General features: G+C 45.1%; 3 protein-coding genes and 2 long non-coding RNA genes across 5 annotated transcripts; 2 read left to right on the top strand and 3 right to left on the bottom strand.

Moving 5' to 3' along the window:
• Positions 1–1,107: 1,107 nt before the first annotated feature.
• Positions 1,108–17,012, bottom strand: LOC138831430 (high affinity immunoglobulin alpha and immunoglobulin mu Fc receptor-like). Its single transcript, XM_070028509.1, is given in 9 exon segments — positions 1,108–2,163; positions 2,165–2,229; positions 5,071–5,189; positions 6,690–7,452; positions 9,343–9,675; positions 11,504–11,644; positions 13,390–13,450; positions 16,697–16,824; positions 16,902–17,012. Coding segments are annotated over 8 exon segments (1,623 nt in total). The 5' UTR covers positions 16,736–16,824; positions 16,902–17,012; the 3' UTR covers positions 1,108–2,061.
• Positions 17,013–32,301: 15,289 nt separating this feature from the next.
• Positions 32,302–40,338, top strand: LOC138831434 (uncharacterized). Its single transcript, XR_011373292.1, has 3 exons — positions 32,302–32,764; positions 38,601–38,715; positions 40,096–40,338. It is a non-coding gene; the product is annotated as an uncharacterized lncRNA (long non-coding RNA).
• A 2,537-nt stretch (positions 40,339–42,875) lies between these two features.
• LOC138831433 (specifically androgen-regulated gene protein-like) lies at positions 42,876–56,011 on the bottom strand. The gene is made up of 4 exons (XM_070028511.1): positions 55,930–56,011; positions 49,067–49,252; positions 46,261–46,435; positions 42,876–45,180 (listed from the first exon to the last, which is right to left on the bottom strand). Exons 2-4 carry the CDS (start codon positions 49,169–49,171, stop codon positions 43,700–43,702), a joined length of 1,761 nt encoding a protein of 586 aa, XP_069884612.1. The 5' UTR covers positions 49,172–49,252; positions 55,930–56,011; the 3' UTR covers positions 42,876–43,699.
• Positions 56,012–65,446: 9,435 nt separating this feature from the next.
• Positions 65,447–67,523, bottom strand: LOC138831432 (ubiquitin thioesterase OTU1). Its single transcript, XM_070028510.1, has 2 exons — positions 67,178–67,523; positions 65,447–66,328 (listed from the first exon to the last, which is right to left on the bottom strand). The coding sequence occupies exons 1-2, from the start codon at positions 67,521–67,523 to the stop codon at positions 65,625–65,627; spliced, it is 1,050 nt and encodes a 349-aa protein (XP_069884611.1). The 3' UTR covers positions 65,447–65,624.
• A 1,700-nt stretch (positions 67,524–69,223) lies between these two features.
• On the top strand, positions 69,224–70,549 carry LOC138831431 (uncharacterized). Its single transcript, XR_011373291.1, has 3 exons — positions 69,224–69,325; positions 70,115–70,161; positions 70,270–70,549. It is a non-coding gene; the product is annotated as an uncharacterized lncRNA (long non-coding RNA).
• Positions 70,550–70,618: the final 69 nt, after the last annotated feature.

Below are 70,618 nucleotides of genomic sequence, written 5' to 3'. Positions count from 1 at the left end.
CCCACCTTCAGAGGTATTTATAATATTTCTTTTTATATTAAAGGCTCAGAAATTCTGAATAGAAAAATGTAGTTGTTGGCTAATTTAGCATTTCCCAGACTTCTTTGACCTACTAAGTTGTGTTTTCCTCCTAAGACCTTTTAGCATGCTGAGAAGCTGTGTTCATTGGACAACTTGGTAAACACTCGTTGGGTAGCGTGAACAGCTTGAATTTTGGCCTGTATCTACCACTAATAAGCCAAGTAGTCTTAGATGAATAATGTCAGGGCTTCTTCCTTACTATGGGATCATGGATTGAAATAATAGTCTTCGCTGTGTCTCTTGCAGATTTTCAGACAAGCCCCAAGGTTGTGGCCATGAAACTAGTCTGGAAAAATTACTGCAGAATTGTAGAGTTTTGACCGTGAGTCTTGCTTTCTTACATCGCTTACACAGCAGTGCTCCATTCTAACAGTGAACTGGCAATGCCAGAAAAGTAAGGCCACGAGTTCTGTAGTAGTGACTCTGCTCTCACTAGCTGGCTTCCCTGAGTGGTTTCAAACAACTGACTTCAACAAGGCCTCTGTGTCCTCATTGCTAGACGGAAGGATTTAGGAGTTAATCTCTTAAGCAGTTATCAGTTCTGTGGTTCTACTTGGTCAGATGCGTGCAACCTACTTTTATTCAAAACAAGAAGTCTGCACTAGAAGCCCTTCACTGCCTCCCTTAGCTTTCTGGGTTCAGCATCCAGGGTCACAACCAGATAGATAGGAGGAAGGGTTATTACTGAAGGGTTTGGATGCTGCTGACAGCCTAGAAGGAGGGGCTGAGGGTTTTCTGGAGATGTCTATATCACAATTCCGATTCCATACTGGAGCCTTTCCCTTCTGCTCCTGTTGTTCAAAGGGCTGCTCTGTCTAACCACAGAGTCCAGACAGCTTGCTAACACATCTGTCAAGAGAACAAAAAAGAAACCAGATGTGATTTCTGAAGTCAGTGGGGTTATGGGAGGGAGAAAAAGTTCCCCAATGTCCATGAGATAATATGGTTATAAGACAGAATCCACATAACATTCCTCTCTTTTGTTCCCAACCTCAACCCTTCAACGTTAATTTCCAGTTTTGTTAACAGTCTTTGAGCTTAAAGATTCATAAGTGAACAAGAAGGGCTTTATGAAGAAAGTAAAAATCTACCAAAAAGCACTTTCTTCTATGAACTTAGGAAAATCCCAGAAAATCTTGATTGGGTCACAAAGTTTGTAACACAATGTAGATGGGGTTAAATGCGGACTAAGCATTCTTTCCTTTGGTCTCAACAAAGAAACCACCTGTTACTAGAGACCCATCCGGGGCCTCCCAGATGACAGGGCAGAGGCCCAGGGAGATTCAGAGCTCTTGTCTGGGTGAGTCCCCAGAAGCCACTGAGCCCATTCCTTCCCAAACAGCAAATCAGCCACAGAGAGATACTAGGGTCCTACTGAGCTGTAAGTTCTCTGGAGACTTGAGGTGAATAAAATACAATTATTTTTCTTTTTGTGAGGGTATGCTGCTGCTGAGGCTTGAGTTCAGCACTTAGGCACTGTTCCTTAGCTTTTTTGCCCAAGGCTTGTGCTCTACCACATGAGCCACAGCTCCACTTCTCATAATTACTGCTCTAAGTAGCTGAGTCTCTACTTGAGCAAGCATAACTGATAGAGACGATCATTAGTAAATATGAGTAGCAGATTAAGGCTGAATAAACATTAGAAAAGTAGGGTTAACATTGATGGCCAAAAGAGTTGTTTTCCACACTGTTGGAAGCTTCCCGAAATGGAAATTTCATACGTATCCCAGGTGGCTTCTTCTAGTGTTTCCTAGGTCTTTTCTTGAAAGCTTCTTTGAGTCATATTGTCACCGATGGAGACATGTGGAGAATACTTGAACTTCCAGGGCCCAAGATGGCCAACCTCCTATTCCCTTTGTGGGCTCTAAGTTCTGTTCACTTGTCTTCATGCAGGTGGAAGAAGGAAGATGAAAAGGGCTAGGATCATGAAGTTGTTTGGTCCTAATCCTTGCTCTGTCGTAACTGAGCTGTTTCCGTTTCTCAGGGTCCTGGGTCCTTTTCCTGGATGGTCAGGCTGGCTTGTATAGGAGGAAAGTCATGCAGTGCTTTACTTTGCACATGGAAGAGTTGCTTTGGTTGGGGGGTTTACTTCCAGGAGATGTGTCATCTGAATCAGAGTGACTCTTGGTGCCTTTTCTGCCTCCTGAGCTACAGAGACACAAGGCAGAGTATGAGAATTCTGGGTAGATATTGCTGAATTTGTTCCTGCAAACTCCCATGTACCTACCACACGTTCCTGGGAGCTCCCTAATAACCTAAGATTAGCAGTAAGACATTAGAACAATAATTTTTAGGCCTCCCAGCTCTAACAAACTCAGCCTCCCTCATTTATTCCCAGAGATTTCCTTTTCTGCATCACATCTACACCACATGAGGCGCTCACTTCAGGATAATTTAAATGTGGCGCCTTTCTGTGAGATTACCTGTGGGGCCCCGCACAAGGGGGCATTGTAGACCGTGGCCCCAGGACTGGCCTCTGCACTTGTGTGCTTTGTGGGTAGATTTGTCTCCATATCTATGGCTAAAGTAGCTCCACTATCCTCCAAAGAGCTTCTCCTTGAGCTCTGGATACCATTGAGCCCTAAGTACAAAGATGATGTCCTATTTTGCTAATTAAGAAACCAAGTCAAAGTGGAGGCAGAGCAAGATGTCAGATTTGAAGCATCTACCACTCTATGAATGAGAAGACTCTGATAACACAGACTACACTAGATTCCAAGGAGAAAGAGAGAGCCAGGAACCATGGAGGAGCAGCAAGGGGTTCCAAGCCCATTACTGACTCCCTGAGAATGGGAAAGGAAGCAGAATACTTCATTCCAAGGTAAAATAGATGGCCCTAGAGACAGAATGACCATTTTAGCTGCTGGTTTCCACAAGCCTAAATCCCAGGACAGGGGTTTGTGGGACAGCAAATGTTCTGCAGTGGAAAGCTAGCTCTGGTGAAACAAAACCTTCTTTCATTTCCTTTATTGTAAGATGCCATCTTAGGGCTTACTGTTGAGTTTGAGCTCCTCTGGGGGCCGAGAATAAGGAATATTGACGACTTAAGAAGTCATGGTACACTTTGCCATAGAATTTTGGTATCAGTCACAAGAACTGATTGAGAAGAAGGAATGTGACAGGGTCCTACAGAGGCATTTAAGTTACAAGGAACTGCAAAGGCAGTTTAGACAACAGAGGCAGAGGCCTCTGTCAGGCAGACATGAAAGAAGTGATTGGCAGGGATGAGCCTGGGGCTCCCTATGTGGGCACACAGCAGAGGCACAGGTGTGGCAGTAGCTCTAGTCATCCACAGGGGTGTGTGACTGTGGCTCAAGATGCCCAGCAGAGGTGCCATTAGAGACAGCTGTATTCATCTAAAGATACTAGAGCAGTAGTAGTGACTCATCTTTGCTAGGAATTGCCACCACACATGCACAAGGTTGTGGCTTTATCAACGGCAACAGTTTTACAGCCTCGTTTTCTTACCCTGAGTGTTAAATATACCACAACCCAACCATTACCCAGTCTTAGGTAACCTCTGAGAAATCATCAATTAAAAGGACATAGGAGGGGCTGGGAAGGTGGCTCCGTGGTAGAGCACTTGCCTTGCAAGCATGAGGCCCTGGGTTCAAGTCCTCAGCACCACATAAGCAGAAAAACCCGGAAGTGGCACTGTGGCTCAAGCAGTACAGTGCTAGCCTTGAGCTGAAGAGCTGAGGGACAGTGCCCAGACCCAGAGTTCAGGCCCCATGACTGACAAAAAGAAAGAAAGAAAGAAAGAAAGAAATGGACATAGTATGCTGAAAATTCCACCTAAAAGCTACTTCTTAGATGCACAAATCTCAGTGAAAAGAATTACAAAATTCATGAGTAAACAAGGCAGCATATGTCCCTCAAAAGCCAATAATTTTTACAATAAAAGGTGTAAATGAAAGTAGTGATAAAGAAATTCCAAACAAGTTCAAAAAAGCAATGACAAGAATTATCAATCAATACAATTGAAGAAATGTCTAAACAGCCAGATGAACTAAAAGGGAATACAAACAAACAAGTAACTTAGTTCAAAGAGAAATCAGACAGCTGAATGAAATAAAGAAGACAACACAGAATATGAAAGTGGAATTCAATAAAGATATGTCTCAAAAAGTCTGATTGAAATCTTGAAAATGAATAATTCAATGTCTTAAATAAAAATACTCAAAAGTCTAGCTAAAAGAATAGAACAAGTTGCCGGGCGCTGGTGGCTCACGCCTGTAATCCTAGCTACTCAGGAGGCTGAGATCTGAGGATCGCGGTTCAAAGCCAGCCCAGGCAGGAGAGACCATGAGACTCCTATCTCCAATAAACCACCAGAAAACTGGAAGTGGCGCTGTAGCTCAAGTGGTAGAGCGCTCGCCTTGAGCTGAAGAGCTGAGGGACAGCCCCCAGGCCTGGAGTTCAAGCCCCATGACCGACAAAAAAAAAAAAAAAAAAAAAAAAAAAGAATAGAACAAGTTGAAAATATATTGTCAGGGATTGAAGATACAGGAGAGGAATTAGATCAATCAAAAGCCTTGAAAAATAAAACAGAAAAACACTAAGAAAAGACAAAGGAAGTTATAAGACTTCCAGAGATACCATCAAAAGGCCAAATCTATAGGTAATGGGTACAGAAGAAAGTGAAGAGATTAAAGCTAGAGCTAGATTTAAATTATAGCAGAAGACTTTCCCCACCTTAAGATAGGGTCGTCCAGGTAGAGGAGGATTCCAGAATACCAATCAGGCAAAGTCAGAGAAGAAACACCTCTAGACATAATATAATTAAAATACAAAATATAGAGAACAAAGAAGGAATATTGAAAACTGTGAAGGAGAAATGGCAAGTCACATATAATGAATGGCAAACCCATTCGAATAACAGCAGGTTTCTTAGTACAAAACCACAGTGTCATTAAATGGCTCAGACTAGAATATAGCTCTTCCAAACCACGTTTTCCGTAACTATGGGGATACTTAGCACCAACGCACAGGTCCTCTTTCTCCAGATCTTCCTTCGTATCAGGACAAGAGCCACGAGCAGAAACAGAGCCAGCATCGTTGAACTGGGAGTCAGGATCCAAGAGCTGCTTTCCTCGTCTGGAAAAGCACTGGAGAGGAAGGGGTCAGGGAAGGGAAGGAAGAACACAAGAGGAGAGGTTGGAGCTGGATAAAGGATCAAAGACCTTTTGGCTCATGCCTCCCATCTCACAGGTGAGCAGGCTGAGGTTCAGGCAAGTCAGCTGCCCTTGTGTCCATGTGGGTTAGTAACAATGTTGCTGTCCTCAGATTTTGAAGTCCCAAATCCTCTGCCTTACCCCACACTCCTATGTGTGGGCCATAGTATGTGCCACGGTGAGAAAGAGCACAAACAAGTTTGGGACTCAAGCCCCTATCTTTCCTTATGGCTTTAGTAAGTTCCCTCCCCTCTCTTAATCTTCTGTTCTTCATCTTTAAACAAGCCTTAGACTGTCCATTGTGGTTTATGCCCATAATCCCATCTACTTAGGAACTAGAGATCAGGAGGCTCAATGTTCAAGGTTATCCTCAGGAACAAAAGTTAATGAGATCCCTTCTCAAGAAATAATCTAGCCAGCACTGTGTGGCTCATGCCTGTAATCCTAGCTACTCAGGAGACTGAGATCTGAGGATCACAGTTCAAAGCCAGCCCAGGCAAGAAAGGCTCCAGTAAACCACCAGTAAACCACCAGAAAACTGGAAGTGGTGCTGTGGCTCAAGTGGTAGAGTGCTAGCCTTGAGCTGAAGAGCTGAAGGACAGCACTCAGGCCCAGAGCTCAATCTCCATGACCAAAAGAAAAAAGAAATAATCTAGGTGTGGTGACACACCTGACATCCAGCAACATTGGTGTCATAAGAAGGAGGACTGTGGTCTGAGGCTAACCCTAGACAAAAACATGAGCTCTTATCTGAACAATCACTAAAAAGCAAAAGGGCTAAGTTGTGGCTCAAGTGGTAGAGCACCTACTTAGCAAACAAAGGCCCAAGTTTAAACCCTAGTAGTGCCAAAACATGAAAGAGAAAAGAAAGAAAGCAAGAAAAAAAAAAAGAAGTGCCAAAGGTTCCAACCTACGAATTCTATTGTTCTACCATTTAGATTCTGCTTGTGCCAGGCACTGGTGATTCACACTTATACTCCTAGCCACTCAAGAGGCTAAGGACTGAGACTTAAAGCCAGCCCAGGAAGTCAAAAATTTGAGATTCTTATCACCAATTAACCAGAAGTGGAAGTGTGGCTCAGGTGGTAGAGCATCACCTGTGAATGAAAAAGCCAAGCAAGAGTATGAGGCCCCAAATTCAAGTGCACACACACACACACACACACACACACACACACACACACACACACACACACACACACACACACACACACACACACACACACACACACACACACACACACAGAGTTTTCTTGCAAGCCACATGAAAGCACTCAAGTAGCATTCTCATAACAAAGGCCCTTGAGTAGTAGCTGATGTTTATGTCTTCTGGCCTTTACTCTCTTGTAAGTACAAAGGGAGAGACATGTATAGACATGGCATAGGTCAGGGCAGATGCAGGGTCCCCACCCAAGGGAGAGGCCTCAGGCTCACCTCTTCATGGAAGCCCCCTTGCCAGTGGGCCTCAGGCGATCTGTTGCTAGGGCCTGGCTCAGTGTTGCTTGGGAGCTACTATCTCCTTGGAGTCCACCATATCCCACAGTAGTGCTGTCTAGGTTCTGGTCAGTGCTTCCTTTCACAGATGCTGCATCTAAGTGGGGGGTCTCCAAGGTCCATGTGCCTGGAGCCAGAGTTGATCCCTCCATAGAGCTCAGGGCTTGTTGCTGAGAAACCACTAGTGTTTCTCTAAGGATATCCCAGGGAGCTTGTGCTGACATCAAGGCCGATGGCCTTGTGGTCTCTGTGGTCTTCCTGGCTGTCCCCAGAGCCATCCGTACTCTCTCTGTTCCCTTCCCTGGCCAGTTGGCCTGTGTAGTTGTCATCTGGGGCTCACTCTGTGTGATCCTAATTTCATTTGTTACTGATCTCCCAGTGCTCTGTGTCCATGCATCCTCTGGTGTACTGGACAAGCCTCTGTGATTTAAAGCTGGACTCTCCACAGTGGGGACTGTTGTCTTGATGGAGCCTTCTGCCTGGCTGTGCATTTCTGGAGCTACTTCCCTGTCTGTCCCTGGGCTTTGTCTTCTCTGGGTTTTGCCGGTTTCAGCACTTGGAGCAATTCTATCACATTCTGATCCCTCTTCTTCTTCTTCTTGAGTCTGAGGAGGTCCTGGAGTTCCTGGAGATGATGTCCCAAAGGATGCTGTGATGAGTTTACCAGGAGCTGGAGGGGTTGTGGGGGCCGTGTTGGAAGGACCTGCATGAACAGTAGAGGGAGACCACAGGGGAGGCTTTGCAAGCTACTTACTGGGTAGAGCAAAGGGCAGTAGCTTTAAAACGTTTGCCAAATATGAAGCAACCACTAAGAGATGCACTCTTTGGTCAATATGTCAGATAAAATAAAAAGGTGCAAATCCAGATGTGTTCTCTAATCTCTTGCAAATGTAGACACAATATTCTTAAGCTCCTTTTCTTTTTTTTTTTTTCCATTTTTCTTTTTCTTTCTTTTTTGTTTTGGTTGTGGAGTTTGAACTCTGGGCCTGGGCGCTGTCCCTCAGCTCTTCAACTCAAGGCTAGTACTCTACCACTTGAGCCACAGTGCCACTTCTGGCTTTCTGAGTGGTTTATTAGAGATAAGAGTCTCACAGACTTCCCTGCTTTGAACTGTGATTCTCAGATCTCAGCCTCCTGAGTAGCTAGGATTATAGGCATGAGCTACTGCTCCTGGCCCTAAGTTCCTCTGAGTTGCATATATCTTCTACCGTCAACATAGGAAACCATGATAGCTCTTTCCCCAGAGGTATACAGCACATCAAGTACTGCTTTTCAGAAAAAGAAGCCAGGGTCAGATGCAGTGAGTTAGCCCTGTAACCCCAGCTATTAGGGCCAAGCAAGGCAATAAGTTAGCAATAAGTCAATTAACAAGCTAGGTATGGCTGTACACATCTAGGAACCAAGCCACCCAGAAGGCACAGGTAGATAGATCTTAGGCCAGCCCTGCATGACAACATGAGCCCTTACCTGAAAAGATAACTAAAGCGAAAGAGGGCTGGGGGATTGTGGCTGTATGTAGAGGGCCTGACTAGCAAGCTAGAGGCCCTGAGTTCAAACCCCAATACTGCCAAAAAATATAACAACAAAGAAGCTGATGTGATGATATTCTCACTTGTAGTCCCAGCTGAAGCAAGATGTTTATGAGTTCCAGGCCAGCCTGGGCTACAGAGAGAATTTCAGGTCTGCTGCCACTACATTGTAAGGTGTTGCGTGTCAAAACACCAGCTAGCAGGCTGTTTCCTAACACGCCATTTCTTCTGGAGAGTGGCTTTCACACAGTAAGGCTCTTCTTTGCCCTTTTAAGTACCCGACTCTGGATCAACCTTCTGGAATTTTCTACACAGAGCCTGGGCTTGAGAGCAGTCCCTTTTGTCTGCAGAAGAACTCAGCAAGGGTCTGTCACGATAGGACGCAGTTCCAATTCCCCTGTCTGGACTGTTGTGGCTATTCTGCAGTGTTGCCCCCTTTCTAGTTTTGTTTTTTTTTTTTTTTGGTTTTGTTTTTCCAGTCCTGGGGCATGAACTCAGGGCCTGAGTGCTGTCCCTGAGCCAGTTTGTGCTCCAGGCTAGGACTCTACCACTTGAGCCACAGTGTCACTTCTAGCTTTTTCTGAGTAGTTGATTGGAGATAAGAGTCTCACAAATTTTCCTGCATGGGCTGGCTTTGAACCACGATTCTCAGATCTCAGCCTCCTGAGTAGCTAAGACTACAGGTGTGAGGCACTGGCACTGGGCTGATACCCCTTTTCTTTGTATGTGTGAACAGGGAGCTTTTAGAACCCTAAGAAACCACACTATCTAAGTCACTACTTCCTTGGAACATACCTCAAATACAGATTCCATGGCATTTGCTGGCGGAAGGGCCGGGTAGAATGGCATGTATGCATTTGGTTGGGAAGGGCTTGTAATATCTACCTTCTTCCTGAAGGCAGCTTCCTTCTCAGCTGCAAGCCTGCCTTTTAGAGCCTTTGCCCTGGGTCCAGCTTTTTTTTATGGCCTAAGGTTTAAAGCCTTCCTGGTCTCAGCCTTCTCTTTCACCTTTCCTATCCTAGCTTTGACTTCCCAAGTTTGGCCCATCAGCCCCCAGCTCATACCTGCAGAGATGATCAGATTCATGCTGAGGAAGAGCAAGTTGTTTCTATTTCCAATACCACAGCGATAGTGCCCCGCATCATCCAGGGACAGCCGGGAGAGCCGCACCTCGAAGAAGCAACTGCGTGGGAAGTCTGCTAGAGCCACACGGCCAAGGTACTTGTGGTGAGTGTAGTAGTTGGTGGACACGATGGTGTGGCAGATCCACCTTGGAGGCCCCAGACGGCACCAGTACTTCCTTTGGTGCCTGTTGACAGGTAAGGGGGTGTAATGGCATTGGATGATGACAGCTCCCCCGGCTTCTCCAGACACCAGCCTTGGGCCCTTCAACACATCTGCAGCGGCAGGCGAAGAACATTGTCAAAGGAGAAGGAGTCAGGTCAGAAAAATGCTACCACGGAAGTGGGGTTGAACCCATATAGACATGACAGAGCTTAGCCACTGGCGAAGTAGAAGTCACCCCAAGAAGCAGAAGAAAACTGTACCTGAGGTCCCATCTAAAAGATGCAACAAGAATCATACCCACTGTTTATCTAATGCTAACTGGGCCTGAGTGTTCTCATGCAAGTCCATCCAGAGCCTGGGCCATTCCACCGTGCAGATGTTTGAGCAGATGCTGCCTGCGTGCAGGTAAAAGGGAGGAGCAAGCCTCTGACAGAGGCCTGGGGTTTGCATGGGATGGAAAATAAGGATGCTACACAGTGTGGACATAACAGCATGCTTTTCCTCTGAAGAGCGAGAGAAGGGGGAAGGGAGAGAGAGAGAAAGAGAGAGACAGAGAGACAGAGAGACAGAGTTCCCCAAACACAAGAATCATGCTAGGCTTAGGGTGGAGGAAGGTCAGGTCCATCTCCAGACTGGTAGCCATGAAATAGTTCACATTGGACCCTTTTCTATACAAACAGACAAGCAAACATATATGAATACAGACCCATACAGCTGAGCAGGATTATTAATATCACTGTAGTAACAAGCACAAGCCATAGGAAGCCGCAAGACCTTGCCACAATACAGAATGACTCCCTACAGGGTACCTCCTTCTAATTTCTCTGCTGACTTCTCTGGACCTTGATGCAATCTCAGACATAACTGACTGGATCGTAGTTTTCTTTGTTTCTCTTGGAAATTCAAAAGTTTAATCTAGTCTAAAATTATATATCCAGAACAATCTGACAAAGAGTGACAGCGACCTTTTCTTACTCCATCAAAGCTTTTCCGATTTGTCCTGTATCTGTAGGGCCCCTGAACCCAAGAAAAACCTGTTTACTATCCTATTGTCAGGAGCAGCTAAGTTATGAGTCTGAGTGCAAACTAAACATGCAGTATGCCTTGTCCAAAATTTATTAGAGATTTCAAGATGAGGCTGGGTATGGTGCCCCATGCCTATAATTACAGCACTTAGGAGGCTGAGGCAGAAGAATCATGAGTTAAAGCCAGCCTGGGTTACATATTCAGGACCTATTTCAAAAAAAGAAAAAAAAAACCACAATGGCAAGAGCAGAATGTTGAGTCAAGAGCCTTTTTAGAACACTCATATGTGACCTGCCTATTGTATGTGCTAAGCACTTGCTACAGGAAAAAGAGACCATAAGTTCAATGGCTGTGTTAATCCCATTGTAGGTTTAATTAAACAACATACCCTAAGTCATGCCACTCACGGTAAAGATAAGTGGAAATTTACCACTAAAAGGCAAGAATATTCCCGAATATCAACTGGAAACTATCTCAGAATAACAAAATCGATACTCTCATTAAACGTTCATAGCCCAGATTTCAGGCGTTCTTCTGACATCCATGTGGGGATCTGACTTTGGCATAGAAAGCTGACGAATAATCCTTAATCAAGGTTCATTGAAAAAAAATAATACCCAAGTTAAAAACTCATGTGGTAGGTTACTAACCCATCATTCCTTTTTTGATATAACAATTGAAGTGTTATACAATTCCATGTTAGTCACCTGTGAAACTTAAATAATGGGCTAGCACAGTAGAACCAATATGGTATCACCAATGTGCTTTGACCAGTTTTCTGCCCCTTAGAGTAGGTAGTAGAAGTGCCTGGCTCTCACATCCATCATTTACGCAGCAGTTATCTATTGCTGTGGCTTCCATTAGAGCACTGGAAGAGGCCTGTGGTGGAACAAAGAGGAGGAAGGGATGTACCTGCATAGGAATGCTTGTCTGCCCAGAAGGGTGATGAGGATGGAAACGTGTCCACAGCACAGAGGTGAGTCTTGGAGGGGAGAGAGCCAGCCCGCCACCATCTGAGATGGAGATCTTTATGTGAAGGCGCTGAGGATGAGCCTGGGTAAAGAGAGGAGCTGAGCCACAAGTGTCCACAAAAGCACCCACAAGAGGAAGAGGTAAGGAGCCAAGTCTAACCCCTTGCCCTCAGCCCTTCCTGTCGGAGTGGCCTGTCCTCTGGCCTCCCCTTCCTCTATTATTCTGACTCTGCGTTATCCCATGGGGAGAGGGAAGGCAGTGCCACACCCACTTCCAGTCTACAGGGGATATAGGAGGCATGTTTTGGGATCAAGGCTAAAATGCTGACCGACATATCGAACTGGATATTTGACATGATCAAATTTAGAACACTCAAGACTCAAAGCAACTAATTTTGGACTATAATCTAGATGTTGGCAAGAATCATGGGTCTGGGCTGGGAAGGTGGCTCAGTGGTAGGGTGCTTGCCTCCCATGCATGAGGCCCTGGGTTCCATTCCTTAGACCACATAAACAGAAAAAGCCGGAAGTGGCACTGTGGCTCAAGTGGTAGAACATTAGCCTTCAGCTGAAGAGCTCAGGGATGGTGCCCAGGCCCAGAGGTCAAGACCCTCAGCTGATAAAAATAAATAAATAAATAAATTTAATTTAATTAAAAGAATCATGATCTGCCTGATCACAGAGAGGGAAGCTTATATTTGCTTTCTAAAAAATGAAAAGGGAGCAATGGGAGATTAAGCAGGTGGTATGTCACATTTCTAAAATATTAGCTCTACCATTGATTCATTAAAACTGATTTATCTATTCACCAGACATGGTTAATCTCTTTTTTTTTTAACACAATCATAAAGCATTTTCCTTCATTTAATAGTTGTTTCTTAGGTATCTACTGGGGACGAGATTCTAGGGAATACACCCTCTAGCCACATACTATGGCTACCCATTACCTTTAGAATAAAATCTGAGCCTGGGCTATACATGGCCAGCCTTACTACCACAGCTTGCAAGGATATTTAGGACAGAAATCCTATCTTACATTTTGATCCTGGTGCCTATCTTTCATTTAAAAAATTGTCTGTTTTTTTTTATTCAAGTGCCTATAATCCTAGCTACTCAGGAGGCTGAGATGTGATGATCATGTTTTCACACCATCTGGGGTAGGAAAGTTTGTGAGACTCTTATCTCAGTGGAGCTGTGGCTCAAAGTGGTAGAGTGCTTGCCTTGAGCAATAGGAAATTAGGGACAGCCCTAAGTTCAAGCTTCAGAACTGACATACACACACACACACACACACACACACACACACATACACACACACACACACACACACACACACACACACACATTGTCCATTGTTCCTAGTCTCCGGCACACAGTCAATCAAATAAATTAATAAATATAATTTTTGACCCTTTGTAGACAGAACTCTTTAAGACTAGGGTAGAGCCATTATCATGTCTCTAATCTGGAATGAAGAAGACTGAGAAGAAGGTAAGGCTATGTCTGTATTTTACACACTCTGAAGTCTTATCCTGAAAAAGTAGCTGATTAATGGTTTAAGAAAGCAGAGGTGTGGGGAATATCACAATATTGGGTGTTTTAGATATTATCCGGTCAGGCCTAGATCCTGTCTGTGAGTTCTCCTCTCCCTCATTCCTGCAGTGTCTAATCTGACCACACTCCCTGAATCCACTGCAGGACTTTAGATCTCAGCATCCCAGACCTTGACAGCCATAGATCTACCCAGACTGTACTGGGTTTCCTTGAAGTACCTTCCAGGAATGTGTGTAGTCTAGAAGATTCAACATGGATATGTTTAGAACTTACCTTGTAGCAGGCACAGTATGAGGACCAAGATCATTTTCCATCCTGTGCTCTGGTTTGTAACCTGCAAAAGCAAAACAAAACAAAAACAAAAACAAAACCACCATATACGGAGAAAGGCCCAAGGGGAGGCAAGTGAGAAGCTGGTGGTGAGCCGCAGGCCGGGCGCCTTCTCATTTTGGGAATCTGTTTGCCCTGAGCAGGAGCTGCGCAGTTGGATATGCCCATGCACATGACGAGAACAACCCTCTTTGGGAACGCAGAGCTATGTCCCCCATTCCTACACACGCATTTCGCCTGAGTGACTGTCACTATGGTGAAATGGCCCTTGTCATGAAGCTTCTGTGTTCAGGAGAGACAAAACACCCTCTTTAGCACCCCAGCCCCAGGACCCACGTGCCCGTAGTACAGCCCTGATTTTGGAAAGAGAATCACAGAGTGGAGAGAACACATAGTGGAAGTTTAAACTTGGTTGGAATTAGAGGGTTTGGAGGATACAATCTCGGGGATCTGCCTCATCTCCAAGGGGGATGAGGGGTGACTGCTCTACGGCAGGAGAGTGTGGTCAGAGCAGCTGAGCATGGCGAGCGAGGGAACAGCATTGCTTCCTTTCTCTCCTCACCCCTCCGTGTTGCACAGGGGACTTGGTGCCTCCAGGGAAAGCGTTCTGTGTCGCAGTTAGCACACCTCCATCAGGAAGATGAAATGAAAATTAAACCTCAGGCTCAGTTGCTGTTGGTACTTTTCTGCTTCTGCTTCTAGAAAGCTGCTCTCTTTCCTATAGTCTATGCTGCTCCTCCCCGCCTGGCCTGGGCAGCTCCTTAAGGGCAGGGCTTTGTGTCTTGGTCTTTTTTCTACCTTCAGGCTCTGGACCAGGATGTATAGCACACAGTGCAGGGACTGTGAACAGGGCCCCACTGCTCCTTTAATGGACACTGTAAGGACCATTCCCCATTCAATGATCTTTTACTGCTGATTTAAAAGACAGTGAGGGGCTGGGAAGGTGGCTCAGTGGTAGAGCGCTTGCCTTGCATGCATGAGGCCCTGGGTTTGATTCCTCAGCACCACATAAGCAAAAAACAAAGCCAGAAATGGTGCTGTGGCTCAAGTGGTAGGGCACTAGCCTTGAGCTGAAGAGCTGAGGGACAGCGCCCAGGCCCAGAGTTCAGCACCCCCCCCCCCAAATGACAGCGACTGTGCATTACCTTTTCTCTTTAATTTCCCATAGGATAGTCATGGATGGTTTTTGTTTATTTATTTATTTTTGGGTCCAGTCGTGGGGCCTGAACTCTGGGGCCTGGGCGCTGTCCCTCAGCTCTTCAGCTCAAGGCTAGTGCTCTACCACTTGAGCCACAATGCCACTTCCGGCTTTTTTCTTTTTGCTTATGTGGTGCTGAGGAATCGAACCCAGGGCCTCCTGCATGCAAGGCAAGCGCTCTACCACTGAGCCAGCCCTCATGGATGGTTTTTGATAGATTAAGAAAACAAAAAACCTGCTCTGTCTAGGTGCGGTGGTGCATACCTATAATCCTAATGCATGAAAGGTAGAGGTAGGGGGATCACAAGTTTGAGGCCAGGCTGGACTACGTAGGCTGGACCTATGTCAAAAAAAAATCTACTGTTTGATTCTATCTATGCTTACAGTTCTTCCACCCATAATAGGCCATTGCTTTTCCCTTCCTACTAGAATCCATACTACATTCATGTTAAAGACAGTCAATGCGTCAACTCTAAGCCAGTGGCTTACCCCATAGCAGAAACTCTTTGACCTCCAACTAGACTAAGTCAGACAAAGCCAATGCCAGCTTGGAACATAGGCTGTGCAAGATGAAATCCAATCAGAAGAAGAAAAGCAGAGGAAGTAGGAGGGGAGAGGAAAGGAAGGGTAGAATGTGAAAGAAGGGGAAAGAAAAAGCATGAAGAATCTGGGGTTAGGGTATGGCTCAAGGGTTAGAGCACCTACCTAGCAAGATGGAGGTCCTAAGTTCAATCCTCAGTACAACAAAAATAATGGGAGGGAAGGAAGAAGAAAAGAAGAGAAGAGGGGAGAGAAGAAAAGATGGAGGAAGACACTTGGAAGGAAAATAGAAATATGTGCCATTTATATCTCTTAACATGAACAAAAATGAAGTTCCCTTTTGAAAATAAAATTTTCTTGCCAAGTGTGGTGGCTCACACCTCTAATCCTCACACCCGAAAAGCCGAGAGGCAGGAAGATGGCACGTTGAAGGACAATATGGGCCACTTAGAAAAATGCTGTCTCAAAAATCTCAAGGAAAAGAGAGGAGAGGAAGGGAGAGACAGAGGCGAGTCTGGGCTGGCTCGGTGACAATTGCCACCTGGCTTAGCTTTGCCCAGTCACATCCACTAAGGCCTTTGAGTCCCTAGAGTGTCCAGATCTTGAACTGCTCCTGACTTCTGACATCTCCTAGCTCTTCCTTTTGCATGTCCCGCGTGAGGGTGCTCCCTCCCTTGGGCACCAGTGTGGCATTTTTCCATACAGTGCCAAGCTCCTGTCCCCTCTCTCATCCAATGTGTGGCTGCTCCCACAAGTAGATTAATATCCACCCAACCTGGCTACCTCTGGCACTGGCAGCCAGAGTCCCCTTGGGCTGCGGTTTCTGAAGGGCTAAGTCCTCACATGGCGTGTAATGGGGCCAAAGTCTCTGCTTCTGCCACCCCTTTTCTCTGATGCCCAATGGTACAACAATCTCTTGCACAAAATCGACCTTTGCAGAGCAATGAGGAAGCCCAGAGTAAGATAAAAGTTATCCTGCTTGATTGGAGGGGGAAGGAGGGGACACCGAAAGGCTATCACTCAGTGGAGAGTCTCCAAGTCACCCTCCCCAGCTGTGACCTTCAGGAATCCTTTCTCCAGAATACAGGAAAGGCCTAATTCAGTCACTGACACCACAGGCCTCTGCGTTCAGTGGATAAGGCCCTCCGGTGGGGTGGAGGGTCCTGCTAGAAATCACAGCACACTCATCTTCAGCTCAGGCTGATCTGACTTCCTCGTCCCCTCCCCTGCTCCCTTGGAGTCCCATTTCTCTGCTGTTCCTCCCTGTAACCCCAGGGCAGAAGACTAGAATGAAGGAAACAGCAAAGCAAGGGAGGAACATTGAACCAGGGCACAGGAGCTTCTGCTGTGCGTGAGGTTGATGTAATGACCTTGATCTAATGACCTCCTTTTCCATCCATGCTGAAAGAGCGATCCTTACCTGGCTTTCTGGAAGCACTGAGAAGCATTGCTGCAATGGATCACCCACACTTAGAGCTAGAGCCCAACCTCAGGAAAGAAATCTCAGCTCACCTTTCGTTCTCTGGGCTCAGCTGGGGCTTCTGCATCCATGTCAGGCTAGAATAAGGCCCACTTGGACTTTTTCCTTGGGGCCTCAAAGATGTCGGCCTGTGGGTGTTTTCTAGTTGCTTTCTCTAAATCTGGAGAGAGAGAGAAGCCCCACAGTGTGTGAGCTGGTGTTGGAAGCTTGAGGCCCAGCGGCAGCTCTGTGGCTCACCTCTCTGCTTCTTGCTCCAAGATTCTTCTCTCTGGCTCTCATTACGTGTTGTCCCTAATGCCACTTATTTCTGTGGGACCGTTTTCAGGGTGGTGATGGTAGCTTCAGGGAAAATAGATGGATGCACTCCTTCCTTCTTTCCTGCCCTCCCCAGCGTAGGCACCCGGGTATTTTAGGATGCTCACTGCTCAGATGGCTCATTCAGGCATCTCCAGAACCACTGATGCTACAACTGATTGGAGAGAAGGGGACTTCAGCAGTCTGGAGAAGAATTCCCCTGTCCCCTCTCCCCTCCACTGGCTGTCAGCTGTGCCCTGCTGACCTGCCCCCCTGGTTTCCAGAGAAAAAGCCATTTGGGATTTTCAGGTTATTGACTCAGTTTGACTGTGTGCCTGGTGCTTTCTAATTCATGCCCAGGACAAAGGACAGCCTAGTCATTGATACGGTCTTCTTGGAAAGAAACCACGGACAGATGCGGTTTATTCCAGGGGATGACACAAGGGAAAATATCCCAGTATTTCCCTTGGGAAAATCTGTGTTGGAAGAGGTTCTTTTCTGTGTAAAAGATGTGTCTTCCTTTGTTGGTCTTGAACTGACGCAGGTCATGCACTCAGCAATTAAGGGGTCCAGGGAAATGGGGTCACTGCAGGCTGCAGTGTAAGACTGTGATCAAGAATAGATGAAATGACACCCTCGGGTGAGTTCCAAAGCTCCCCTACTGACGGCGACTGTTGTGAGAGCCTTTGTTGCTCTGCCATTGGTTGTAACGTGCGTCCTCCGCTTTCCCAGCATGAAAACAAGAAGGTTAGGGCATGGCAGTGGTGTGTGTGCGTGCACACATGCACAAATGTGTGTTGGTGAGTGTGCATAGCTGTGTGTGCTATTTTCTTTCCCACCAATGGCCTCTCCCAGACCCTAGAATACCTCTTGTGTGAAAGGCATTCTCTTGGAAGTGATAGCCTTGAGCAGTGTGCAAACCAAACTTGTACACAGTGTCTCACCCACTAGAGGACTGAACAACATTCAGGCAGGTGGTAGAGAGGTGGCTGGAGTGCCCTCTCCCCTCCGCTGGGAGGAGTATCACATGCATCATCTTGGAACATGTGGACCTTGGAGTAAGACTCCTACTTGCCCCAAACTTACATGGGAAAATACTCTGAGTCAGGCTACTTATTCTCTCTCTCCTAATTTGTTCAGCAGGAAATAGCTGCACCAACCTCAGACAGGTAATAGGTAGAACCTGTGTGAAAACTATGCTACTCAAAATACCCAGAGTATAGTAATTCTCAGAAAGTATTATCTAATCATATCATTAGCTTAGTTGTCAGCAAGAGGAGTCAAGTGTCTTATCATAACCAGACCCTCAATAAAAAAAACCCACCAACTTTGGCATTTTCAGCCATTCAGTCCTCCTCTCCTCCCTCTCTTCCTTGCTCCCTCTTATTTTCCCCCATATTATTCATCAAAGAGTGAAACAAAATCAATTGTCTAAGGGTATTTCTGAGGTAATGTTTGTGCTTAAATTTATATTTTTAAGAAAACATTTGCTATATTTACCATCAATAAGTAATGGAATCCGTCAAGCACCAGTGGCTCACACCTGTTACCCTAGCTATCTGGAAGACTGAGATTGGGAGGATTACTGTTTGAGGCCAGCCCAAACAAGAAAAGTTCATAAGACCCTCATCTTAATGGAAAAGTTGGGAGTGGTAGTGAGCATCTGTTATTCCAGCTAAAATGAGAGGCTAAATATGGAAGTGTAGTCCAGGTAGGCCCAAGAAAAAGGTGAAACTCTTATCTCATAAATGAAAAGAGCAACAGTCTAGAAGATGTAGCTTAAGTAACACAACTCCTGCTTTGCAAGCATGAAGCCCTGGGTTCAAGCCCCGGTACCACAGCCATCATCATCATCATCATCATCATCATCATCATCATCATCATCATCATCATCATCATGTGATCATTTTGCATCCTAAGGGGTATCTTTCATAATGTACCGGGCTTGTTTTCAGAACACTTAGCAGGGCTATGATGTCCTATCTTTTGTGTCATCTGTGTTGGCTACTACTTTGAGGGAGTATCAAGCTAAATAGCAAATCTGGGAAGTGATTTTTCCACCCCCTGACTTCCCCTTCTACCTCCAGGCCTTCAATCCCAAGCTTTGACAAAAGATGGTGTTTGCTAAACACACTCACAGGAGTGAAAGCAGCAAACAAAAAGCTTATCAACAAACACTACTTGTGCTATAAAACCATCGTTCTCAATCATCCCCCTGGGAAGCCGGGGCTCTCATGTTCATAGAAGAGCAAGGTGCAGACGGTTTTTATGCCCTGTGGTTCACACTCGCCCATCTCCCCCTTTCCTCGGTGGTCAATCAAGGTTTATACTTGTGCTATATTATTGGAAACTTCTCTGCTTCCCACTTTGCAAGCTTTCCTTGTTATGTGCCACAAAGAGGAACTTTTCCTTCCCATTGTCTTTGATGGCCTACTTAGAAATTCACAAAGGAAGTTGAACTATGAGACTTGTCACTGCTCCAAATGACAACAGAAATAAAACTTGTTTGGATTGCACACATAATTACTTTATAATGTCATTTAGCAGATTTTTTACAACCCCAACCATCATTTAGCTGAAAGCAAAGCTTGTGATCCTGCAACGTTCAACCCCAAACACAGAAGGCTTCCAAAGGCAGTTAGGAGAAGTGCTAAGATGGGTTCAAGTTCATCTTCAGATTGCTGTGAAATCACAGAGCAACGACTCCCAGGAGATCATGTTGGGGATTAAGCCGTAGCTCACATTGGGAGATTGGTGTGGCTCATTGGAGGAAAACAGCGCTCACAGCTCTAGACTGATCTTCCTGGAGTGACTTTGTGACTTGAGTATGGAAATTGAAACGAGTATGTTCTTACCCTTTGTGACTGTTTGGAACAGATCTCACTCCTGATAATTGTAGCCCTTGCAGTATGAAGGTAGCCTGAAGTCGTTCATGTCCCACCAAGAAAGCTATTGGTCCCTTTAAGGAATGAAGCTCTATGGGAGACTTGGTGTTGTGCTCTGTTGTCAACAGACATTTAAGAGCAAATGTTGAGAACTCAGTGTGCAAGTGGTTAGATACTTAGCACCACAAACAGCAAGAAAGCAATAGGAGCTAACTCAACATGGGTTAATGAGATTCAGTGCTGTATATGGGCCCCTGCACAACGCCTATTCCTCTTTCGGTGTTCCCTTCCCCTCATGCGTCTTCTGTGCCAGAGTGGCCAATGACTGAAGTTGGCTGATGCCGGGTGACCAATCCATTCAGTGCATTTGGCAGTTAAGGGCCTCTATTCCTGGACAGACTTTCTGTGGTGGGCATTGGCAAATGATATAAAGATGTTTGTATGTCTTGTCCACTCCCTTGCCTGTCCATATGCCTTTACCCAGTCTTTCAATCTGTCTCATTCTAGGTTCTGTATGCATTCTAATATAGAACTATTCTCCTTTCATAGAAAATACAACTAAGTATACTGTGTTCGTTGGAAGGACTTTAGAGAATGGACTGAAGCAGGAAAAGGATCTGTAGCAGGTCCAGGCTGAGGTGTAAGTAGCCTTGCCAGCTAGTTGTAAAACCATGCAGGTGGTGAACAGGGCAGCTGTGTACAGCCTGTGGCAAGCCCCAGTGGGAAAGCCATGGCCTTATCACCCCTTCTTCAGTACCAACTGGAGAGAAGAATCACATGCCCTTTGACAATCAGATCCTGGTGTGATCCTAGGCTCTAACAGAGACATGATACTTGAACCAGGACACTAAGTGAGTAGGTATCTGAACCTGCCCATCATAAGCTGAGCACTATTACATCTGCTAAGACATGAGGTCAAGCAAGCCTGGCAGCCATTCATTGTAAGGTGGTAAGGGTTACATCTGGGGCTGAGTTACAAGAATCTGAGGACACAAGCAAGCTGCATAAGTGGGTCAACCAGAAACCATTACAAATACCATGGCAACACTAACAGCCCTCCCCTATGTAACAAAGTGACACGTGGGAACACAACTTGAAACATCAGAGACTGTGGAGAGGAAGAAACCCAAACTTGATCCAGTAGGAATAGAATAAGGAGAAGCCTTGAAAGATGACAAGAGAAAAATCCTTCTAATGGTCCTGAACAGCGTTCCCTTCCCCTGTATGGAAAACATGGCATCGAGCAGATGTCTTGTTTATTTCCTTGTGGTAGGAGTTATGAGAGATTTTATTTCGTCTTTTACTTTGGAGGAGACTTCCTGGCACGCTTTCATCACTGAACCCCTAAAAACATTCTGAATAGAGTATGATCTTAAATCTTTCCATCCCTGGAGCAATAGACATGTTACTGAGCTTCTATTACACAAGGCGCTGCGCTGCTTGGTCATGTGGCTGGATTAGCCAATATCACCAAATAATAAGTCAATGGACACTCTTCAGGATATCCACATGATCCAGATTCCTTTGGATTATATTATGGCCAAGAATAGGAGATTTATATAGTCCTGGGATAAAACTTTAAAAAATGTATGTTATTCATATGTATGATCTAATGGTCTCTAATCATCTTTTTCTGATGACAAGAGCAAAGAATGCTTTCAGCAAACCAAGGCTCACACTTTGTACCAGAGGCCATTTTGATTTGTTCATAGCAGGCAAATGAACACAACGGCTCAAATTGGAGCTACTAATTGGTTGAGTGTGCAGTTGTTTGCTGTTACTGTTCTAGGTCTACTTGATTTCTGCTGAGGCCAACAATTGAAGTGGAGATATTGTATGAACTATCACTCTGTGTCCTTTAGATCATTAACAATGGTGCTGATATCCAGAATTACTCTGGCCATGAGACACTGTTTGGTATTTACTGGGGCTAGGACACATTTAAAGGTGTCACTTGGGCTTTACTTGGCTATACTATAGCTCTTAAACCTCAGGTTTAGAACCCAGTGATCCAACTAACAATTACACCAATCCCAGTCATTCATTCTGAGACTATAGAATTTACCACTGGGTTTGGACCTTTGCCTGGGCTTTATTAATCTGGATTTCTTTTGTCCCATTTGTTAGAAAAGGCATCCACACTGCCGATTTGGTTCTCTTGATAACACGTCAACTTGGTCTCTGTGTCCAATTGTCTCCCTGGAGATTTGGGTGCCCCCCTACTCCCTTGTATATACTTAACCAAATAAATTGTTGTAAGTCTCATTGAGAAGGACTTACAGGATCATTACTGTGCCAGTTTGCTGGGGGAGGGGGGAGGGTTGTACGTTTCCTTCTCTTAGGGACCCAGAAGATTTTGAGTCTGAAAATTGGCATAGGTCCCAGAAATAGCCAATGGATTTTGACTGTTGATTGTGGGTACTCCTTGTCCCCCATCCTTAACATCTCCCAGTGGTTCTAATTAAAGAATATCGTTGTTGGTTGAGTATCCACTTTGCCTCTCAGAACACAGTACTCTTTTACTCATCTCCACAACTCTTTGGTTCAGGCTCCCTGGGTTGCCACTCCAGCCCTGTTGCTCAATATAGAAAATCCATCCGGCTTCACTGGTCCCAGGACTCTTGTTATCACTGGTACCACCAAGTCCAGTTCTCTACCTACCTCTTTTTTTTATCTGCCCTGGCTTGCACAGGAAAGCCCCTGCTGACCATTGTAGTAATGCTGTTATATTCCTCACTAGCTCATTTCTCTTGGTTTTTGTATTCTCTGGGCCTCCTTATGGAAAAGAATCATCCCATAGGTCATCTAGCTTACTTCCTGGGGCTTTTCCATTCCTTCCTGCACTGCCTTCTGGATCGTACTGACATTTCAACTTCAAGTAGCCAGGATTAACCCTTTTTCCATTCTCCCAAGAGCCATTTGAAGGCAAGATTACATCATTCATTCCTTGGAGTTCTTGCCAGGATGCCATATCCTGTATTTTTGAAGCGATACCAGAATGATCAATTTGCCTCTGTCCAATCCTGTGTTTTAGCCCTCCCTGATCCAGACCTTTCAGGATCCATTTTCACACTACCTCTTCTGTTGGTCTATACTGCCGAGGACCTGTTACTCACTTGTTGTCTGTAGTCCCTTTCTTCCATTACCAGCCACGACACACACCCATTGCATTCTGCAATGACTTAGTCTAATTATAAGCTAGCAACAAGGATCAGAGGGATTCTTGGTAGAGAATCCTCTAGTGTCTTCACACAATGTGAAAGAGGGGTGGCGCAGGGAAGGAGAAGGTCATAATTTGCTCTTCATAGGGAGAAGTGAGCAGCTTCTGTATGTTCAGAAGATTTAGAAGACTCCAGGAGTTCAAAATTGAAGACAGCCTTCTACCCAGAGGTTTCCAGCATGTTTTAGAATCCCATTGCTCCCCCCAAATAACTCTATTCAGCCTGATGTGTCTGCAAACTACACAAGGCGGAGCCAATGTTCTTTTTCAGAGAGGCTATGAGACTTGTTCAATTTGCCTGAAATCCCACAGGAACAATGGCTACAGGGCTCCCAAGGATCATTTCTCTTGCAAATACCAAAACCAGTAAACGTATTTCATCTCTGATTTCACTGCAATGGGGCAGGCTCCATTTGATCCTCATTTAAATGTTGTTCGTTTCCACTATCACCTTCAAGCTCCATACTGACAAAATTACTTAATTTGAGTAGGAAAATTATCTTCAGGGAGCTCACTACTGTGAACCTTTCAATTACCCTATTTTTCTTTTCTTGTTTTATTAAGCACCTAATTGTGGAATGAATATGAAAACCCAAATGTCAACATGGTACTTAGCTACCAAACCAAAATAAGACTTCTGAAAAATGAGAATTTAGTGGGCTAGAGAGGTTAGGAAAGAATTCTTTGAGAATTCCCATAGAATTATAATGTAGCTGGCCTCAGAAGACACAATACCTTCAAAGCCTTCTTTATAAAAGTTGGGACTCAGCTTCTGTTTGAAAAATTAGATGCTTAGCTTCTGTGGGATCTGCCAGGGCCAGCAAACTCATTTTAAATCAATTTCATTTTTTAAAATATTTCTAAGTTGTAGAAAATCCTCCTGGAGAAATATTGAATGCATTTTCATTTCTACGCATATCTTCTGAAAGGAGAAATTTAGGATTAAATCTCGTTCCTCTTCCCTCTGTAGCATTTGAAATCATCCCCTGGAGTCCTCTGCTCATTTACGTGAATATTCCTTATTCACTTGGAATGAAACCATCTGTCTTATTGATGTCACTTGTCTTTATTCAGCCAATAATGGCTTATAATTATTATAATGATCTCATCTTCCTGTGTCACTATCCCTATTGCATGGGTAAGAATTCTAGAACCTTCAGGAGGAGGTTCAACTCCCATCACTTTCTTAGCTTTCCCTTGATCAGTATATCTTGAAAGAATTTGGTAATTGACCTAGTAAACAATTATTTTTACAGACATGGGACTTGAACTCAGAGCCTGAGCACTGTCTCTGAGTTTCTTTTTGCTCAAGGCTAGCACTCTACCACTTGAGCCACAGCACCACTTCCACCTTTTTCTGCTTATGTGGTACTGGGGAGTCAAACCCAGGGCTTCATGCATGCTAGGCAAGCACTCTGTACCTAAGCCACATTCCCTGCCAGTCCTCAAAAAATTTTTAAGCAGGGTAACAGCAATAGAATGTACTGGACAGAAAACATTAAGAAAAATGCAAGCCTAGTAGGAACTTGTGACAATGATGGAGGGTGTTGAGGTGGAGGGTAGGGACAGGTCAGAGTGATGTCCTAGTAGTTTGGAGGAGAGAGAAGGGACAGGAGGTAGGAGATGAAAAGAAATGGAGGAATTGATTTGATGAGTTCTCAGGTTAATTGTCATGAAGCTCTATCCACTTGATAACTGTGCCATGTGCTGAGGCTGCATGAAACAGGTTATGTCCCTTCGCTCCTGGAACGGATAGTCTGGTGAGATGCAGGCCCTTAAACCAATCAGCACAGAACAGCTACCAACACATGTTCCCTGATTTACAAATGCTGACAACTGCAAAGAAGTAAAAGAACGGGGCTCTAAGAAAAACGCTCTGGCCTAGATCTAAGATGGGAAAAGGTGCTTTGTGACCTTATGATCGGAGGGGTTATTTGGCTATGCCAAATATGCTGGCTCTCCTGCCCTGCCCCTACCAGCCCAGGATAAGAATCAGAACTGGAGTCTTCTATGGAACTAATCTTGAAGCACCCTCTAGTGTTAGGAAGAGGAAGCTAATATTTCAAAAGAGGGAACGGAGGGGGAATGGGAAGAAGAGTTTAAATGAAGATATGCTTGGGGGACAATGCAATCCTTCTCCTCTCTCTCCCCCCAACATGGACTGAGATGAAGCCCCAGAGGCCTATAGTGATGGGTTGGGGTAAGACTTCGAGTGATTCTTCCCTTGGTTCCCCAAAGTGTGTCTACCTCAGCCAACACAACTTCAGCAGGCTAGGAACTCCTCTGCTCCTCTGCAGGTTTGCATTACATGCTGAGAGCGTGTCTCATGCTTATAATCCCAGCATTCAAAAAGCAGAGTCGGAAGGGTTGTGCATGGGAGACCGGTCTGGGCTACAGAGGAAGGCCTTATCTCCATCAATCCATCAAAACTATGAGACAGTATTAGTAGAAGACTATTTGGGGGATATGGAAACTGGGACTCAGGGATTAACTAGTTTACTTCCGGTCATTTAGTTTGCAAGAAGCAGAGAACAGAAGCAAGAAAGAGGTCTGCTTCCATCCAAGTGTCCCCACCGATCTCTTTATCCTGGGGGAGGGAGGAGCAAGCATGATTCAAGATGATCAGCCAGTTTCTAAGCTTCTCTTTGTGAAATTTTGGCTTGCAGGATGCAAAGGAAACACAAATAACGGTTCTATGTCAGTTTGGCGATTGCAAAACAGAGGCAACAAACCAACCCCCACATTTCAGTGACTTAGCACGACATTCTCTTCCTTTCTCATATAAATACAGTTGATAGAAGTTGGCCAGGGCTCTTCCACCACCCACCTCTTCGGAACCAAACTCCTCCATCTTGTGGAGCTGTCCTCCTTATCTAGTGTTAGTAGAAAAGCTGGCGTGGAATTGCAGACTGTACAGCTTGCAGATAGTAGGATAAGGCAATACATCAAGACCTGCCTGACAACAAAATGGGGAGGGAGGGCACCTTCAGAAGAATTAAGAAGAAGGACAAAGAACAAGTAAATAAGGATTAGGCACTAAATCTTTGGCATCCCAACCTTACAGGAAATGGAAAGGAGATCCACCAATCAGAATGCCAGGCTCAAGGACTCCAATTCCCACTCTTTAACCTAAAGCCAAGCTCTCATTTCAGACGGGCTGCAGTGTCATCTTCATTGTGGTACCCCTATGCTGTGTGCTCTCTTTCTTGGTCACATTTCCCTTCTAATATATTTCCCTATCACCTTAACGATGGTTGTACCTTGCTGGCATTTTTCTGCTGCCAGATGCGGTTGTTTAGCTGCTTTAAGCTTTCCGGTAACCTGTTTGGCCTGTTGGTTGGGAAGTGAGGGATTAAATATGTCTTTTTCTAATGTGGACTCATCAAATGGTTGCATACTGTTTTGTCAGGGAAGAAATGGATGGAAGAGGCACACTGGCTTTTCTTTTTTTATGGCCCTCAGGAACTATGATTTTATCTTACCTTCCTACATATTCAATGAACACTATTTCTAGTGGCGCTGTAGCTCAAGTGGTAGAGCGCTCGCCTTGAGCTGAAGAGCTGAGAGACAGCGCCCAGGCCCAGAGTTCAAGCCCCACGGCCAACAAAAAAAAAAAAAAAGAAAATAAAAGAGTCAATGAACACTATTTCTTTTTCTTTTTTTAAAGTATTACCTTTCAGTCATTGTACAAAGGGACTTCAACTCAGCATGTCAGCTTCTGAGTTAGAATGCATCAATATCAGCCCTTTTGAAATTCTCTTTCATCTCTCCCAACCCCACCCATTTCTTCAGCTTACTGGGCCAATTTTCATATATGTACATTGAAGATTATGGCTGCATTTTCCCACCCTTCATCTCTCTTTCATCAACCCCTTTCCCCTTTCCTCACCTACCCCCCCCCCACGCCAAAAGTTCCAGCCGCTTGATATTCATTTCATTAAACTTTAAGTTGTTGAAAGGAGCTTGGAGTCCTTGCATATTTCATACTTTAGTTAATACATTAGTGTGTATATGCATATAACCCTACATATGTTTACTATGTATATATATATATATATATATATATATATATGATTTCAATCTAGCTTTCAAATATGAGAGAAAACATGCATCCTCTCAGTGACCCTATTTCTAAATAAAGGCATGCAGAGCTATAGGATGAACCTGTCTTTTTTGGCACATTTCAGTTCATAATGGATATATATATATATATATACATACATATATATAATTTTTGTGGGGTTTGAAATCAGGGCTTGGTCCCTGTCCCTGAGTGTTTGCTCTACTTTGAGCTACAGTTCCACTTCTAGTTTTCTGGTGATTAATTGAGATAAGAGTCTCGCAGAATTTCCTGCTGGGGCTGGCTTCAAACTGTGATCCTCAGATCTCAGCCTCCTGAGTAGCTATGATTACAGGTGTGAGCCACTGACCCCTGGCTCTGGTGCTCTATTTAAAGTCCTGTTTTAGGTTAATGGACAGACTGTTCTCTCTGCCTTAGAATCCAGAACGGCCCCTAAGCTGATGTAGGTAGTCACCTGTGGGCAACTGCTGCCATCTTGTGCTAGAAAGACTCTATGACTGTCATGAATGAGTCTAAGCAAAGGGATGGGGGTACACTTGAAATCATTGTGTCCAGACAACTCAGGAACATCCCAGGACCCTGGGGAGGGTGAAGGAACAAGAGTATGGACAAGGGTTTTCCTGTGGGAAAGTCCGGCAGTTTCTTAATTTTCCTATTCTCCTGCATTTACTGCCAGCATAGGACTTGCTATATGACCTTACTATGCTCACGGGCCTCAGACAAGGTCAACAGGATGTGGACAAAGTTGAATTCCTGAACACAAATAACATATTAATTGATTAATTAATATTATTCTTTTATGCCATTTCTGGGGCTTGAACTCAGGGCTATCATGCTATCACTTGGCTTTTTTGTTCAAGACTAGTACTCTACCACTTGAGCCACTCCTCTGTTTTCTGGTTAATTGGAGATAAGAATTTCCTGGACTTTTCTGCCTGGGCTCACTTCAAACTGGGATGCTCAGATCTGTCTCCTGAGTAGCTACAATTATAGGTGTGAGCCACCAATGCCTAAAAGTACTTTTTTTTTCAGATCTTTTCAAACTTAAAAAAATATTATTTATTCATTTATTTTTTTTGGCTGCACTGGGGTTTGAACTTGGGGCCTCCAGCTTGCTAGGCAGATGCTCAAGACTGGTGCTCTATGACTTGAGCCACAGCTCCACTTCTGTTGTTACTGTTTTTTGCTTGGTTGGTTGTTTTGGTTTGGTTTTTTGTTTTGTTTCTGGTAATCAGAGATGAGTTTCATAGATTTGTCTGCTCAGGGTAGCTCAAACCTTGATCTTCAGATCTCAGCCTCCTGAGTAGCTAGGATTACAGGCATGTGCCACCTGCATCTGGCCTGATATTTTTAACTTTTCTAAGAATCTCCACGTTGATCTTTCTCTCTGATGAGGTATATGGAATAGGAGGAAGAAATTCTCCATTCCATGGAGGAGGAAATCAAGTTACAACTTGGCCGTGGTGACAGAGTAGAAACCTAACACCCGAAGTCTCTTTATTTCAGCAAAGGGTCATTCTAGTTTCTCATCCCAGGAGATTACTGAACAGTGAATGTGCGGCATCTTCCGAGAGGGTTGCTGAATTTTTAGACCTTTGGGTGACAGTGGGTGGCGCTAGAGGACTGGAAACACACCTGTAGCCCAGAACCTGCCTGTGACTCCCAGCCCCAGAAGCTACCCAGCCCCACACAGGGGACCAGAGCAAAGGCTTGGGCTCAATTAGGTTTTGTAAGCAGGGAAGCCTGGCTACTGCTGACTGTGGGGGCAGGAAGGGCGGGGAGGCCCTGGCCTCCCAGAGGTGAGCATGGGCACAGGAATGTGGAGAGGCCACTCAGAGGCAGGTCGGGTGAGTCTTTGTCTTTGTCTTGGAGGCAGCTCTGGATGGACAGGTTCAAACCAGTTTGTGGCTTCCCCTGCATTTCAGAAGGAGGTGGAAGTGGCATTTTTCTTTTTCTCCACCACCCCACGCCAAGCTGTCCCATTGGAAGGAAGAGAGTGGCTCAGGTAAGAGGTGCTCAGAAGAGGTGTTCCGAATAGTGGCTACTTCTACTCTTCGCAGCACAGATCTTCAAGCCCTCAGACACGGTGGAGGTCTTTAGTGGGAGTGTTTTACTTCTGTTTACTTTACCTCTATTCTTCTTTCTTTAACTTGATTCTCCTCTCCTGTGTCCACCCTTGTTCTTGCCTTTGATCTTCACACAGCCGCCAGAATAACCTCCCAAAACAAACGTGATCAGGTTACACTCCCTTGCCACCATATACGTCAAGTTCAAGTTCATCAAGGTCATCAAGGCTCTGGCCCACCTGCAGCCTTGCCACCCAGATCCTCACTGCAAGCCAAGCTAAACACCAGTCCAATTAAGTGTAATAAAGGGTTTATTGACCAAATATTCAGATTCAGTAAAGACTTGTCTGGTTTTCCTATGCGTCCAGCATGATATGCTTTCTTCTAAACTCTTTCTATTCAATTAGTGTTGTAAAACTAGTAATTAAAGTCAGGATCTTGTGCATGCAAACCCTTGAGAATAGCCCTATCCCCTTTATGTTGATTTTTATTTTCGTTTAGTTTAGTTTTTATGGACTTGGGGCCAGTGGAATCCAGGAGTGATCCAGATGAACTGTGGGAAACAAGAAGGAGAAAATAAAAGCTGGGCAGAGAGGAGGGCAGAGGAGACTGATGAATTGCAACAGCCACTACCCACCGTGGCCCAGGAGCTCTGGCTCATCTTGGCTCAGCTCACAGCTTTCCTCACTAGTCCCTGCATGGGGGTGAGGGTGGGGTCTTCTTGCCTTGTACCACCTCTCAAGCTAGCTGAGTATCTCTGAGGACCGCCATTTTCCTGAAGGATGCTATGGTATCTCTTTCTACTTTGGAAAGACGAATAGCTTAAAATAACAGATTCACAAAGGAGCTTGATATTCAGGGGGGAAGAGGCCTCTAAGCATTCTGCTTCGGAGACTCTAATCTGAGGAAAGCTTGCATTTGGGGGAGAGGAAGGTCCCCCAATGCAGATGCAAGTCCTTATTCTCTGTCAGGTACCTTCACCTGGCCCCAGCCCCACCTCTTTCAGAATCAGGAAGGAAACTGCTGGGTGTGAAGAAAGCCTTACCACAGGGATTAATAAGAGGTCAGGGTACAGAGACAACCCCCCCATCCCCGCCCCTTTTACAACCACATTCTTCTGGGGAGACTAGGGCTTCCTCAGGCTGCACTCTTCTTGTTTTCCCTGAATGGAATCCAGGTTTATTGGAAGAGGAGTCAGCCAAGGCAAGGGTCCTGTCAAAAGGCCTTTTGTCTCCTGAGCAAAGCCTAACTCACTGCTGCTTCCCAGGCCTCCCAGAGCCTCTAGTTTCTGTTTGTGTTCTCTGAGTGCAAAGATGCAGGAAGAAGGAAGGGGCCAGGTCTGGGTGATGGAGACCCTGGAATGGGAAGCTTTGATGCATTTTTTTTGCTCAGGGATTCCTGTCTGAGGATGAGGAATTTAGATGCCTGCCTTTCTTTCTGTTCCTTTCTTTCTTTCTATTCCTTTCTTTTTCTTTCTTTCTTTCTTTCTTTCTTTCTTTCTTTCTTTCTTTCTTTCTTTCTTTCTTTCTTTCTTTCTTTCTTTCTTTCTTTCTTTCTTTTGGTCGGTTGTAGGACTTGAATTCTGGGCCTGGGCACTGTCCCTCAGCTCTTCAACTCAAGGCTAGTGCTCTACCACTCGAGCCACAGTGCCACATCTGGTTTTCTGGTGGTTTATTGGAGATAAGAGTCTCACAGACTTTCCTGCCGGGGCTGGCTTTGAACCACAACTCTCAGATCTCAGCCTCCTGAGTAGCTAGGATTACAGGTATGAGCCACCAGCACTGGGCTTAGATGCCATTTTTACCCCTTTTTATTTTATGTTGGTACTAGGGCTTGAACGCAGGGTCTGGGCATTGTCCTTGAGCTTATTCTAGTGCTCTACTGGTTGAGCTACAGCTCCATTTCTGGCTTTTTAGTGGTAATTGAAGATGAGAGTCTCACAGACTTTCCTGCTCAGGGTGGCTTTGAACCATAATCCTCAGATCTAGCCTCCTGCCTGGGTAGGATTACAGGCATGAGCCACCAGTACCTGGCAACTATTTCTTATTAAAGAAAGCTTTTCTCTCTTGCTTCACAGGTTGAACACTTGACCCTTCAAAATGCAGTTCAGCATCCCTGGCTTTCAGTCTGCTTCCTCGGCTCAGCCCTTCCACCCTCTAGTTCTAACCACTCCCATCCCACCAGGACTGTAGGTTTGCCCCATCTCTGCGAGGTGTGTGCTGTCTTTCACATCAGAATGCTTTGAGGGACAAATTTGCATCTTCCCCATTTGATTGAGATCTCCCTCCCCCCTCCCTCCCTCCCTCCCTCCCTCCCTCCCTCCCTCCCTCTTCCTCCCTCCCCATCTCTCTCTCCCTCCCCCTCACGCGCTCTCTCTCTCTCTCTCTCTCTCTCTCTCTCTCTCTCTCTCTCTCTCTCTCTCTCTCTCTCTCTCTCTCTCTCTCTCTCTCATCAGTTGTGGAGCCTGAACTCTGGACTGGGCACGGTCCCTCAGCTCTTCAGCTCAAGGCTAGCACTCTACTACTGGAGCCACAGCGCCACTTGCCACTTCTGGCTTTTTCTGTTTATGTGGTGCAAGACAAGCATTCTACCACTGAGCAACTTCCCAGCCCTCTCTTCTTTTTATTCTATATATCCTTCAATTCCCCCCACCCCACCCCCACCCCTATTAAACCACACCTCTCAAGGATAGTGTTTACAAGACCTGTGTGGAGAAATAGGAAGATATCAAAAAAAAAAAAAAAAAGAGCTAGAAGAGAAGGGATAGAGAGGCAATTCCCAACCCTGGGAAACACGTGGGTCTTTATCTGTCATATTAGTTCTCACAGACCAACATCCAACCTTTCATCGAGTTTTCCCTGACTAAAACACATGATGCTCAGCCAGCTTAGCTGGATCCCTCCAAGCCTGACCACTACTGACAGTATTGGTAAGGAGGAGGGCTTTGACCCTAGTTAATCACCTCCTCTCCCCTGCTGGTCCCTGCCAACTCCCATTTCTGAGAAGGAAAGAGTTCCATCTTGGCACTTCTGTACAGGTGCAGAGTCCCCCAAGTAGGATCTCAGCCAGTGCCCAGCAAGGCTCTGTATGCCAGCATGTCAGCATTTTCTTTACAACCTTCCTGCGTACCCCACTGTTGCTAGCCATAGCCTTGGAACAGCCCCACAACGGGATACAGTGCTGAAGAGCTGAGAAATAGGAGGAAATAGAAAAGTGGGCACCAGGAGACTCAAAACCTCATCACCAGTCGGGTGCTGGTGGCTCACGCCTGTAATCCTAGCTACTCAGGAGGCTGAGATCTGAGGATCATGGTTCAAAGCCAGCCGGGACAGGAAAAGTCCATGAGACTCTTATCTCCAATAAACCACCAGAAAACCTGAAGTGGCACTGTGGATCAAGTGGTAGAGCACTCGTCTTGAGCTGAAGAGCTGAGTGACAGCGCCCAGACCCAGAGTTCAAGCCCCAGGACTGACAAAAAAAATGAAAAGAAAAAAAAAGAAACTCATCACCAACTTCTGAGTCTCAAGATGCCACTTAACAAGCTGGGACTACAGGTATCTGCACAAACTAGGGCATCAGTCTATCTTGTGGTTACAACCATTCACATGAGGTATAGTTCATATACATAGTGATAATTGAAGCCCTTATCATTAGGGAGCAGAAGGGAGCAATAAACATTTCACAGACATCCATCTGATCTCGGAGGTCTTAAGATTTTAGTGTCCAAACAGCTCTAACTTAAACACACTTAGGGTAGTATCTGATATCTCTGTCTTGCCCTGACTGCTTGCTCTTTCTCTGGTACACGTCTCAGGCTTCTGAGTGCTATTAGAGATGGCTTTCAACCTCTTAACCCTTTTGGGTCTCACAGAGTGGCTCCAGAATTCCCACACCCCACAGTTGCAACTGGACACAAAACTCCCACGCATTTCAGCTTGTCACACAGCACCCTGTCTGTCCTTGTTCTAGACGAAATGTGCCTCCTCTGCTTCTTGCCTCTACTCCCCATCTCGAAGGTCTGGGATGACCCTGAGTGACAGCACGGGTATTCTGCTCACCCCAGACATCTTCATACCAGGTCTTTTGCTTACCACTATTAGTGCAGCATCTTGCAGGTCCTGGTGAGCATGCTATGTTACCAGGGAAATGAGGAAGCGGGGGAGGTGGTCCTTCACAACTTCCACACAATGCACAAGAACTTGAGATTCATGACAAAAGGCATTTTCATGGGGGAGGGGTCTTACCAAAAATACAAAGTGGAGGTTCAGCAAGGATTTTAGTAACACAGGGAAAGGTAGAAAAGGGACGAAGTAATCAATGCACACAGGAGACGATGAAGACTCTAAATGCTGGTTTTTGTCTTGAGTATTTATCTGAGGATTCCATTGAATGGATTTGCTGGATCTTTAAAGATAGTGACAGGGCTGGGAAGGTGGTTCAGTGGTAGAGTGCTTGCCTTGCATGCATAAGGCCCTGGGTTCAAGTCCTCAGCACCACATAAGCAGAAAAAGTCTGAAGTGGTGCTGTGACTCAAATGGTAGAGCTCTAGCCTTGAGCTGAAGAGCTGAGGGACAGCGCCCAGGCCCAGAGTTCAAGCCCCACAATCACCACCACCACCACCACCAAAAGATGGAGACAATGGGTTTCCGGTGAGATGGTGTTTGATTTTCTGTCTCTACCAATCTGAACCGTTTATTCATGTCTTCTTAACATCTAAAAGAAAGCAGATTCATCCTTTGTTCCCTATCTCCATGTTCAAGGAGGTTGTAACTTCACTAATCATCTGCTACTCAGAGTTACTGTGTTTTATTTCACATTCTGGTTCTATTTTAATTCTTGTATCGTGCCTTTTAAATGTTTTATTGTTATTGTTGTTATTATATTATTATTTCTACTTTCCTGTTGCCTTATCTTCAGGTAGATCACCTTCAGATATTGACAGCCCCTTCAAGTACTGTCAGGATGCTGGAAGTTTTTCAGATTCTGGAAACGAGCAAGGAGGGTGGCTTTTGCTTAATTGTGTAGGGAACGGGAACAGCTGCGGAATGGAATGAGGGGCCTCTATCCCAGCTTAGGGGTGAGGCACCCCAGCACTGCCTGGAACCTGAACAGACTTGTATTGTCCTGAAAAGCTGGAGATGGTCTTTAACCTCGGTTGGGCCCTCCTAGCCTTCCTATTCAGTTTGGTTTTGGTTTTGTCCCTGATTGCAATCAACCAGTTCTCCTCCCTATCCACCAGAGTTATTCTAAACCTTCTCTACTCTTATCAATCCCCTGGCCCTACCCCCTTGTCTCTTGATCTCAGTAGGAAATGCTGCTTCAAAATCAATCCATTGAGAGGAAGATGCTTCCATTTCCCACCCTCATGAGGTGTGGGTTGTTTGTTTGTTTTGGTTTTTGTTGGGGTTTTTTTTGGGGGGGATGGTCAGTCATGGGGCTTGAATTCTGGGCCTAGGCGCTGTTCCTGAGCTCTTCAGCTTAAGTCAAGCACTCTACCACTTGAGCCACAACACCACTTCTGGTTTTCTGGTGGTTAATTGGAGATAAAAGTCTCATGGACTTTCCTGCCTGGGCTGGCATTGAACTGTGATCCTTAGATCTCAGCCTCCTGAATGAGGTGTGTGGTTTGTTTTGCTTTTGTTGTTGTTGTTTTTTACACCTCTCCATGCCCTCTTTATTTGCTCTTGACCTTAGGGAGAAGCTGCTGGCAGCCGACTCTTATTTCCCATGAATTCATTCTTAATCACTAGATCACATTCTTTCTGTGTTCATTCAGGAGACTTTTCTTTGCATGACTGCTTTCCCCTTGTATGTAATTTTTCCCTCCACTGACCCTTTCCTTTTAGCATATGACCATGTTCAAATCTATTTCCTCTTAAAGGATATTTCAAGCTTCCTTGCACCCTTATCATCTTTTATCAACTTCCCTTTTTCCCTTCCTAGCTGAGCTGAAGCCTATATTTAATGCATCTACTTCTGTTACTCTGTAATCTGCTAGTTAGGTCTCCCTAGTCAGTTCTCCACTGAGCTGCACAAGTGGTGATACAAACCTGTAATCCCAGCACTAGGGAGGCTGAGACAGGAGGATTGAGAGTTTGAAGGCAGCCTGGACTGTGCAGCAAGACAATATCAGAACAAATAAAACAAAACAAGCCTCTCTGCTGATGTTGTTGATGACCTTTTATTTTCCAAATCTCATGGAAACATTCTAGTCAGTTTACTTAATGTGCTTATGGTGTTATGTGGACCTGTGTTACCAATCTTTTTCCCTTTCAGCTTTCAAAACTTCTCTGTCTCTGTCTCTGTCTCTCTGTCTCTGTCTCTCAATCTCCTCAAGTAATGCCTTTCACATATTCTTTTTTTTTTTTTTTAGTTGTGGGGCTGGAACTCTGGGCCTGGGCACTGTCCCTGAGTTCTTCAGCTCCACCTCTTGACCCACAATGCCACTTCCAGTTTTCTTGGAGATAAGAATCTCAAGGACTTTCCTGCCCAAGCTGGCTTTGAACTGTGATTCTCAGATCTCAGCCTCCTGAGTAGCTAGGATTACAGGGGTGAGCCACTGGCGCCCAGCTTCACATATTCTTTATAAACAAATATTTTTTGAGTATTTGCAGAATTCTTTTGATGGGCAAAGTCCTTGCATTTCATGGGGTTACATTTTGGTGAAGGGAAAGTAAACAGGATTATCAAACCAATAAGCTAGATAGTAGTGAGAATCATGCAGAGAATTAAGGGTAGTACAATGAAAGAAAAGACTGGTATCACCTTTTTAGAGTGTGCACCAGCAAAGGCCTCTGAGGAAAAGAATTCCAGCAGAAAAAACAGTGAAAGCTGTCCCAGACCTGGGACACGCTGAATAAACCAGAGGATAGGGACAGGTCTGAGAATGAGGCAAGGATGGAAACAGAGACCTGGGGCCCAGATCTGGTGAAGGAGACTTTGAGAAGGAACAGGAGGAGAAGGCAAAGGAGAGAGAAAGGAAAGATAGACGAGTGAGAGAGGGCTATTGGATCTGCCAACAAGGACATCATTGTGGCCTCGGGGTATGGAGACAACAGAAGCAAGTTCTGAAGAGAGGGAGGAAGTGACATTGAATGGAGACAGGAGCATTGTGATTATGTCACACAACATTTCTAGAGGAGAAGCCCAGAAGGTCAGAGTTCTAGAACAGTGTTGTCTCCTACCACAGCCTAATTAATTTAGATTAATCTAGATCTAATTGATTTAGATTAAAATAAAACAAAGTTTGGGTTTTTTTAAAGTCAATTCCTCCACCACACTAGCCACATTTCAAGATGGGAATGGTGGGGAACATATGGTAAAGCACAATCTCACCTCAGGGCCAGAGAGCAAAATACAGCAAGGATGGTTCATACAATCTAATCCCCTAAAGACTTCCATTAGACCCCTTCTCAGCAACTTTGCAATAGCACTGCCTTAAAGACCAGGCCTTTCATACACAGGCATCCGGAGGACATTTAATAGTGGACTGTAACATACAGAGCAAGCGTAGAAACCTTCTGTCTTGTGTGTTTTAAGTGCAGTTAACATGATCTTCCAGTACCTTACCTGATAGATTCTGTAGTCTGTCCTCTTAAATTGTACTCTTCTGCCTCCTAGCATATGGAAGCATACGGTCCTACACATTTGGCCCTACACAGCTGGGACAAGCATGTTCTCCATCCACCTTTGGTCAGAAGTTTCCCAATACTATCCAACACCCCAAGCAGAGATATACATGTTGGTCTCCCAACCCTAACTACCCAGAGGAACCACTTGCATGACCAGGTGGCCTCCCAGCTAGCAAGGCCCCAATGTGACCTAGGCTGGGCATACTGAAGCAAATTTGAAAAGTATATCTGAAAGGCAGCGAATTAGAAGGGTCCTTACTTCCATTTGAGCTGTAGGAATGATGCAATCTATTCCATCATCCAGTCATTCATTCAAGAAGCATTCATTGAGTTGACTACAGGGTGGGTACCATGTAATCCATGTGGTATATGACGAGACATGGTTTGCCCATTCTTTGGAGTTATTGGTGAAATAGTTATGAGCAAGTGCTCTTTGGGGAAGACAATTTACACGCACTAGAGGAGTGACTACAACTCAGACAGGGAGGGGCAGGAGGCTACAGGATGGACTGAAGTTTGAACAGGTCACAGCCTTTATTTTGATCCCTATCCTAAAAACAGTGGGATGTCATGTCTACCTCAGCTTTCTATTTACACACACACACACACACACACACACACACACACATACACACACACACACACTCCTGAACTTCTTATTTTGCAATAATTTTGAACTTATAGAAAATTGTAAAAAACAAAACAAAACTAGTATGAGTTCCCATGTCATCTTCACCCGGCTCTTCTAGGTGCTAACATCTGTCACACTTATCAAAACTAGAACAGTCATTTCTGGTGTGAAGTCCAGCCCAGGATTCCACAGTGCATTGGTGGCTCATGTTTCTTCCATCTTTGCCAGCATGGATCATTCCTCGGGGCTTTATCTATCAGGACCATTGTTATTTTGAAGGGCACTAGCCAATGATGTTGTGGAATATCTCTCAATTTGTGTGTGTCTGTTTCCTCATATTTACAGTTTGCTTTTTTTTTTTCTTCGCCAGTCCTGGGGCTTAAACTCAGGCCCTGAGCACTATCCCTGAGCTTTTTGCTCAAGTCTAGCACACTCCCACTTGAGCCACAGTGCCACTTCTGGATTTTTCTGTTTATGTGGTACTGAGCTATTGAACCCAGGGCCTCATGTATGCTAGGCAAGCACTCTACATCGAAGCTACATTCCCAGCCCCTTACAGTTATTTTTTTTTACAAGAACACCACAAAGCAGTATTGTATCCTTCTCAATGTATCGTAAGAGGTGGTGCATGATATCGATATGTCATCATGGGTGGTGTTGACTTTGGTAACATCCCACTTGCTTAAACTTGCACCCATCAGGTTTTATTTATTTCATTGCAAAAAGGATTGTTTTCCTCTTTGTAATGACTATTTTGGTAGATTGAGATTCAGTGAATATCTCATTATATTCAATGAATTTTAGCATCCATTAATAATCTTGCCTACTGCAAGGTTATTGGTTCTACCTATCACTCATTTGACCTTCACTTATTAGAACTGCACTGTGATTGATGGACTGACTATAGAATTCACAGGATGGGGCGGGGGAGGCAGAGTCACAAGTTCTATCTTGGCTTGGGACATACAATTCAGGACTGCCATAGATCTATCTAGAAGACAGTTTAGTCTGTCTCCGTTTCCTGAGTAAGATGAAGTGACCCACGAAAGCTCACCTCTCCAGGGCTTTGCCAGGATAACATTGTGTTTTTTCTTTTCTTTTCTTTTCTTTTTTTTTTTTGTATGCCAGTACTAGGACTTGAAACTCAGGGCCTGGGCACTGTCCTTCAGCTTTTTTACTCGAGGCTGGTACTCTACTACCTGAGTCATAACTCCACTTTCAGCTTTGTGCCGGCTAATTGGAGGTAAGCATCTGACGGACTTTCCTGCCAGGGCTGGTTTTGAATAGCAATCCTCAGATCTCAGCCTCCTGGATAGCTGGGATTGCAGGTGTGAGCCCATCTGCACCTGCTCAATATTTTGTATTAGTTTGAATTCTGGCCGCATGGCAAGCAGTAAGAACAGTGCCTCAGTTAGGTAAGGTAGAAGAGAGAATTACAGCCTAGAATTAGAATGTGGCCTGTTTTACCTGACTTGCATGCTGAGTTCAAGGGATGACTCTGGTATCGCTCCTGTTGTCTACAGAAATCAACCCATATATTTCTTGCTTCCTTATAACTAATGTCTGATTCATTCTAGAGGGATACTCAGCCATTTAAAAAAATGTTCCAGGAACCTTGAAACATTTTCTAGATTCTATCTCTTTCTGACTTTAGCCATAGATGCCTCTGTTACAGAAATTTCTCCCTCCCATCTTAAAAATAAACAACTATAGAATAGCCTGGGGTTCCATGAACCACACAGCATAAAAAAGTAAAGGAAACATAAAGTAAACTCAAGCTGGGTACCAGTGGCTCACACCTATAATTCTACCTACTCAAGAGGCTCTGAGATCTGAGGATTATGGTTTGAAGCCAGTCCAAAAGCCAGAAGTGGAGCTGTGGCTCAATTGGTAGAGAACTAGCACAAAGAAAGCTATGGGACAGTGCCCAGGCCTGAGTTCAAGCTCAGTCCCCACACCCTCCCCCCCCAACTCCCCTCCCACTCCCCACCCCCCCGAAGTAAACTATGGACAGGAAAAGCATGAATCTGAGCTCAGGTCAAGAAGTGAGGTTTGAGAATTCAGAAAATGGAAGCAGGAGGCCCAACTTCAAACAACAGCTTTGTGCTGATCCCTTTCTTTTCCAATTGCAGGAAACATGGCGTGGGTGAAGTTGAGTCACCTGGTGGGTGTGCCAAACACTAGATGTTACTTGGACGCCCATAGGCAGCAAGCTCTCTTCTATTTTGTCTCAACATGGAGTAGGGGTGAGCTCTTGGCTCTCAACCCTTTCTAAATTCACTCCTGTGAGATGGGAAATAGTAAATTAATTGAGTGGCTGCACTGCATAAAATGCTGGATTATATATACTCATTCATCCAGATCTTGAAGGGTTGCTTTCCTCATTCTACAGATGAGAACTCTGAGGTTCAGAGAGTTAAAGTAACATTCCCAGGGTACCTTATTTGTCCATGATAGAGACTGGATTTAAGCCTAGATTTCTATGCTCCATGGTCACCTAGATGAGCAAAACAACACAGAAGCATTGGATCCACAGTCCTCTTTTGAAGTCGTTTGAGACAGGATTTCTTACTTCCACTCAACTATGACATTCTAATTGGCTGTTCCTCCTCTGCCCACGCAGATATCAATCAAGGAATCCAGAGGAGTGGTTCTTCGAGCACACCCACAGATCCTGTAGCCTCTTCATTCTTCAACTCCAGCTAGATCCAGGACATCAGTGAAACAAACACCAAATGTTTGCACACATGCCCACCCCAAGTTACAGCACAGCGTCTTCTGTAGAGGTGAATGAGCCTGTTCTGACTTCAGTCTAAAATGGCACGTAGATCTGTGCTGTTGTTGCCTTTGAGTCAGAATGAAGGATTCCCAGGGTAGCACGTGAAGAGAAGCCATCTGTACATCGGAGAGCACAGACTCCACAGTGCTGGGGTGGGGAGAGGCCAGTCTCTGTGTTTGGCAGATGGTTTGTGCACAGCAGCAGCAACTTGGCAGCTTATAGCAAAGATCCAAGATCACATGCAAAAAGAACTATCATTTCATCTTTTCTTTGAATATTTTATTCACTTTGTTTAATTTTTTTGTACTGGGATTTGAACTCAGGACTTCACATTCTGGCTTTGCTTGGTTCCACTCATGGTTGCTGCTCTACCACGTGAGCCACACCTCTACTTCCAGCTTTTTGCTAGTTAATTGGATAAAAGAGTCTCATGGAGTTTCCTGCTTGGGCTAGCTTCAAGTTATGATCCTTGAATATCAGTCGCCTGAGTAGCTGGGGTCACAAGCATGAGCTACCTTAGCCTGGCTCACTCTGGCTTTTAAAGTTAAACCTATGACTCTACAGATTTCCCTCCAAAATCCTTTGAAAAGAGATAAAAACATCCTGACCCTCTCACCTTCCACTCAAGCAGTTCCGTCAGAAGGACGAGTAGTTTTATCTGTGTACAGGAGGACAGACCCAGGTACCTCAGTTTCCCTTGCCTTTCTCCTCCAAACTAAGGGCACTGCATGTGGTCTCACTACTCTTCCATCATCAAGACCATTCCCGAAGCAGAGTGGAGGAATGAGCTTGTCCCTGGGGTCAGGAAGCAGAGGGACAGGTGCAGGTCCTGTGTAGTAGCTAGGTTTGTCTGGAAGGGGGATTTCTTCTCCTGGGGTGGGGATCTAACGGGTGGTTCTCTTCATTCATCCGTGTTGGTCTGTCCTGTATCCATGCCAGGACCCCACATTCTCTCCATTAGTTAAGAGCTAGTCTCATGGGTTCCTGTTGATTAAAGCAATGAAAGAATCAGGGCTCAGGGTGTATCTGGAAATAGACCCAAAGAGCATCTCACCTATTCTCGTGTGTTGAATCAGTCCTCCAGAGGCTGTCTTTACTCTTTTGAAGTCCTGGCCAGTATGGGAGTCCCACTGGACGTGACAGAGCGGGTCTTGCCCAGGGCTAGCAACGAAGCACCAGGCTTTTGGGTGTGAGTCTGTGTGAGAGTGTACATAGAAACCGTCACACCCACACACCGCATACCATGACTGGGTGGAGCCATGTGTTGTCCTGAACCCCAGCCTTTTCATCATTTTCAGGAATTCTAAGCTTTGACAGTGATGGTTCTAAAAGGACTCAGCCCAGAAATGCTCACTCAAACTAAAAGGCACCTTTCCAGCAGCATCTGCCCCATACATCTGGACATCCTGGATAGAAATGTAGTCACAGCCATAGGAGGTACTTGCCAAGGCGGGGCAGGGTCATGTCTGGCCATGTCTAATCACCAAGCCTGAGTCACAAACCCACACCACCTACCCATTCTACTCCACTGGCATCTTCTGAAGATGCACTCGGAAAATGTGTGGGGAGAGTTGTTCTGGTTAGCATGAGTTATTGCCAAGTGTGGAAGTGCACATCTGTGGTTCCAGCCACTTAAGAGGAAGAAGATGGAGGATCAAGTTTAAAAAAAAAACAGTATCTTAAAAATAAAATACGGTATAGCTCAAATGGTAAAGCAATTACTTAGGGTTCACAAGGCCCAGAGTTCAATCCCCCAGCAATGCCAAAGGGTAAAAATATATATATTACTAATAATTTCTAGAAATTAAAAAACTCAACACTAAGTAATATTCTGAGCATTTAATTCTCAATGCCTGGGAAGACACTTTAGCACTAAGTGTTATTTTTGTTTTGTTTTGTGCCAGTACTGGGGCTTAAAGTCAGGGCCCGGACATTGTCCTTTAGCTTTTTCACTCAAGGCTAGTGCTCTACCACTTTAGCCATGTTTCTAGTCTGGCTTTTTGCTGGTTAATTGGAGATAAGAGTCTCATGGACTTTCCTGCCCAGGTTGGCTTTGAACCTTGATCCTCAGATCTCAGTCTCCTAAGTAGCTGGGATTATAGGTGAGCCACTGGTGTTCTGGTGAGTCACATTAGTATTCTGAAGGGCTGTGTCTGTGACACGACATCTTAGTGATGCTGTGAGGATGTATGAGAACATGGTTGAGGGAGGCAGCCAAGACCTACTGGAGCAGCAATCAGAAGCTCAAGGGTCTCAGCTCTGCTCTGCTTCTACTGGTAAAATGACCTTGATGGGTCACTTCCTTTCATCAATGATTATCTCCCCAAGTTGGGAGCTTTGTTCAGGATTCCTCTCCACCATGACAGCCTGTGTCAGGTTGATTTTCCATCTTTGGAACTTATTACAGCAGGGAAACATTCCTGAAAATGGTCTTATACCAAGCAATCAAGGCTGGAGCTCTACCACTTGAGCCACAGCTCTACCCTGGCTTTTTGCTAGTTCATCAGAAATAGAGTTTGTGAACTGTGCTTCTATCTCATCATTATCCCACCCTCAAGCATGAGACAGGGAGGCAGAGCACAGGAAGAATAGGAACAGCAGAGTCATAGACCACAGCAGTCATGGACTGTGGCACAGTTTATTTTGCTTTTGCCACCCCATGAACAAGGACTCTGGGGGTAGAGGCAGAGGAGCGACCGTGCACTCATTTATCCTGTCTTCTCAGATCAAGGAGAGCTACTCTGCTATCAATGAATGAAGAGCTTCAGTCCCAGGGACAGGTCTGTGCTGGGACTGGTGATACCGAGGAGGCAGCGGGGGAAGAGATAACCAACCAGCTCCGGGGGCCCAGGCCTCGTCCAGGAAGTCCAACGGAGAGAGTGATCCAGTCAGCATGAGCCCGTCTCCTAGCGCAAGGTTCTGTATTTCACATGACCTTTTTCTTTAGTGCACAGTACAGTGCACATTACTAACACATCCATCATCTCATCTGACTTTTCTTCTCAAGCTCTCTCCTTTCCCATCCTCTCTATTCTGAAGTAGGATAAACTCTACCCTGTATAAGAAAATCTCCAGCAAGACTAGAACTCTGAGCAATGACTTTTGTGGTTTATAAATAGTCAGTGACATATATATATGTGTATATATATAGATATGTATATACATACATATACATATATATATATATATATCCTGTATTACACATACACACTTGTACAACTCATCTTCAGGGTGATCAGTGCAGGCACTCAGTGGTACAACCACTCTGAATATATATTGGCGTCAAGTCTCTCCCTCTCTTCCCCTTGGAGGGCGGAGTGCATCTGAGAGAGGTCAGGCCCCTGCCTCAGTCCTGAGCTGCAAGGTTGCAGAGCTGCAAGGTTGCAAAGCTGCTAGGCAGAGCCACGTCTTTTGTTGGGACAGAGCTGGTGGCCCGGGTGGGCGAGGTCTACTCCTTCAGCAAGCCCAGCTTCTTCAGCGCCTCCCTCCTGTGTCCATCAGGGACACCCTTCGGGGAGATCTTGACGCTGACACAGGGGGGTCTCGGGAGCTTGTCACGGCTCTGGCCTTGGTAGGGCAGGCGTTTGGGATTCTGGCCTCGCTCCAGGTCAGCCATCTTTCCCACCTGGATACTGGCAAAGTCTTTCCCAGTGCCCAAGGAGGCAGGCCGGGGCCGGGAATTTCGCAAGACATTGGGGGAAGTCTTGTCCAAGAAGGAGTCCTTCCCCAGTGACTTGCTGGTTTGGGGGCCAGGGTCTTTCTCAGCTGTGAGGTAGCTGCTCAGCCCCACGCCTGAGCGCTCCAGAGTGTTAGACTTGAAGCTCATCTGCCTCAGGCCGGGGATGCTGCTCTCCTGGAGCATTAGGCCCGAGCCTGGCTTTGATTGAGGCAGGGGGCTCTTGGTCTTTGCAGTTGCCGGGATAGGAATCGGCATGGATTTAGCAGCTGCCACTTTCCCCTGGGTGGGTTCTGGAATAGGAGCCTTGCTTGGAAAGGACCCCGGGGCTGGAGGAGCCTTCCCTGGCCAAGGCCCCCATGCTGAAGCTGGAGCCTTTGCTCCAGACGCAGTCGCTGGAGGGACCAGAGCTGGAGCTGCTGGCTGGGCTGAGGCTGAGGCTTGGCCAGGCCTCGGAGCCTCCTTGAGTCCCAGGGTCGTCATCATCTTGCTCCCACGGGAGCCCCATTCTTCTTGGTCCTGGGGCAGCCCCAGCTTCTCCAGGGCCTCCCTGCGTGCTTTCCTCTGCTCTTGCAGAGAAGAGGAGGCCGGGTTGGAGTCTCGGGCCTCTGTGTGGCGGGCCAGCAAGTGCTGGGGCTGGCTGTGGAAACTGCTCCGGCTGCTCTTCAGAACGATGTTAGGTGGCAGTTTCCGGGGCTTTGGAGCGGTAAGGGAAGCTGGTCCAGCCTGCGGGTCAGCTCCTGATGAGCCGGGAGCCGCATTCTGAGAGGCCGGGGCAGGAGGAGGCCCTGATGGTTGTCCTGGGTCCCCCAGTGAGCCTTTCCCGCTGGCTGGCTGGGACATGGCTTCTGAACTCTGCTCTCTCTTCTGGGAGCTGAGGGATGAGGGCAGTGGGTGGCTCTGCCCTCCTGGCCCCTTTGGCAGACTGTGTGTCCTGCGCTGCACTGGCTGTGTGTCCTGGAAAGCCTCTGGCGGGGGAATGAGCAGCACGTCCAGGTCTAGAGCAGCCCCCCAGGGGCTGGCCTGTACTTGGCTGAGCTGCTCTTTCCTGGGTTCGGCTCTGGGGAAGTGGCCGTTAGTCTGGGCCGGGCTTTTCTTGAGGTTCTGGTTTCTGCCAATGTGGATGTTTCTGGGGAGGCTGTAGGAGCCTGACCGGAGGCCCAGGCTTGGAGGCTCAGGAGGATGGGATGAAGGGGACAAGGTCACTCTCCTTGGCTCCGGTCCTTGCTGAGTGAGCGATGCCTCCGGCTTTCCTGGGAGGATCAGAGAGAGTGGGCAAAAGTGAGAGAGCCCTGTTGTAGAGGGAAATGCGAGCACTTCCTGAACTCTCTTCCCGCAATGAGCAGTGAGCAGGACTTTTTAGGGGGGTAGGGGGCTTTCTTTGCTTTTAAAGGAAAGTACTCTTGTCTGGATACTGTCTACATCAATAGAATATCAGTCCTTTGGGGCTGAGGGATTTTCAGAATGTTCAGGGGGAAGGTTGGTTCTTTGATTGTTGCACATCCTTGCCTCAGGCTCTCCCAACTTTCTACAGACTCTCTAAAGTTGGGGAGCGACTTGGGATGGTTCCTTCTAGCGACCTGGGGGCTCCCAGATAACTATGTCCAGTGGAATCACTTGCTCTTGGCCAGACATCTGCCTTCTGCTCTCACTTTCTGTGAGCAGCTGGACCACTCTGGAATAGCAAGGTGCAATGACACCTGCTCCAGGAAGAGACAAATGTAGTGTTTTGCCTTTGCAGCAAGTGTGGCAGGTGCCTAAGGCTCACTGGACTCGGCGGTTGGCTTCCAGAATCAGTGCAAGTCCCATGTCCTCATTTACAATCTACCCCAGGGAAGGTCTAAGGCATTGCTAATAAATATTTGTTCAGTGGTTGAATGAACAATGGTAGCCCTGATACCAGTGGGATTGTCCTCAGGAGTAAAGTTCTCCACACACCCATACTTGTGTATCACTCTGTCCCCTTCCACTAATCTTGAGCTCAATGCCCTCTCTCTAACAAGGGCCTGGAGGCACCCCCACCTGCAGCTCAGGAGCCCTTCCTTCTTCTTATCTCTTGCAGCCTTGTCCTCTGGTTCACCCAGATTAGCTCCTGAGGCTGACTCAGTCTCTCTAAGGCCAATCACCCACCCCTTCCTGAGTCCCTCCCCATCCCAAGCCGCTGAAGCTAGCTTGTGGTGCTCCCTTCTTCCCTTTAAGCCACAAATAGGCTTTACTCCAGTCAGGAAGAGTGCAGAGTTTCTTCTGTCATCTGTCACCATAGGCAGAGGAAGGGGGAAGTGGCCGGGAAGAGGCACTGGCTTTCTGGGGTTTGCTCCCATAATCCATCTTACCCTGGGGAGTCTGCTGAGTGACAGGCAGTGGTCTGAAACCTCGAGGAGTGCCGGCTGGCTCAGACTCGTCCGTGGACAGTCCACTGTCTGCCTCAGCATCCAAGGAGCCAATGGTTTCCTCCAGGAAGAGCAGACACTCCTTCTCTTCAGCAGACAGGAAGTCGTAGCTGTCAGTCTACAGGAGAGGGAGTTGTGAGAGGGAGCTCTTGTAGAAACTGGCGGGGCCTGAGAACCACCTTGCTATGGGGAAAGAATGCTGAAGAGCTGGTAACCTTTCCTTGGTGCTCTTCTGCAAACCTGGTAGAGCTGCTTCAGGAAACTGTGGGCATCAGAGAGAGGGGAGATCATCAGGCTGATGGCCTTGCCAGTATCCAGCCCTGGAGGGTAGGTACTGCAGAAGGCCAGGGGCCTTACTCTTGGTCAGACTTGGATAGAACTCACAAGGGGTACAGATGAGAAGCAGTTCCAACTTCTAATTCTAATTCTGGGTGACCTCTGCCAAGTATTTTAAGGTGTATGTCTCTGACTGACCACCAAACTACATAGCCAAGAAGGTGGTTTGACCTGAAACTTGAACATTACACTTAATTTTTCAAAGTACTTCTGCATACTTGCTCTGGTATGTCAAGGACAATATGAGGGCAAACAGGAAATGTGGCCAGTGACCGGCTGCCAGGCCACTGTTCACAGTGGCATGACCAGTCACAGATAATCTCACTGAACACTTTATATTTGACTTTGGAGTACATTCCACCCAGGATTCTTTTCCCCTTGTGTATTTACTTTCTTGATGGTGTTTGGCTCTAGCTGACACTCAGGTGAGTGTACAGATTCAACAAATATTGACTTAAGGGGGTGAAGAACCCAGATGAATTGGTGGGAGGAGAAAGGAATTTAGAGTTAACATTCATAGGCATTAAAGAAGATCTGCTTCATTATGAAAAAGCAGAAAGGGATATTTGGAAGATACTGTGGCCCTCTGTAATGTTTCTGCCCATCTCCTGCCAGGAGAGGAAGATGGATGGAAAAGTTGCTTTTCAAAGAAGGAGGTTGAAGGAAAACCCCAAAAGGAAAAACAGGATGATAGGAAACTTGATCTGCACCTTCTTTATTAGCACCTCCACCTCTTTTCCTGTTATGGAACACTTCAGAAAAGATATTCTCCAGCTGTGCAACCATGGCCAGGGAAGGTGTTGATTTGTTAAGTAGTTGTACAAGTTAGATTATGAGTACAATGCATCTCAGGGAAGGTTTTATGATTTTTAACCCACCCCTTAAATCACATGACTGACTGCATCCTCACATGTCAAGGAAAGCCTCCAATACAGATCTTGGCTTTTCCTGAACAAAGACCTTCTTACTGCCTTCTTCCTCCTAAAATGTAATAAATCAACTCTCAACTTTTCCTCTGTGGAAGATTCACTTTGAAACCCTTCATCCCTGTCACATTCTGTGTCCAGTAGAATGTCACTATATATGCTGGCTTCTGTCTAGCAGAAACAAGAAGATGTTTCTGTGTCTCTGTCTTGTTGTGTCAAAAAAACAAAATTTTGGGTAGATTATCTGTTCTGTGTGTGTGTGTGTGTGTGTGTGTGTGTGTGTGTGTGTGTGTTGCTTCTCCTACTCCATTTTCATGTGTCAGCATCCATTAACTAGAAAGTGGGAATGCAGCTCAAGTGGTAAAGTGCCAGCCTTGAGTGTAAGAGCACAATGCCCTGAGTTTAAGCCCCCATACCAGCACAAGAACTAAACAACAACAACAAAAACCAACAAAGTCCACTAACTATATTAAGCATCCTTGCTGGGAAGGTGACTCAGTGGTAGAGCGCTTGCCTTGCATGCCTGAGACCCTGGGTTATATTAAGCATCCTTGACATTCAATAGAGACCCTAATCCTAAGTTTTTAAATACTTCTAGAGACTATAAAGCAGTTTCATTTCTCTAGTTTCACCATTGGAATATAGGACAGATTTATTCTTTCATACCAGCTCTACCACAAGCCTATGGAAATTACAGTTTATTACATGTTAGTCCAAACTCACAGTGACTTTCTGGATCTGCTCCTGGATGGGCTGTTTTTGTTTGTTTGCTTGTTTGTTTGTTATATAGAGACAAGTGCTATGTTCTTTGTCTGTCTCCCATTAACTCCCTCCAAAAACCCTATGTGTTAATGCCATGCCCATTTTGGATGGGTGGGGTTGAGATAGATGGGGGGAATGATTTAAAGGTGACCACAATCACCCAGACATGTTCAATTGAGATCCCTTCGTACAACTACTTAAAGATACTAATAAAAATACATTATCCCCATTTTAAAACCAAGGAGAAAGAAGCTCAGAGAAATGAGGTCATCTGCTTATAAGCAGAAAACCCAGATCTGTTTGCATCCAGAACTTAAGCATCGAATTTCTATATTCTCTTTGATCTTTGTAAAAGACAGAAGTAATGCTGTGCATGACATCACTTCAAGAGTCCACGAGCTTCAAGGCCCTGCTGTTTAGTTTCTACCTTGATGTCAGATCATAGCCTGCTCCTTTCCCCAGCTCAACCTTCTCCACCGAATGACATTTGGGGCAAAGTCTCACTAGTGTTTATCACTCTCCGAGGCCATCTTACCCCATTCTCCATAGAACCAGGGGTGACTCAGAGGCAGAACATGTCCACTGATGTTGTGATTCACTTGCTGAAGAGGGGGGGGTGAAAGAGAAGTACAGTGATGATGGGCGGCAGAGCAGAGCAAGGCAGGGCAGGGCAGGGCAGGGCAGGTGTGCAGAACGCCAGCCAGGTCGCAGGAGGGAGTACGTACAGATCCAGAGCGGCTGGAGGTGGCGCTCATCATGCTGTCACAGCTGCCGACGCGGGTCACGGGTTCTGAGCCGGGCCCCGCTGGCCACAGCTCCCTCTCAGGCATCGCCCGAAGCAAGGTGCAGGGGTGCTGAAAGGGGCTCCCAGAGGGGAAGCGAAGGGAAGTGAAGAATGTCCCAAGCTGGGCCTGAAAAAAGAAGAATCAAAGCCACGTGTGAGCCAAGGCCCTGGGCCAGCGTGGAGACAAAGACACCAAGCAAGCAGAGAGCTGGAAGGTGGGCCATGGACGGCCATGAACCAAACCCCTTCCAGCCTGCATGGAAGGACACATAAGGCTCCATCACATGCAAGAAGACGCACTCAGGTGCTGGAGAGGCAGGCTGGTCAGAAAAGAATTTCCATCCCTTCTCTTTGTTTGTTTCCCCCTCTCCCTTCTGAACCAGGGAGCTTAACCTGGTGAGCCTAACATTTTCCTTACTCAAAACAATACATAGCTTGGGTTCTGGTTGCAGTTGGGCCTGGGTTCAAATACCAGTTGAGCCATTTACAGTTACTTGTCTTGAGGCAAACTACTCTCACAAACTGTTTTTTTCCTCAACAAATAGGGTTAATGGAAGGATTAATTGAGAGAAGAACAGAGCTCTGTTGGCAGTAAATACTTAAAATGAATAACTATGGTTGTTATAGTGGGTAAGAAAAATACAAGATCCATCTAGGATGGAATTAAACTGAAAGGAAGGGAAATAAGAGTTTAGGGTTGTCTTTTTTCTTCTTCTTCTTCCAGGGCTGGGACTTGAACTCAGTGTTTAGTGCTTTCACTCAAAGGCTGGAAATCTACCATCTGAGCTATACCAACAGCCATGAAACAAGACATTGGTAAAATGGGGAACCATATGCTTGAGAGAAAGATCAGGACCTACTTCACTAGACGTCATAAGAATATAATGAAGTATTCCATGTAAATCACTTTATATAGTCTAGGCACTGGCAGCTCATGCCTGTGATCCTGACTACTGAGGAGGCAGAGATTGGGAAAACGTGGATTTGAAACCAGCCTTTTCCAAGTTAGTGAAACAAACAATGGTTGGATGTGAGGTACGCATGTCCTCCCACATTACTTGGGAGGCTGAGATCTGTAGGATCACAGTTCCAAGCCAGGTCAGACAAAAATCATTTTTAAGACCCCATATCTCAATAGAAGAAGATAGGTATGTGATGGCATGTATCTGTCATCTCAAATATGTGGGAATTATAAGTAGATGTCACAGTCTGGGCAAAAAAAAAAAATGAGATCTTATGGCAAAAATAACCAAAAAGGGCTGGAGGTGTGGCCCAAGTGGCAGAGTGCCTGCCTTGTAAATGTAAATCTTTGAGTTCAAACTCCACTACCACAAAGGAAAAAAAAGAAAACAATACATATATCATTGTGTGCAGCACATGGCTTAGTAATTGTCAGTCGCTGTAACAGTCAATCTCTTCAACATCATACCTGGAGCTGTGGATCATGGCACCTGCAAACATTGTCACAAACCTAATTTCCCCCCTACATCCCAACAAAGCTCCCTAGCCTATGTCAGATGAGTAAGAAAAATGTCCTATGTAGAGTCCTCCCTTAAGGAAGATTTTCAAGCCTACCATGACAATCATAATGACAAAGGAAGTCCATGGTATCCCTGAAAGTCCTGAACAGTTTCGTAGGTCTGTGACAATTGGGTGGACCAAGGGTGACACTTCTATGTCACATAAAATCCTAAAGCAATTTTGATCAAGGGCCAGTTCCAAGGCCAAACAGAAAGTAGGGCAAGAGCTAGAATTACAATAAAGTTTATTTGATTCTGAATCCATATTTTCCCCATAACATCATGTTATGGTTTAACTATCTCCTCTACTCTCCTATGTTAGGTTAAATGTCCTGGGGGTGGGGCATTCTATTTGAGATCTGAGGACTTGAAGCTTTGAAGGCAAGGCTAGAAATCCCTTTGGCTTTGAGTCAATAGTTCTATCCAGTGCCAACACTGAGGTTTGCGCAGGGTAGGGTGAGTCAGCCTTCTAATCCTATAGTGCTGGCAATAAGCCCTCATGGGGCTCCTTTTCTGGCTCATTTGATAGGGAGGAGCCCCTCAAATGGGGGAAGAAGAAAGTGACAGAACATAGGGGAAATGAAAGAAAAGATTCCCTAACGAGCTAGCCACATGTGATTCATAAAACTGAAGTCTTTCAAGAGATAAGGAGGGGACCAGAGGAGCAGAGACACCAAAAAGGCCTGAAGGAACAGAGCTCTTAGGGTTTTCTTATGAGATCAGTTCCTCAGTATCTAGAACTCAAAGCAATAGGTCCATGAGAAATGTGGATGAAGTTCAGCCATCCAAGCCATGTGCGTCATTAGTGACTGTTCACGTTCAGCGAGTGCTAACCCATTCCTAACATGCTATGTAGGGTTGAGGCTAGTGTGCAAAGGGTATCCTAGCTCCTAAGCTTAGGCACAGAGAAGGCATTCAAACACTAGTCATCTCCTCCTGGGTCTACTGGGTAAAACTGCCAAAAGGCTGCCTCTTAGCTTCTAACCTATTATTGCGAGCTTTTTAAAAAAATTATTATTTCCCAGAGAATAAATGGCTCAGTGGAATTTGGGGAATGTTTTCAGTTATCCTTTATGATCACTCAGTAGGCGCTGGTGTGTTGTTCAACTGTATAAGGAAAAGGTATTGTTTTCAAAAAGTCAGGGTTGATCCCAGCATCCAGTCGGGGGCTCCAGTTTTCTTCAAATGTAAAATTGTGGCAATAAACATTTCAGGTGACTTGCTAAAATTACTGTCATATTCTCTCTGAATGCTGCCTCTTACTTTCAAAGAAAATGACAGCCCTTACTTTTCCCCATACGCTTCGTGCTTTGCCAAGGCTGGCCGGCCTCCCTTCCTCCCAGGACTGCCCATCACCTCTCTCATTTCAGAGCCTGAAGCAGCTAGAAGAGACACACACAGCAGGGGTGCGTCTGCTTCCTAAAACTCTGTATGTTAGCCAGGCACCAGGTGGCTCACGCCTGTAATCCTAGCTACTCTGGAGGAGGCTGAGATCTGAGAATCTTGGTTCAAAGCCAGGCTGAGCAAAGTCTGTAAGACTCTTACCTCCAATCAACCACCAAAAAAAAAAACCCCAAAACAAAACAAAAAACAGGAAGTAGATCTTGCTAGCTTTGAGCACTAAAAGCAAGCTCAGGGACAGTGCCCAGTCTTGAGTTCCAGCATCAGGAGCTGCATGTGCATGCTCACATGCGTCCTCCCTTCCCCACAGTTCCATCTGATGCTATCTTCATTCTATGGCATGCTATATCTTCCAAAATGCCCTCAGAAATGCTAACCAGATCTTCAGAATAACCTGTGAGATTTCCTTAACTTCACAGATGAGACAGCTCTTTTCATTACTCCTTGATAAGAAATAAGGAATGACCCCACCAGGGAAAGCTGTGGCTCAAGGAATGCCAGAGGATAGGACCCTAAAGAAGAGTCCAGCAGGGCACTGATGGCTCATGCCCGTAACCCTAGCTACTCAGGAGGCTGAGATCTGAGGATCATGGTTTGAAGGCAGTCCTGGCAGTTAAGTCCATGAGACTCTTACCTCCAATTAACCACTAGAAAACCAGAAGTAGAGCTATATGGCTCAAAGTAGTAGAGCACTAGCCTTGAACAAAGGAGCTCAAGGTCAGAGCCTAGGCCCAGAGTTCAAGGCCCACAACCAACAACAAACAACAAGAATAGTTCGTTGGCAATCCTTGACCCACTACTGAAAGTCTTTGGGCTATCACTCTCTTCCTGTGCTTTACACCTTAAGTCTTATCTCATATAGCCTTGTACTTCCATGTCAGTCCATTGCCCCAAACAGTTTATAGCATGAGAACAGCAATAAACCAAATGCTACCGTAGTTCAGACGTCAGACAATCACTGCAGAGAGCAGTCTGAGCCTCCAAGCAAAGCAAGCCCTGGGGTTCTGGCACTTAAGGCATCCTTACTTTGTAGAGTTTGAACAGTAAAATACTAAGAATAGCCATCATCTTTCCTTCTCCCACCTTTTCACCCTTCCTCGCCAGCTCAATCCAACCTAGATGGTTTCCTTGTACTGGCTTTACAACCTTGAAACCTGTGGGCTGTATCTAGGTAGCCATCGAAACCTGAGGTATTTCTGCCTGATAAGGAGCCTGGGGAACAAGCAAAGCATTCAAGGTGAGTTTGGAATCTTTTCACCCTTGACCTCTTGAGGGGACTTAAGAGGAAGAGGGAAGGGGTTAAGAAATATGCACAGCCTTTAGTGAGGGCCACCCATCCCAAAACACATTAAATATTAACTACTCCCCTGATTCCAGCCAAGCCTTGGAAGAGAATAAAAGCATGGCATGTGGAGCTCTGGCATGTGAAGTGGGTGTGGTGGGAGAGGGCTCAAGCTCCATTCTAGGCTGGCTGAAACAGACTCAGCCACACCAGGTCCCACTTGCTTTCCTCCTCCTGTAAGCCCACCTTCATAGCTAAAGAATTCATCCTCTCTTCCTAGAAGTCAGAGAGGTCTGCTGTTCTTCTTAGACCAGGGCCTCTGCTTTGGGCTAATAACCCAGAAATGTGCCTTAAACCAGAGACCATCCTAAGAAGAATGCCAGAGAGACTAAACTATGTAGTGTGTGTGCATCCCTCTCCATCAGCACTTGGGCAAGTTTCTCTGTGTGTTGAAGCAACAATAGAGTTTCTCTTTCACCATTGTTTTGAGAGAAGGGCTGGGTAGAAACACCCTTTGCACCCAAGAGCCATGAGAAGCTGGTAGCTCACGCCTGTAATCCTTAGCGACTCACAAGGCTAAGATCTGAGGATTGTAGTTCAAAGCCAGCCTGCAGAGGAAAAGTCTAGGAGACTCTTTTCTCTAATTAACCACTAAAAAGCTAAAAGTGGAGGCATGGCTCAAGTGGTAAAGTGCCAGCTTTGAGCAAAAAAAGAAACAGGCCCTGAGTTTAAGCCCCAGTACTGGCAGAAAGGAAAGGAAATAAAGAAGGAAGGAAGAAAGGAAAGGAAAAGGAAGGAAGGAAGGAAGGAAGGAAGGAAGGAAGGAAGGAAGGAAGGAAGGAAGGAAGGAAGGAAGGAAGGAAGGAAAGAAGGAAGGGAAGGAAAGACCTGACAAGGTGCCATCTATGGAACCCGCAGATCCTGTGGGAAAAGCTGAGCCTTGAAACTGTTATTTTCAGGACCAGAATCCCCATCAATATAATCTTCTAGGACTTCACGTGCCAGGCTCTGGGAGCCTGGTCCTGAAATCTTCCCACTTTTCATCTCTGCAGTAGAAGGAGGCAAAGTTAGATGTTAGAATGCTAATACCCTTTCTGGTATCATGGTTCATGCGTGAAGTCCTAGCTACATGGGAGACAGAGATCTGGAGGACTGCAGTTGAAAGCAAGCCTGGACAAAAAACAAACAAACAAACAAACAAACCAAAGCCCTATCATTAAAACCCTATGTCAAAGCACAAGCTGGGCATAGTGGTGTGTGACTGTTATCCCAACTAGTCAAGAGGCCATAGATAGGACAATTTTGGTCTGAGGCTGGCCCTAGGCAAAAACCAAGACCAATCTGAAATGACCTAAAGCACAAATGTCTAGGAGGTGTGGCACAAGTGGTAGAGTACTTGCCTAGCAAGCATAAAACTCTGAGTTGAAACTGTGATACTGGTTTTACACACACACACACACACACACACACACACACACACACACACACACACACACACACACACACACACACCAACCCAAATCAGATCAGAGTGCTAAATCCCCTGTTAGGCAACAGGAGCTGACTTAATTCTCAGACTTCTACACCCAGCCCCTCCCACACAAACTGCTACCTGGGACACCAGAGCAAAACCACTATCCTGGGCTGGTTCTCCTCCCAGGGTCTCTGCCACAGTGCCTTTACCTGAGCTCCACTTGGCCTGGAACTTGGACCAGACTCAACATGCCGCTGAGAAGTAAAATATGGGCAGGGCCTGACACAGCCAAGTAGCTTTCCCTTCGCCAATGTCTGGTTCTTTGACCACGCCAAGTTAGAAAATCAACTCATGAAACCCAAATCAATTTGACCTGGTTGCTAGATTATTTGTGGATTCTCCCCCCCCCCCCAAATAAAATGATCTGTCAGCCTGAATGGAAGGTTTCTCAATATGTCCACACCTCATATCGACTCTCAAACAACCCAGTACAATTTACACTCCACACACCTTCCCACAGTGTGCCCCATTATCAAACACCCTGATCAGCCAGACACACACTGCACCCTTTTATTTAAATAAAGAGAGACACTGAGTTGATAAAGCCACAGGAGAATTTTCCTGTAACTAAAGCAATGGAAAACCAAGGCTCTCTGCTCACCTTGGTGGGGCCCTATTCTAATTCCCTCAACTCTAACCTCTTCCAAAATCATAACTCAACCCCCATTGCTCAGAGATGGAAATTTCCAAAGCAAACCTATTTTCCTCTTTTGGCTTTCTGAGACAGATTTTCCTCCAGGTAGCCTCAAAGTCATGATTCTCTTTTCTCTGCTTCTGGAGGGCTGGGATTATAGGTGTGAGACACTGTACCCTGCTCTATATTCCTTTCTTGATGATAGTATAATGATGCTTACTAAATCTAGGAAGGTAAATGGAAAAGAAAAGATGTCTCTCAGTCCTGGTCTTCACCATCTGGACTTGGAGCCTTGAAGAACAAGGAAACTCCTTAGCTGGGTATAAAGGGGCAGCCTGTGCCTACCCCCACATCCTGTGGCTCTGCACAGCCTCCCCCCACAACCCATCCTCCGCTTGCAGAATAAGTAGCAGTTGGTTAGTGATTAACTTACCTTCAATGAGTTGGGGGGCTGAAGGCAGGAAAGAAATACTCTTTTATTCCAAAGGGCAGAGATGGAGCCAGAGACGAAGGCTTCCCGGCCTCTTCCCTTCTGCTTTTGACCTCCTCCTGATTGACCAGGACAGGTAAATGCTTCACCTGTGCCGCCTCAGCCACACCCTTCCACTGACTCAGCCAATCCCCGCTTCCCTCCCCACTTCCCATTCCAGCTGTTTCTCTAGGGAGGGGGTGGAGGGAAATAAGCAGGGCGGTGCTGTTCTCACCTAGCCAATCACCTCTTGTCCTCTCATTCCTCTCCTGCAATGGGTGGAGAGGAGGAGAGGAGGGCTGGAAGTCCAGGACCTGGAGTCAATTTGATCTGGAAGTGGAAGAAGGGAGAGAAAAGAATTAGTGAAGGAGTGAGTTACAGATACTGTTGTTTTAATTTTGGTAGAAAGGAACACCGACAGTTCCAAATGAGCGTTTCTATGAGTCTTTGGATCCTTGGTTTCCCAGGTGTTTTTCTACTTGGAGCTAAGTGTTCCTTCCAATTCTCCAGGCTAAAATCCTTTGAGGTCAGTTTTGCTCCTAGCTTTTCTGGCTGTTCAGGATCATTTTCATAACAAACCTTTCTCCCTCCCCCGCTCCCCCCAAACAGCTCCCAATCTTGCAACTTCACTGAAGACCCAAGAACATTGTTGGTGGTAAATGCACACCTCAACGCTTGCCATCAGCCCTCTTGGCCTCATTTATTTCTCAGGGAAATGAGACCATTCCTCCTTCCCCCTTCCCTCCCAGAGGGTCTCTGTTCTGGTGCAAAAGTGACCACTAGACAGCCTAGAAGGAGTCTGAATTCTGGCTCATTTGGGTCACTGGTCTTTTGGCTGTTCAAGAAAGTAATAATGAATATTAAATAAAAACAAACCACCAGTTTATCACTTCCTTTTCTGTGGGGAGAAGAAAGGCAGGAGAGGCCACTGCTTCAGGAAGGAAACTTCCTTCAGGTAATGGCGGCCACTTTAGCCAGGTAAGCTTTTTGCCTGGAAGCTAGTTTTTCTTCACAATCTGCTTTTCAGGTATTTCACTCTCTAGAAGTTCCAAAGGCATGAAGGAGGCCTAAGTTTAATTCATTTAATAACTACCAGGGAGGCTCTTGCTAGTTGGTAGGTATTGTGCAAAGCATTTTGACATATAATTTCATTGCATTGTTTCAAGTTCTGAAGCTAGGCACTATTCCTGTCCAACTTTCACAGGGAGGTTAAACAGCTAGCCAAAAATCATATGGCTAGGAAGATCAGAGGTTGTTTACTTAGGTAGTTTGTCCCCATGGCTGCATGGTACCAAATGACACCAATAATCTGCAGGTCCAACTCTAATCATTAGTCATCCTTTCCTATTTTACTAATTTTTTTTTATAAGATGATTCTTAGCTTCCATCTTTTCTTTCTGTAATCATGGTTGAGTAGAGAATGAACAATGATCCTAGAATAAAGATGAAGAAAAGGTAGGGCAGGACTAATGAGCAGGAAGGAAATTTGAGGAAGCCTAGCACAACCTAGTACCTTCCCAGCAACATATGGCTAGCAGAGCTGATTGAGCACCACAGGGCTCTGACCTCCTTTCCTGACTTGTCACTCAAACATGTGTGATGTCATAATACTTACAAAGCAGGAAGGGCATCTGTGAATCAAGAGTTCAATGCGACCAGAGTTACACCCATGAGGTCACTGAAGTAGATCAGCTTCATAGGTGTATGATATTAGACATTTGCTTAAAAATGAATTGCCTTAATGAGTACTAATCTCCAAGAAAATAGTAGGCACAGTCTACCATGGCTTGTTTGTGATTATGTAGTTTTTTACTTTATAACTAAACTAAAATAATTTGGAGGGATCCGTAGATACAAGAATTTGACTTTTTTTTCTCTTTTCCCCTAGACATTTCTTTTTGAAAAAATATGAAATATTTAGGATACACTGGACTAACACCATTGTATCTAACATCTAGTTCAAGAAATATGTCAACATTACTGAAGTTACTTTACCAGACTCAGTTTTCCCACAAAACACACAAACATCCAAGTTGAAAGAAATCATTATTCCTCACTTGGATGTTTGCTATTCTCTGACTTGTTTTCCCTGGAATTGATCCTAGTTTTGCTGTTTTATTTTTGCCTGAAGCATCTAAGGTTCCAAGAATAGTGAGAAGGTGGGAGGGAAGACTTCCAAAGTCAGAAATACCTGAAGGGCAAGGGCTCACTGGCAAACATAGGTCATTTGAAGTGTGTTGCTGTTCTTTGTGAGTTCTTGTTTGATTTGATAACTTGAGTATGAAACCTAATGACAGCTCAGCTCACCTGATTCATTCCTCTCCACACTCCATGTCCATCTCTTTGCATGCTGTTGGAGTATAGTCACCTCCCTCATAATCAGAGGCTGCACACACACACACACACACACACACACACACACACACACACACACACACACACACACACACACACACAGAGCTTTAAAAAAAATTAACCACAGAAAATCATGCTGTTTTTACTCGGGCTCTTTACAATGCTGAACTCCAAAAAATAGTTGGGGGCCTCCATTCAAAACATTCATGATACTTATTCATTATTAGTCACATGTATATTGCGTCTCTTTCTCCTCTCCAAAGAAAAAAATTAAGTTCATTTGAAAATATACTATCATCATCTGTAGGAAACATCCTTAGTGTCCTGCATGTTCATGAGATACCATATGTTGGGGCCTTAAGTGAACCTCTAAAATACTAGGTGGAGGGGGCAGGGAGATGTTATTCAACTAAGGACTAAGGAAAGAGAACAGAGGGATTCTAATGAGGATAATTTTAATGTGGCTGTAAATCATAGGTTAGACCAGATTAGGCCATATCTAATAGATCACTACATTAATTACCAAAGCAGTATTAGTCTTAAACCTAAACTAAATGGGAACTGAGAGGTATAATTAAGTAGATCTGGATGAAGGGGTCCTGGCATTGCTTAACCAGTGTACACGTTTGTTCCCATATTGGGTTCTGAAAGCAGTGTTTTTCTGAATCATTTACCATGGGAATCTGGAGGACTCAGCTGTCCCTTACCTCTGTCCTAATGCACGTTGAGGTCTGAGAGTATCTATTAGCATCAGAGTTTTATAAGGAACACTAAATTTTAACAGGTTCAAATTTAAACCTGTTGCCAGGTGCTAGTAACTCGTGCCTATAAGCCTAGCTACTCAGGAGGCTGAGATCTGAAAAGTGGTTTGAAGCCAGGCCAGGCAAGAAAATCCATAAAATTTTTATCTTCAATTATCTACACAAGCTGGAAGTGGAGCTGTAGCTCAAGTGGTTGTACATTAACCATGAGCAAAAAAGCTGAGACATGGAAGTGGCGCTGTAGCTCAAGTGGTAGAGCGCTCGCCTTGAGCTGAAGAGCTGAGGGACAGCGCCCAGGCCCAGAGTTCAAGCCCCACGACCGACAAAAAAAAAAAAAAAAAAAAAAAGCTGAGACAGCAGCTGGCCCTGAGTTCAAGCCCTACAACAGGTACACATGTATACATGCATATGCACACAAATTGAATCTGTAATGTCCATGCTCAGACCTCTCTTCAGTCTTATTCCTTTCTCCTCCTGCTAAGTACATCAAGATACCCATTTCCATCTAGACTCAATGCAATCCTCAGTTCTCTCCTGTTTGATATCCCTCATCTCTTTCCAACCCTTTGTCCTCTTTCCTCTGGAGATTGGTACTAATCTGACATAATAAAAACTAAGTGCTGATAGATGGACTAGGAGGTTGAAGTTGACATTTCTGCCAATGACACATTGTAACTATGGCACTAAAGTGGCTATAGTCTAATTAGTCTGTCTCTCTTAAAGCCACTGCCATTATTGATTGTGTTGTGCAACCTGACTTACTGTTAAGGCTATTGCTGTAGCAAATAAACAGTCATACATTTATAGAATTTTGGTAGAATATCCAGATCATTTATTAAAGTGATAATTCTAAATGTTTATATGCAGACCTATTAAGAGCTGCTAGATCTAAATTTACCAGTAATGTGTTCCATCATTTCTACTATTTGAATATTTCTATGAAAACATATTGTATTTATTAATCTCCCAGTGAGAAAGAAAAGTAGTCCGAGTAAGAAAGCCTAAACTCAGATCAATTCTAATGACCTTGGAGTTGTTTTCCCATAGGATAACTGCCATTTTTAAACATCTAAGTGAACACGGATCTTAGTCTATTATAAATGAGCAGGAGCAATTCAACATTCCCTCCTAGACAATATGTTAGCAAAGGACAAAAAGTACAACTTTAGGAGATTTAGAAGGAAGTTTAGTTGGTAAAGAAATATTTCAAATGCTCTTTGGTGTGAAAAAAAGTACAAACACTTTCTCCTGTTACATTGATTGAGTCCACTTAAATGACTTTTGTGAAATTTGGCAGGTCTGGATAACAAGTCAGAACTGTGGTCTGATTTCATCACATGTAATTAAGTGTAGTTTTTCACTTGCCCTCTGCCCTGATCCCAAAATATGCTCAAACAGCAATGTTTTCATTTCATTTATTCCTTTAAAACAAGTCACTTCATACAGCATTTAGATATTTTTAAGTCACACACCTCATAAATAAAATGCATTGTAACAATGGCAAAAAAAATCACATGATTTGTACAAAATGAAATTAGATATCTCCAGGTAGCAGCAATGCATTAACTTTAAAAAGAAATGCTGGCAAATAGACAAAAGAACACTTTTAAAATGAGAAACACTTGTCTTCTTTACGAAAGAATTTTCTAATGCCAAGAAAAACAGCTTTGTTCTACTTTGCCCATCCATCCCTATTACCTTTTCAAGTCATGTTCTAAAGCTGACAGTCTCTACTGATGGTTTCTCTGCTATGTCTACTGCATCAATACAAGAACTAGAAGTCTATTGTTATTCTCTATCTTTTTGACAAGCTACATTTACTTGTTCTGCATTTTAAGCTGAGTTCAAAGTTTTGAAGGAAAAGCATTACCTTGCTATAATAGTTCCTGTAAACAGCATGAGTCCTAGATGGCACCATGTGAATTAGAAAACTGACAAGTCCTCTGGTCCTTTAAGTAACTTACAGGTTATAATTAACTACATATTCTATACCATTATAAAGGCAGACTCAGGTAATCTTTGTAAGAAAATAAAACAAAACAAAAATAAACAACCCTATACCTTCCAAAGGTTAACCTCTGTTTACACACATTAACTAAACTATAGGTTAGAATTTTTAAAAACGTAAGTATAAAAGGTCATAGAAAAATGTTTATATTCCTGGTCTGACACTTTGATACCAACCTTTTCCACCTAGGCCCTGCTACATTTTATACCAAGAAATAGAGGAAAAGGGTTGGGGCAGCAAAGGCAATTGCTTGGAATATTGTCTATTTGAAAAGCATATTTTATTATTGAAATACATCCATTTCACAATCTCTTCCTTCTTTAGAGGTACTTTAATCTCGTATCCCTTCCTCCTTTCAATATGAAATATTACGGGAGGGTTATCATCCTTCTTTAAGACCTCAGTCAATATCCATCACTCAGTATCAATCTAATACTTATCCCCCCCCCCCCAAAATATTCAAAGCACTGTAAACATTAGGCTAGTTTCTGGAGAGGAAAAAAATCAAAGAATTTTCCCATGATCAAGGAAGTCTTCATTCATGTTGGATGAGATGTGCTGAAATATAGTGCTCATTAAAAACTAGCTTATTTAGCTGGGGATGCAACTCAAGTGGTAGAGTTCTTGCCTGGCAAGCATGAGGCCATGTGTTCAATCCCCAGCACTGTGAAACAAAGCAAACTAGCTTATTACTAGCTTATTCATATTGGGTGTTTCACTTCAGACTTAAAAAATGATGGTGCTTGTATATGACACGTTTAAGGCCTCTGACTCAAAACTCTACTTCCTTACAATGAACTTAGGAACAACTGGAGGGCTACAAGGACAAATATGAATATTGCCTGTAAAACAAATATGGAAAAGCAATCACATTATAAGAAATAACATTTTTTTCATAGACCATGCTCCTAATGTTACCGAAATTATTATACACCCACATGTTGTGCCACTACATACACTGAACACTGCTGAAAGCTGATGTCTAGCAGCTCAAGAATTGTATCTTAATGTCCTCAACAAGATCCTTAGAGGGCTATGTAAACTTTTATTCCACGTCTTTTTTAAAGTGCTGCAAATAATAGTGTCAACACATAAAAGAAAATCTTAATACATTTTAAGTTTAAAAGGCCACCTGATTTTTTAAAAGTTGCTTAATCTTACACACTGTAATTTCCTCAAAGCCCCAAAACTATGTTTCGCTAGGGCAACTTGCAAATGTTTATGCTTTAATCCCTACATAGGACAGAAGGAAGAAGTTAAATTAGCAAGTTAGGCATGGGCACTTAGGGACATATTTAGGTAAGTACTATCAAGTCCTGATCCTGATTTTTCTGGGACCTAAACTTCATAGACTACTCAAATGCAGTAACAGTAAATAACAGGGTCAGGTTGAGCAACGGCCATGCTTTAAGGGTATCACTTGAAAATGCCCATATCTCATTGATGGGAGACAAGAAGTCAATGAGGAACCACTAGCAAAAAAGATGCAATATCATGGGGGTTCTAAGGTTGTTATTATGTCACATTTCTCCTGGACGTTAATTTTTTAAAAAACTTCCGAGGTCCCTCTACCTAAGAAAGCATTTTTAACAGAATGTCTAATACATAACCCAAAAAAGAGCAGGGCAAGGAGGGGGGACAGGGTGGAAATAAGGTAAGCTTATTCCTATTTTGCACCTAATGTAAACTGTCCTCATTTTAATTTAAAAAAATACTATACGATAGGCAAAAATTGAATAAATAGGAAGAAGTTTCATTGGGCCCTAGTGCAAACAAGATAAAAAAAAATTTAATCCTGCTGCAAGTACTAAATCCCTATTTTTTTCAAAATTCCCTAGATGAGAATTCATATTAATAATTCATTTCAAGAGCATAATAAGCCTAACAAGAACAAAAGGATCCTTTAAATTCCATGAAGCTTACAGGTCTGAGTTTTGAAGAAGCAGTTCAGGCGTTCGATCTTTAACAAATTAAATGCAGAAAATATTTCAGCAAGAATGTTCTGTGATCACAATACTGCTTTAAGGTCCCAGTGCTAAATCTCAACAAATGACTGATTTAAAAAAGCTGTTTTAAAATAACTCTCTGACCAAGAAGCAGTTTGACCGAGTATATACCTGGTGAATGGATAGCCTACATAAATGATCAAATATCCTCTGAAAAAAATTCTTGAGAAATATGTCAAGTTCTTGACTAAATCCAATTTTAAAATGGTATGAATTATCAAAATATCAGCATTTTATTTCTTTCCATTTGTTAAATGAACCCACTGCAGTTAATATATACTCAGTTTTAAAGTGACAGAAATGGTGTTGAGAAACATCAAAACATGTCTGGCACATTATAAATAAATGAATAAAGATCTAGATCTAAGCAAATGTCGTTTGGCTCCTGAAGAGATAGACAAGCTTTATTCAATATTGCATAAAGCTCAATTTGATGGATGTTACCTTGTGGTACCCTCTTAATTTGTGATTTTAAAGTTATTATTTTCTGGGGAAAACAAAATACAAGAACCACCTAGATCAAATGACAGAACGAAGATATTTGTATATCATATGCATTTTTTCATACATATTATGATAGCCAAACACTAAGTACCCTAAGCTCACAAGTGCTACTCTCAAGGCTCAGTAAAAGAAAGTTTTAACACTTTCAACTGATACTGGCCAAAATAATTTATAAAGTCTAAAACAGCTATGAACACAAAAGGTATACTCAAGAAATGTCATCTGATGATTGGAAGTATACTTTGTGAAATTTTCCTTAAAGGAACATTTTCCCTAAATTGTTCACTTTTTTTTTTTTTTTGGATCAGTTGTGGGGCTTGAACTCTGGGCTTGGGCGCTGTCCCTGTGCTCTTCAGCTCAAGGCAAGCGCTCTACCGCTTGAGCCACAGCGCCACTTCCAGTTTTCTAGTGGTTTATTGGAGATAAGAGTCTCACGGACTTTCCTGCCCGGGCTGGCTTTGAACTGCAATCTTCAAATCTCAGCCTCCTGAGTAGCTAGGATTATAGGCGTGAGTCACCGGTGCCCGGCTGTTCACTTTATTTTCATTTCACAAAGGGAAAATGCTGGAGGGTACATCTCAATTTCAAAACATTTGCCAAAAAAGCTATGAGGAAAGGGATATAAGTGCTGCTTTTTAAAAGTGAGATAGTTAAAATGAGAGTAAGATAACAAAACCTCACAACACCAAGCCTCTTCATGTTGTATGACATAATACATAATGAGTTATAATTGAGCATCCCTGATCTTCAAAAGCATTAAGAAAAAGAGGTAGAACATGTTATCTGGAAGATCTTGTAGTGAAGCTAAATTTTAGAGGGTGTGTGCCTTGAAGATTATTAGTCCAACAAGCAAAAGACAGAAGAAGTATTCTGAGAAAGCTGATATAAGGCAAAGATTGTGAAACTTTCATATCTTGGAAGTACAATAAATTCAAGAATATGACACCAATTACTTTAAAACTGTGTGAAAGTCAAAGATGGCAGATAAGCAAATGCTAACTTGCAGACATATGGCATTTTCAAGAGTACTGGCAAGAGATGCAGCTAGCAGAGAAACATTGCTTAGATATGCAGAAGTCTTACAAAAAAAAAGAAACAGAAACCTAACATTATCATGTTCAATGAAGACCTATTTTCTTTGTTTGAGGGAGAGCTCTTTAAAAAAAAAGAGGAAAATATATCCTTCAGATAAATGTATATATATAAAAAAGCAAGTAGATCACTCAAACTGCAAAAAACTTCAATTAAAAAGCATACCCTGCTTAATTTTAAAATCTTATCCAATATGACAAAGATCAATACATGAATTGCATTAAAATGTGAGGCCAACAGTCTTTAAAGCTTCAGTAAGCTGCTCAGGCACCTTTTCCCTTATACATTCTACTTTTATACACTAGAAATCTTAAGCAGGACTCGACAGATTCCTGCTTTAGATAACATTCTTAAGGAATAGACTCTTCCCTGTAAAAATTGTTTTTCATGAACTTCTAAGTGGTTAAGCACACACTTATAAAGTTTACCAAATTGCAGTATAAAACCAGTTTTGACAGTTCTGAGTATCTTCATTTGATGGATCAATTCATAATTTAGAAACTATTAACTCATTCAGTTATTAAAAAAGAATCTACTATGGAGAAACTGTGGTGGTGGTATATGTCCAGTGGTCTTCCATGAGACCTTCCACATTACCCCAAATAGGATGATTTCTTCTATAAGTAAAAGCTGCTGGGTGCTAGTTTGTAATACTAAAATCCAATCTTCAGGTTAGTGTCATTAGGTGGAAAGGCCCACCTGTTCCGTCACCCTAGCAGAGAGAGGGCACGTATCACCACTGTAGACACAATCTGTAAACTTGCACACGAATTTTAATCTTAACAAGGAATTTCAGTGTCTTACTGGTCTTAGTGAAAAGGATGGTTCAAGCATTGTGTCCTTTTGTTCTTTAGGATTATGAATAGCTTATTGGAAAACCCAGAGCCTTCTGGATCTGTGAGGTAGTAGGCTTCAGCCCTCATCATGCATAGATCATACTTCTCCAAAGTTGGTGTGGCCGGTCTCCTTGGCATGGTCCCTTGCTTCTGCTTGGCCAGTTAATCCCTTCCCACACACCATACATCTCAGGGTGAAGCGGTTTACATCAGTAAATTGTCTTTTTCTTCTAGCTTCATCTGCTAATTCCAGTGCTTGTACAAGAACGATATCATCATTAGAGGAGAAAATGGTCAGAGGAGGTGTATCTGGATCAGGGAAGATACGCTGAAGCGGGTCATAGTGGATGCCATCATAGATTAGCAAAACCCTTTTGGTATATCCTGCATCTTCCCCAAACCGATCAATTCTTACTGTCTGTGTATCTACTACGCATATTTCACATTGATAAAACTTGGACAAAATTGATATCTCAATTGCTCCTCCCCAAGTATCATCCCTTCTGATCCAGTCACAGTACTCTTGATTGGTTTTTCCCAGTATTGCCTCACTATAGAAGTCTGGATCACTTGCTACAATTTGTGCTATAAGGCGTCTCATCTCAGGGGCACACGCTGGATTCAAGACTCCTCCTTCAACGACATAATACACACTGGTAAAGAGGCAAGAGTTGTCTGCTGGGACTGTGGTTCTACTAAGCACAGGCAAAGTTTCCCTGACGTAACTTGGAGCACCATATTTTGACAATGCAGGTGAAGTTTTGGGTCTGGTGTGGTCTTCTTCAACGATCAGCATGTCGCCTGTTTAAAAAAAAACACAAAACACAAAAACAACAAGTCCAGAACTGCAAAGAAATCACACCCAAAACTGGGTGTTCAGTAGCCAAGTCTGTCAAGGACACACACTTTTTTAGTTACAGGATATTCAGAAAGATGAAAATAAAAAAAAAATGGAGGGGGGGGGAACCCACCCCAAGTTACATCCTAGTTTAGTCAAGAGGTTTGGGGAAAATGCATCTTTGAATTCTGCCTTTAAAAACACACATCTTCCTTCCAGGTTGTTTACCACAGACCAGGCCACTAGGGGGTTCTCCTTCTGAAACTTAACATTCACGCTAGTGTGGAAAGGGTCCTTTAACACATCATGGAAACCTTTTTCTTACCGACACTGACATTCAAGTTTCAATACTGGGGGAAAAGAACTGCTGTAGGTTAGAACCTGAAGGGGCTTTGGAGAACTACTACTTTAAGGAATAGTTATCTGTCAAGCTAAGCGCACGTGCAAGGGACTTGCAAGAACAAATCGGGTAAGAAAAAAGCATCCTGCGCCCTTCGGACCTACAGACCCATCAGGACAGGGAAGAACTTTCCGGGGAGCGAATCCGGTTCTGCGTTCTTGGCGCTTTGGTGAACTCCGAGAAACCAAGATGAAGGAGCTCTGAAAAGCAGGTTGGGGGGAAAAAAAGAGAACCTCCAGATGCTCTGGGCTTCTCCTCCTCATCCAGGTGTCGGGACATAGAGCGGGTGGACACAGTTGCCCTAGCCTCTGCCAGGGCGCACCGTCCTTCGATCGGTCCCGTCCCCGGGGCCCGGGGCGCCCCAGCCGGTCCCCTCCCTCCCCGGCCGCGCCCCGGCCCGCGGGCCTCCTACCGGACTGGATGGGCAGGTCCCCCAGGGCCGTGTCCCCGTCGCTGAGGTCCAGGCACTCGGGCGGGTAGCCGACGAGGATGCGCTGACCGCCGGGGGAGATGCCGGTGATGTCGGCGATTTGGCCCTGGAGTTCCCGCAGCCGGGTCCGGCTGGACAGCCCCTGCAAGACATGGGTGCCGTCCTTGGCCTTGCAGCGGAGCCGCCACATCGCGTCGGTCCGGCCGCCCCCAGGCCAGACACCGGCGGAGCCAGCTTTGGCCCCGGCCGCAGGGTGGTGGGAGACGCAGCCAGGGCAACCAGCCGCGGGGTGGGCTTCAAAATGGCCACCCTTGGCCCCGCCAAACATCGCGAGAAGTTGTCGCTGATGCAACTCTCGCGACGCTTCAGCACTGCAGGGAGCCGGGTTTATCTTAAAGTGACAGCTGGGTTTCCCCCCGCCACCCTCCAGAGCCCCGGGACGAGGGCTCGTGGGCTCTTGTGAAGACAGCGTTGCCGTTCTTGCTCCCCACACTCCGAGTGCGGTGCCCTGCGCGTCGGCAGCATATATGCCCAAGGACAGAGGGCGGGGAAGGAGCTCCGGAATCAAGGAGGACGGAATGTGACCTTGGCCTCGGGTCAGCAGTGATTCCATCCGGCCTTCCCACCTCCACCCCGAGAAACGCCACCATCCCTGAGAACGCAAACAAATGCCAAGAATAGCTAGTGAATCAAACAGACCTGTCAAAAACAGAGACGCATGGCTACACTCGTGGTCACACCAAACACTGACTCAGAGGGTTGGCGGACCGGAAGGCCAGCTCCCCGCCATCTCCACGGGACGGTGATCTGCCCATTTGCCACATCAGAAAGCACAGTGTGAAGTCAGCACCTGGCCCCCCGGGGTCGTGGCCTCCAGCAGGTGGTGGCCATCTACAGGAGGGATGTAGAGGACCAGAGTGTACCCTTGGGATTGCAGTTCAGTGCCTCACTTTACCGGTTTCGAAACTCCATTCCTATCTTCCTCATAGTCAAGAGAGGTGGGGTGTAAAGACACATAGGCCTGGAATTGCACGGCCGCGGGATAATGCCGGGTTAGATGGTCATTTTAAACCTGTATGTCCTGAACTTCAGACTCTGCCACGCAAATAAGTTTCATAAGTACTAAATGGATAAAGACTGGGTTTTCAGGGCACCTAGAACACGCGGAGAGGAGATGATCGAGTGTTTTGAACTCTGTCGTTCACAAGGAATGCAGGCACCTCTGAAGTTTCCTATATTCCAAGAAATGTATGCTCTGTTTGCTGTCCATCCTGGATCCAGAGCAACAAATCCCACCTTGCATTGGATGGGCGTATTAATAGAATCAAAGCATCAAAGGGGGGCACTGGAGCAGTTAGGAAGAGTGTAGTTCACTTGGAATGTATGGTACCTACCCAAAGCCTCTACCCATGGATCAATTATACGAGATCCTTGCAGCCATCCTCACCCTTAACGGCTTTTGTGTCTTCAAAACGTCTATGCTATAGCTTGATGGGGAGTAGGAGGAGGAAAAGGAAATCGATAAGGTCTCCTGAGAGTATGGAGATGCTTAGTGAACTTGGTTAGAGGATATTCAAACACCCTAAGGTGTAATCAAGTGGTGGCTTTGGAAGCTGACGTTCCCGTGTACGGAAGTAACGAGGTTCAGGTCTAGCTGGGCTTCAGGAAGGAAGGTGTTAATCTTTGCAAGGTTCCCACCACGCGTGGCTCCCTCAAGATAGCTATTATTATTCTGGCTCTCGCGAGAATTAGAAGAACAAAAAAAGTGAGGCTTTTATTAACCCCGCCCCCTAGCTCTAGTAGTTACTAAGCAACGACGCAGCCAACCTCTATGTCGCTAGGAACTAGGAAGAGGGCGGTCTCTCCTTGACCAGGTTCCCCCTTCCCGCCGCGGGCAGGGTCCGCGGTTCCGCCTGGCCCCGCCCCCTGCGCAGCGCAGGTGCCCCATTGGTCGAGGATTGTCTCCAGGTGAGGGCTGACGCTCGAGTGGGCGGCGCCTGCGGGAACCACGTGATTTGCCGAGGACCCGGGAGTGCCCAGCTCGGCCTCCCTCTGTCAGTTCGGGTCTGCAGCATCGGAGGGGAAGGGCCGGGACGACTACCCGGAGGGATCTGAGGGGGGAGAACGTAGGTGGGCGAACCGCTGCTGCGTGGCGTCTGGAAGTGCGGCGGGTGCGGGAGGATGGAGGGGCCCCGGTGCCCGGCGTTGACAGCCTGGAGCGCGGGGCACTGCCGGCCGCTGGGCGCTGCCGCGTAGCGGACCTCGGGGACCGGCAGCTGGTGCTGGGGAGGAAGGGTCTGCGCGCCAGTGGGGGACCAGCGCGCGTCTTGAGGGCAGTGGGACCTGGCGCCTTCGCGAGCCCTTTGCTCTCTGGGTTTGGGCTGTGAGCCCGGGGGCTCTCGAACCCCACTTGACATCAGGTCTTTCGCCTTATTTTGCAGATAACCTTGAAGAAGTATTCGATATATTTCCATTCCCCCCTCCCCCACACACACACTTCTTAACCACCCCCTCCTCCGAGCCCGTTTGCAGCTCGCCCTACTCTTTGCTGGTTATTTTGGAGATAGTCTCTTGGACTGTTTTGCTGGGGCTGGCTTTGAACTTCCGATCCTTCGGATCTCAGCTTCCTGAGTAGTTGGAGATCACAGACATAAGCCGCCAGGGCCCTCCTGCCACCGGCACCTGACTTTCCCCAGGATTCTGAGAACTAGAATCTGAGCTCAGCAAGAGATTTGGACCCAACCACTTAACTCGTTTAATCTCATTTTTTTTTAATATCCATAAAATGGGAAGAGATAATGATAGCAAAACTTAACTTATTAAGTGATTATTGGGAGAAGTGCGGGAGGTAAAGGTATGTGAATATAAACTCCTACATCAGAAAATAAATACAAAATTTAACCGCAGTTTTCTTTATAGGTGAAGAAACTGAAGACCCAGGAGGCTCATGACTTATTCAAGAATAGGTATCTAGGAACTGGGACAAAAAGGGCTGGACCTGACACTGATCCTCTGTCCTGAGTATTTTGAGGGACATCTTCCCTCCTTCTTTGAATTCCTTTTCTCCCTCCTAGGTACCTACTGAAAAGCCACCATGTCCTCACAACCAAGCAACAACAGCAGTAAACTGAAACCCCCAAATCTTCGATCGGAGAAGACATGTTGTGAGTTCTGGGAAAGAGGAGGGGCTGCTTACTATCTCTTGGGATTTTATCTTGGGACATTGTAATTGTAGACTATGTTGCTGGGTAGGAGTATGGGAAATTTAAAACAAAGTCTCCTGGGGGCAACTTCTTGTGGGAACGTTGGAACTGGAACTGGTAGAGTTAGTGAAATGCTTATCTCTGGAGCTAAAGTTCTTGCCTGGCCCAGCAATGTTTTATGGCCTTTTGGGGGGGGGTAATCTGCATACTTGCTTGATGT

Source organism: Dipodomys merriami, unplaced genomic scaffold (assembly GCF_024711535.1).
Source record: "Dipodomys merriami isolate MVZ:Mamm:240054 unplaced genomic scaffold, mDipMer1.0.p SCAF_1957, whole genome shotgun sequence".
In the NCBI taxonomy this organism is placed as follows: Eukaryota; Metazoa; Chordata; class Mammalia; order Rodentia; family Heteromyidae; genus Dipodomys; species Dipodomys merriami.
Note: the sequence above shows the minus strand (reverse complement) of the source record. Positions and strands in the feature narration are given on the sequence as shown.

Coding starts and splice junctions, on each gene's coding strand:
- LOC138831433 (XM_070028511.1), bottom strand. CDS start 49,171: ATGCCTGAGAGGGAGCTGTGGCCAGCGGGGCCCGGCTCAGAACCCGTG. Junction 46,436..49,066: donor CCTCCAGCCGCTCTGGATCT/GTACGTACTCCC, acceptor CCTCTCCTGTAG/ACTGACAGCTACGACTTCCT. Junction 45,181..46,260: donor CACTCAGCAGACTCCCCAGG/GTAAGATGGATT, acceptor TGATCCTCCCAG/GAAAGCCGGAGGCATCGCTC.
- LOC138831432 (XM_070028510.1), bottom strand. CDS start 67,523: ATGTTTGGCGGGGCCAAGGGTGGCCATTTTGAAGCCCACCCCGCGGCT. Junction 66,329..67,177: donor GGACCTGCCCATCCAGTCCG/GTAGGAGGCCCG, acceptor TTTTTTAAACAG/GCGACATGCTGATCGTTGAA.